Here is a 72,089-nt window from a genome sequence, read left to right on the forward strand (position 1 = left end):
GTCTCACTAACCCCTATCACAGTTTTAGGTTCCTACTTGGTGCCAAAATATATTTAGTTGATTACATTGACGAGTAAATGACTCTCCATTTTCTCTTTTCCTTAATATCTGCACTAACCTCTTATGTATAAACTTTACTCACTGCACATATAAACTGTTTCTGCTAATTAACTGTTTTAGGCCTTGTTTGTTAAATCAGAGAAAGAGGTTCCTATTGTTCCTGAGATGATTTCAACCAAGTTGATTAGCTTTTAAATCTCCCTATGGCTTGAGTACCTCAGAAACCAAGGTTTATGGTAAGCCTTGCCATTTCCATTTCAATTATTTTCAGTAAGAATTGGTGAGGAACAGCCCTTAGATGACATAGCAGACATTGCCCTTTGGAAACCTATACACTAAGTTTATAGCTGTATATTACATACTACGTTTTTATGGGTATGCTCTTCTTAAACGTTCCTTGAAAAAGGCAATACAGGCTGGGCATGCCTATAATTGAAGCACTGAGGAGGCTGAGGCAAATTGATCATGAGTTTGAGGCCAGTTTGCCCTACATAACCAAACGCTGTTTCACATACCTGAAGACAAAGAAAGTTCAAGCTGAAGGTATGTCTCAGGGGAAGAGCTGTTTTCTAGCACATCCTTTTATATGAAGATGAAAATAAGCATTGGCATGATCTCAGAGAAAGCACTAGTCTTTAATTACGTCTTCTATAGAAAAATATTAATTCTTGTATCCCTAGGGTCTCCCCCATTAAAGCATATGATCCAAAGGGAAGTTATAAAAACTCTCTTCTTTAATGAGTAAAGAATAGTTGGGTACACATTCAAGGAAAAACCCATGACCGATATTCTGGTGGCATGATTCATGCCAAAAAAAAAAAATTTGTGTTGGCCTGAGTTTTTCTGGCCAGAATATTTTCTCCTATGTTGCCTTCCTATATTGAGTATGAACACATAGTTGGCCTCTCTGAACATTTCTTTTGCAGAGAACCAGCAAAAACTAGACTACTCCAGAGCAAGCTGTTAGCTCATTTCCAATGTGCCATGCTTGAGCTCAGCCCCTCGGGAAGTCATTGGAAATTTGTGGTCCTGCTCTTCCATACAGTTTTAACTGTCTAAAGGAAATTAAATGACATAATTTTGTTAGGTTTATTTTGGAAAGAAAAATGAAATCTAAGTGCCATGCCTTGTTCTTCTTTGTCATTCTTTCTAAAAGTCCCCAATTAGGACTGAGGTTGGGTGCTACTAGAAATACGTTCATTTTTTTGTTTAACTCTCAACTACAGGCAAGTGATTTTCTTTTCTGGGAGGGCATGACAATTTATTTTCAGAATTAAGCATGATTCACACCACTAAGTAAAACCCAAAGAAAGCAAGTTCACAGCTGGTGATGTACATCAGTAAAAGAGGGCTGACTTGGCATGAATAGTAAACATGAAGTGAAGTTGCATTACACATTTTCTTTCCTTGTTCATTTTTCTCTTTTCCAAGCATCTGTTTGTTTCTACAGACCTGAACCTATATTTCTCATTGTGGATTTGTCAAATTATGGTGTCACCTAGCATTTCTAAAAAGCTCAGGTATTTATAGGGATTTTTCATATATGATGAGAGTTATAGTTGCAACAGTAGTAATAGTAACCACAGTCACAATTGTAGGGGGATGTGGACCCTGTTTGAATATAATGTTGCATGAGAGTATCCTCAGACCTTATCAACCTATATTTAGAAATAAGGTGACATTTTCTTGAAAACCTAAATTTCAGTCACTCAAACTGTTATCCTTCCTACCTAGTTCCTCTGCCAGATCAATGTTCTATATTCTGCCTCAAAAAAAATTATGTACCTGCCACTTTATCCTAATTCTCATTTGTTTTCTTTTGGTGCTTTGGTACTCTGAGTCAACTTTCTGCAGAACTTCAAAGAATATACCTTCAGGTTGTTCACTGTTAGGTCAAGACTATATTATATTTATTTATTTCATAGAGTAATAGTTTTGCACATTAAATAAAATGTAACTGTATATAAGATAAATATATGCAATAAATAAATAGGCTAAAGGACTAATTGAATACCTTGATTGCTGTTGGAAATGAATACTCCTAAAAGACAAACAGCAAATCAACCATCATAGTTATTTCCAAACTCAGTTGCTTTTGTAATCTATAGGCAACATAATTTGCCAAAACGTCAATTCTATTTCTTTTCCTTGGAGTTCAGATCCAACATCCTCACAGCCACTAAGACAGAAGTAGAAATAGCTCCCATAGACTTAAGATACAACTCAATTCTGCCATATCACAGTGACAATATTATTTACTTTGTTTGACACTAAGTTAAGTGAGAATTACTTCACATGTGTATTTTACAGATAGAATTGTTTCCACTACATGACATTGTGCTAAATAATAATAATTGCAAACAATAAGTATTCAGGAATAGATAACACATCCTTGTAGATCTTACAATCTCTTGGGAGGCCACTGTTGCATTGTCTCTAAGTCTAAAAAATTATATCTTCTATATTGTGTGGAGCAGAGAGCTCTTTTAAAATAACACTGTCTTTACTTACCTTATTTTGCAGGAATAATCCTTTGTGATATGTCAAATATACATCGGTGTTCAGCCACATTGGCTAAGCCTGCTATTTACCTGGGAACAGTCTATAGGTTCAGACAACTGGACTTAAGACTTAATTCTCCAAAACAACTTGTCTGAACACAAACATGACATAAATACACACACACACTTACACACACACACACACACACACACACACACACACACACACACCCACCATAATCAACTTCCTCTTCAACATCATCATAATTCTAAACTATTCTATAAAAAGTTCCTTAGTACCATAGTAGTATTGGGTGGATACCATACTAGCACTGGATGGATACCATACTAGCATTGGATGGAAATCTACCAATTGTTATTTTTCAGCTACTTAACAACAATTTATCAAGTAAAGACACCTAAGAAAAATAATGATGAGAATCCTATCAACCAAACAAATATACACAGAACATATATATTTAAATTTAAATCTTTAAGTAAATTGTCTTTGCATATATTTTTCAGCTAATAGAAGTGAAAAATATTTAAGATCTGACATGAAGAAGGAGAATTGGTTACTAGAAAAGTATTTAGGTTTAAACATTTTAAATTTTCTATAGAAAATATCCATCTAAGCTCTGAGTTGCTGGCCAGATAATAAAGACTTCCTCCTTGGTGTATATCAGAACATTGAAAGACATCATTAATATATATGTACCACTTCCAAGCTCAGGATAAATTCTAGTCTCAGGCCCCCATCTCTATTGACAGAATTTTCTGGATGTTATTCAAGCCAGTGAGTGGATAAGGATAGTGTTTCATAGTATTTTGGCCAGAAGATATAAAAGACTGAAGAAATTTATTCTCTGCTTAATAGTTTGGTTCCTTAGAAATCCCTAAAAGAAAGAGCTTGACTCCTAATCTACAAAATGAGGCTAGTCACATATATATCAGAAATTTTGAAGGAACCCAAAATATGTGTGCATGTGTGTCCATATGAAAGTACTTTGTCAGTTGGACAATGCTGTATAAATAAATATGTGAGCCAAGTGCTGGTGGTCCATGTCTGTAATCCTATCTAATCAGGAGCCTGAGATCTAAGGATTGTGGTTCAAAGCCAGTCATAGCAAGAAAGTCCATGAGACTCTTATCCCACTTTAAAAAAAAAAAAGCCAGAAGTGGAGCTGTGGCTCATGTCATAGAGCACCTGCTCCAAGTTTTAAAGTAAATGCACAGTGCCCAGGCCTTAAGTTCAGGCTCCATAACTAGTGTGTATGTGTGTGTGTACACACACACACACACACACACACACACAGATGAATGCTACACTCTTAGGATGTACTCTGGTTATCACCTTTGTGAAATCAGCTTCTGAAACTGTTAGACAATACATTTCAGTACAGCTGATGAAATTATGTCCTACTTCCCATGAGTACTAATTGAGAGATGCTCAGGACTATGAGATATTAGCACATAATTTTTCTCTGGATACAGGGAACATATAACCATGAGATTTAATAGAAGTTTTAAGATTATACATAGCATGAACATAAAAACTGGAACTTTTGTGGCTTTACTGTCAGCAGGAAATCAGCCTGATATTGAGGTTGTTTAAGCTCAAGAGTGTAAAGTCAAGAGCACCACTAGGAACCACAATGGGCATTAATAATCCATGCTGTATACTGGCCTATTCTGGCTTTCCAATGTGATTTTTTAAAGTTTGTTTCTTGAAATCCATAGCTTCTTTAGTTAAAGATGATGGAAGGTAACTTATTTTTTTATTAATATTTGGTTTATTTCCATTCAAATACCAGAGCAGAGGAATCTAAAGGGAATATCTTATTTCAATCTCAGCTTTTCACTGTATGCACCAATCAGAGCTCCTATGGATCTTAAAATACTTAAGGCTTTCCCCAAAGCATCTTATCTTCGAAGATACGATGATATCTTCGAAACCAATCATTAGCTGGATGCTGGTGGCTCACGCCTGTCATCCAAGCTACTCAAGAGGCAGAGCTAAGGATCATGGTTCAAAGCCAGCCCAGGCAGGAAAGTCCATGAGACTCTTATCTCCAGTTAACCACCAGAAAACACGAAGTGGCGCTGTGGCTCAAAATGGTAGAGCACTAGCCTTGAGCAAAAAGAGTTCAGGGACAGTGCCCAGTCCTTGAGTTCAGTCCCATGACCGACACTCATTAGATCAGTAGATGGGTTGGTTTTCGGCTGTGTGACCATTCCCTTTACGTTAAGCAGGCATCGAAACGGAGGGCAGCATTTCTGTGTTCTAATCGTGGGGAAACGGGCTGTGGATGGAGTTCAGTTTGAGCTGAGTGAGAGCTGTGCGCGTTTTGAATCATCCTCTGTAGGCATGGTTCCGGTAGCCAGCTCAGCCATGCCTGGCTCATTCCCTAGCAGAACTGCAGGACTGGGAGTTGTACTGTGGTGTTAACGTGTCCCGCGACGCCCAGCACCAGAAGCCGGTGACTAATGAGATCAGAAGCCAGCCCTGCATAGCCTGATCCCGAAAGCTGTGTCTGGAAAATCCTCAGACTGTAAACTGTGCAAAGTGTAGGGAGAGAATTGAATGAACAAATAACTAACCAGCGTTGTTCTTGGCCGCCTCAGTCCCATTTGTCTTCCTTGGTTTCTTAATGTTCGCCCCTCCCCCTCCCCCCCGACTTCATCCCCCCCACCTCCCCGCTTCTTTTTTTTTTTTAGTGTTCATTCTTCCTTTTAGTGTTCCATTTTTAAATGTTTTTCAGGGCACATTCCACAGCATAGAAGGAAGTACACTTGAAAAATCACACGTTCTCCGCATCCTATCCGCACATTGAAAACTTGATCTCTTAGGCCAGAAGTACCATGCAAAATGTGTTTAAAATTTTTCTCTACAACATTTTCTTTTTTCAGTATTAAATTTAAGTTATCTTGATGTGAAAATGAAAACCAAAAATGCAACTAATATAGACAAAAATGACTATAGCGATGTGCTAACCCATTAGCCAATAGTATTTCACTTTTTCTCCCCTGGATTTTGTGATGTTCTTACGCTTTACAATTCACTTCTGTTTTTGTTTTTCCTTAGTATATATACACATTGCATTAACACATAACTTAAAATTGAAATACTTTTGTCAAATGAATTTGTGTATAGAAACCAAGACATAGTCAATTACTGGCGTAATCACGAAAAGCCCATCAAACACAGCACATTGAAGCATGCTAATAGAGGGTTGCTTATTGAGGTTAGTCTAGGTGGGAAAAAAGTGAGAATTTATGTCAATCTATAAGCTGAGCAGAGTGTGATAGCAACTCAATCAAAGAATTAACAAGACCTCTTCAGTGAATAAGATGTGCCAACAATCCTAACAACTTGGAAGGGGGATCATGGTCTGAATTTGGCCCAGAAAAGGAAAAAAATGTGAGACCTCACCTAAAAAATAACTGAAGCAAAATGTGATGAGAGTCAAACTCAAGTGATGAAGCAACTGCCTGGCAAGGGTAAAGTCCTAAGTTCAAACTCCTAACAATTTTTCAGAATTAGTAGACAATACTGAAATCCAATATATAAAAGGCCTTGTGTCTTAGTTTCAAAGTCACTAAAATGCCTTATTGAACATTTCTTATGGAGTTGAGCCTGACTACACTGCCACATCGCCCTGTCCTCTCTTGCTCTATCCAAATAAAGGTTACCTGGTGCCTCTTCATTTTCACTCAGCTGTGAGTGTCACTCAGAGAGAGGTTTGTTTACCTTGCTTAACACTGAAATCTTCAAGCCAAGCAAAATATTTGCACAGAACATATAATAACTTAGGGCTGTGTGGCAGGTAATACAAACTGAACTTCTGTGGTTCAATCATTGCCAGGAAGACATAGTATTAAGATATCAGAATATTTCCTATTCTCTGGCTAAAGTTTATTTCTGAATATTGCACTTTCTCAGTCCTTTGATTATATAGTTTAATTTTCAGTTAAACATATAAGGATGATTGAAGACGTTTTGGAAAAGAAAGCCTGGACTTTTATTTTATATATCTTAACTACTTTCGGTATAACCATTTTCAGAGAAGCAGGAAAGAGTACAATCAGACTTATTATGAGGATACATCAGGCTATCATACTAGAAAGGGAACATCTTGACAACTGTTAATTTCATTGAAAATTGTGCAGAATTTTGTCAGGATGTTCATAAAATTTTCTGATCATCTTTCCAGGAACAAAAAATAGAGAGCCAATCTTGATAGTTTGGGTATAAATTACTTCTTTTATAATTATATCATTTTGGGGTGAAAGTAATATTTTATAATCATGAATGAGAGGACCCAAAGGAATTTTTCAGGCAACATGCCAAGTAGTCACAAGAACAGAACAGAGATTTCCCAATGTTCATTTAACATGCCACTAAATTTTCTCCACGAAATTTTGAAGCTGAAAAAACTTAGCGTTCTGCATGCTAGTCTACCTCCATTTCATGCTTGCTAATAGAACTTACTTTTGTTTGGGGTGAAAATGTGCGCATGCCTATATGTGCTTTTACACCTCTCTTTGCAGATTAATATAGCCATAAAACAATCTGATCATTTCTGATAATTTCTGGTCAACAGTATTTCAAGTAGAGTCTGTTTTTTTCAAGATTATATATTTGTGATATAAAACTAGTACAGAAAAGGGTACCATTTGTTCTTCTAAGTGTACACACTTTGGAGCTATGGCTGTCCTTTTATGACTATTTGGTAAGAAGCAAATTTCTCAGGATATTAGGTGCTTCAGATCCACTGGTCTTGTGTTGGACGACTTGTGCCCTAACTTATTTTATGCTACTTGCAGCCAAAGCATCTCAATGAATAATTATTTAGTTATTTATTCTAATGCCTTTAAGTTTGTGTGTGTGTGTGTGTGTGTGTGTGTGTGTGTGTGTAAGAGAGAGAGAAAGAATTTGTGCTCATTCACATGCACATGTGCTGGTGTTGGGGACTGGAGCTGGACTTCAGGGCTTTACCCTCTCATTTAGCTTTTTACTCACAGCTGGGTGCTGTGCCACTTGAGCCAATCTTTCATTCCAACATTTTTGATGGCTAATTGAGATAGAGTTTAGCAAACATTTCTGCCTACCTTCCTGAGAGTACAAATATGAGCTACCAGTGCCTAGTTACTACCTTTTTTAAAAGAGAGATAGGAAAAGAAATGCAATAAGAACAAGAAATCAGGTCAGTATCGTAAAAATGTAGGGATTAGAAATATATCACAAGATCCTCCACTTCTTTCAGAAACTGACAAAAATATAGTGGGGTCTTCCACTAAGATTGCAAGTCTACTTCACCTGTCTTTTCAAAGAAAGGAAACATTAAAGGTAGCAAATTTGCTGATTATGTAAAATATAGGAATTGGTGGCCACTCTGTGTACATCACACATGACAGTATCCTTTTTATTGTTCTGTGTAACATATGTAAGCCAAATTACTGTCATCTACAATAAAACCTTTGTTATTTGGTCTAAACATCTGGATGACAAATCAAAGGTTCTACCATTTATCAAGCCACACTCTCCTAAGTTCTAATTATTCAAGTCTTTAGTGGCTTTGGCACCAAGTAGATTCAATAAAGTTAAGTATTGTATTAAGCAGACAATTGTCTCTGGAAATTGAACAGAAGGATTTGCATAATTGAGAACTTCCATCTTTATTTCATGGGATTTTTTTCCTCTTAATGAAGCTCCCCAAGTGGTCCTGAATATCATTCACACCTTGTTTCAGTCCTCAGTTATTAGGATATTCTAAATCAAGTGAAATTTTACAATCTCATATCATTTCATACAAAGAAAATTTGTCTTTTGCTTCCTAGTGTTAAAGCCCAGCCTGTATTTTGTACTTTGTCACATTTCCCTGTATGTTACTCACAAACAAATAAATCCTCTTAGTAAAGCACTTGGCATCTTTATCTTCTTTTATGAAAATACAGTTCTGAGATTTCCAATTACACATATGCACCAGATGTGAACCATGACTTAAACGCTCAGGGAATTCAGTATGGTTTTGCAATCAGGGGGCATATATTGTATCCCTTTCATGATAATGTTTTTCCTTTATAAATCCTGTTTTACAGCAGCTGTTGCAAGTTACTAAGTGGCCTCTCTTAGCATGTCCTTTTTCTTCCTGTGCCTTTGTCCCTTTCCCCAATTGAGAGAATATCTAACAGTGGAGGTAGGACTTTTTGCCTCATTTCCAAAACATAAATACATATGCATGGAACAAGTGTCATGATGAACAGGGAGGTTCAATCATGGTATCTTTGTGATTCCCAAGCAGGCCATTAGTTTTCAGGACACTCAGCTGAGCCACTTGCACTCAATTCCTCCTTAGTCAAAGTTTAATGTGCACATTGAAAGCCCTCTCTCTACTATTGGGTGTTCATTTGGAACACAAACATTGAGCAATATGCTTATAATTAAAGGAAAGGAAACTCTTGAGTGTGTTTATGTTTGTGTGTATTTCCAACTGGAAAAGATGTTGACTCCAAAGGAGACAAAAACATTCCCAAATAGAGCTCAGTTTTACTGACTTTTCTTCATCTTAATTTCCTTAACTCAAGATGTATCACTTTTCACACAACACTGTTATCACACTCCCATGATAGCCTTTTAAATCCACTGCACTCCTATGTTTCTGTCAGGAAAAATTTCAAGAGACTCTACTGTCAGTCCTTTAAAAGTCTTCAGTGACTCCTGTGGCACATAAAACAATGTCAAATTCTCAATCTATAAAATCTGGCAAGATGTGACCCTTGCCTTAATTTTATCCTCCTCCTCATCACTTCTGAAGACACATTTCTTTCTCCCACAATGATGTCAGCTTTCTTTTCATAAAGACTTTCTGAATCATCAGGACAATCTCTCCTTCTTGGATTCTTAACATACTTTTTCAACCTCAGGTGACACACTGAGTACAGGAACTTGTTAGGAGTAGGGCTGGAGGTAATTATTATATCTTCCACACCAAATAGCAAGAGATAGGCTTGTTAGAAACAATAGCACAAAAAGATCTAGTTAACATTCAAAGTGAAGATAAATTAGCAGAAAGGCTTTTCTATTTCAGGTTATAACCACAAGGAACTTGAAAGTTGCCATGGTAAATTTGATAGTCATGTGGAAATAGAAGAAAAGATAATAGATGCGAGAATGATATGTAAAAGGGACATTGGTATAGGCCTGATTATAAAGCTTGTATATTTTTCTGAAAATATGTAAGAAAAGCCCATTCAGCTTCCATGGGAATTGTGTTGCCACTGAATAATGAACACAGAGTGTAAAATGCCTTTGTCTGTTCAAGGCTTAAAACACGTTCATGGTCAACACTTGCTCCAGTTAGATGGTGGCTTTGAGTAGTGTCACCTGTGAGGACAGGGTGTGGAGATTTTGGTTGTGTTAAAGGTCTCAGTACCTCCGGTTGGACATAGTATTTCTCTGACTTTATAGAACACTCCAGTGTGCTTAAATATTTGGGATAGCCAACATCTTATTTTCCATCATCTGCCACAACAGTTATAGGGTTGTTTTTTTTTCTTTTCATGTTTCGAAAAGCCACCCTCATAGCATGTTGGCACCATCACCTCGTTTCTTGCCAGAAGAATGTTCCCACATTGATAAACTCCACCTTCTTTTATCTTATGGTCCAGCTTCCTTGATTAATATCTCCAGGATCTGTTCCCAGGAATCCTCTTCCAGCTTCTGTCAGGACATGCTCGCTTGGCTTGGAACCCTTTTCAGAGTACAGCCTCCTTTTTCCTTCATTCAAACCAGCACTTTCCATGCTGCCTTACAGCATGGAACCATTGGTAAGGGTTGACAATGTGTATCAACTCTGGAGTTTTGAATTTGGAAGTGTTTTTCATTTGGAAAGATTACTGAAGAATGGTATGGTATATTGTAGGAAAAATCAAGCAATGTGTGCCGATGAAGCTTATGTGCATGTGTGTGTATGTGTTGTGAGAGAGAAAAAGAGAAAGAGGAGAGAGAAAGAAAAACATATACAGAGACATAAAGAAATACACACATGAACTAAACATGTTTTTAAAACATCTCATGTTTTAAGGTATTTGTATCCTGCATAAATTAGTAAAGGAAGCAATCAAAATCTGATATATCTTCATCATTATCATCATTAACTTCTGAGCCTTAATTGGACAATCAAGTACGAGTGTTAGATATACAACAATTAGTGCATTCTATTCTGTATTTTTGCCCTAGTACAAGTGTTTGAACTCAGGACTCTTGTTCAAATTATTTGTTCGGTTGACAGTCTACCACTTGAACAGTGTCTCCAGTTCCAGCTTTTTGCTGGTTGTTTTGGAAATGAAATCTTGTAGACCTTTGTTTAGTTTTGTTTTTTTAGATCTTAGCTTTCTGAGTATATACACATATTCTACTAGCATCTGGCTCATTCTGTATATCATCATCTATACTGCTGTGTGTGGGTCTCTGCCACTAGTCCTGTGATAATCCATCATAAACCTGTATTAAAAGTTTAATATTTTATAGTATTCTTAAAATTCTTACAAAAGTACACTTTATATTTTTATGAACATTTACAGTAAAGTGGTTTGCACTCAAACATGCATAAACATGATGAGCATAAAGCTCTTCAGGTCTGATTCTAATGAGTAGACCATAGTATATACCACAACATATTAAGGAATTGTCTAATGCTCTAAAAGGAACTTGGACATGATAAATTAAACAGAACTCTAAACATTCACACAATGAGAACAAAGGAAGATATTCTTAGGAAAGGATTATAAGGGCTCAATTGCTATGTGCACATGATCATATAAAATGATGTGTATTGAAATGAACTCCAAGAAATGGAAATGAGGTTTTTTTTTTTATTATTTTGTTTGCAGTTCTTTTTTCTGTTTTTTTCCTTTTGTTGCTGTTTTTGATTTCTGTACCCTTAATCTTGTATGTAAGTTTATCTGATTTGGGGAGGGAAAGGGGAAGCACAGAAACAGTGGGATAAATAAAGAGTGAACTAATTCAGCAGTGATACCCATTAGACACTGTGTTGGAAATGAACTATATACAACTTGGATGGAAGGGGGGTGAGAGGGGAAAAACTGGGAGAAAATGAGGGAGAGGGTGACACTGTCTTTACCTAACTTACATAACTGTAACAGCTTTGTGCGTGCGTCACCTTCACAATAATTTTTTAAAAGGAAAACTACCTAACTTCAACATAATAGAAAATAAGGAAATGCTCTTTACAAACAAAATTCCTGCATGTTTAAGAAACATTATTATGTTTTTCTAAATTAATGCATATATTTATTGTTGTCTTTATATTTCTTCTTTGCCCTTCAACACACAATCCACATTGTGAGTTTGTCTACTATTTTTTGATTCTGACACTCTGAATAGAGTCTGAGGAATTACAGAATCTTCCATCAAACCCTCATATGTGGCAAATGAGAATTTCAATGTACGTGTATTTGGAAAATAAAAGACAGATGGTTTTCTAGTCAATATCTCCTTTGTCTTTTTTGTCAACCCAGAACCAACTTCACATGTCTTTTATATTTTATTTGTATCAATAAGCTTGCATCTGCTTCATAAATCGTTTTTTTTCTTTCACTAGATTATTTTCACCAGCTCTAATTCTCAGAATGTCTCTTCCATTGAAATTCTTCTTACTGCTATGACTCATTTCTCAATAGTATTTGCACACATTTGTATCTTTATACTTTTATAGAGACTAAAAGACCCTAGGCCCTAATAAACTATTACACATTCACATCTTCATCAATTGACATCTGAAGTTGGTGCCTCTGCTGTAGAAAATGCATTGGAGACTCAGATGCAAAAAAGGGAAACAAAGCCATCTATTTCTCCTCTCTATCTTCACTTTTCCAAAACTGGACAATCCACAAACATCAGTAGGATTGATGGAAGAAGGAGAAGAATAGGCAATTGTGATCTTGGATAAACTATTTCTTCTTTTTCCAACACTCCATATAGAAACCAAGAAACAAACCTGACCTGGGAAAAGTAGAAATTTTCATATGTACATTTTGTCTGAAACTGAAAACAAGACTGACAGATGTGGTTAGGAAAATCTAGGAAAGTGTTGTTATGGCTCAAGTGGTAGAGTGCTTACCTTGAACTGAAGAGGTCAGGGACAACACCTAGGCCCAGAGTTCAAGCCCCGTGACCACCACCAACAACAACAACAAAAGAAAAATCTAGGATTATATGAAATTATGTCAGAGACTGAGAAGGGAGACTTAATACAAGAAGCCTGATGGCAAGGGGTAAAAAAGACATCAATAAGCTGGGTACTGGTGACTCACACCTGTAATCCTAGCTACTCAAGAGGCTGGGATCTGAGGATCATGGTTCAAAGCCAGCCTGGGCAGGAAAGTCTGTGAGACTCTTATCTCCAATAAACCACCAGAAAACTGGAAGTGGCACTGTAGCTCAAGTGATAGAGTGCTTGAGTTGAGCTGAAGAACTGAGGGACAGTGCCCAGGCCCAGAGTTCAAGCCCTACAACTGACAAGAAAAAACAAAGACATCAATATCATATCTGTACTGAATGAGTTCAGTATTTTTTGATACATAGATTTTTAGCTTTTTAGATGAACCCCTTAAACACAAAGCATAGAAATATCAGATGTGCTATAACTAGTGTTGAAATATTAGACAAATTAAAATGGCTTCTTGGAATCCTCCATTCTAAGGATTTTGGAGAATCCAAATCTAAATTAGATTCTATCAAAAGAATGATATGACTTTACTATTGTTGGAGAGTTGAAGCCAATGCTGATAAATCAATACACCGGGCATAGCACCTGCTTTGTAGACAGCCTTAGTTTACTTCACTTCACTTCCCTCACCATCTTCTATCAGCCTATTTTTTTTTTTATTGTGAAAATACTGTTCAGAGGGGTTACAATCACATGAGCAAGGTAATGAGTACATTTCTTATCAAGCATTGTTGCCTCCTCCTTTGTTTTCCCTTCCTATCCCTTCCCATCTCCTCCTCCCCCCCACCCCCGCACCCCGACACCATGCACCAAAGTTGTAAAATTCGTTTTTCGACATAACATCTTGTACATCTCATTGTTGCAATGGGTCCACCTGTATCCCTAGTTAAACAATTTGTTTTTTCCCTTCCCCTCCACAAATTATACCAACATCATATACAGTGAAAACAGGGGTTATACCATGGAGGAGGAGCAAACAAAGCAACAAAGAAAACATCTTATAAATATGTTAGAAACAATAGCAAAAAAAAAAATTTGAGTCCTTATATTGAGGTTTATTTTCTGAGGATCTGTTGTATATCTAGAAATGATACCAGAAAAAGTAAAAAATGAGGTTTTTCTCTATATTTTGTAAGCCTTTAGGAGATAGCAGAATAATCTAAATACAGAAAAAAAACTCATGCATGATTAATATTAAACATCAAAATGTGTGGTTTAAACTATAGTTTAGCTGTTCAGAACAAAGAAAAACAGTGCAAATTGTGAACTAACTAAGCATATTTCCTAGAAAACAACCTAAAGTTCAAGTCAATAGGATTTGTTTTTCCTTCCTTCTGGCTCTTTTCAATTTGAAACATATCCAGAATCCTTTCTGAAAATGGGGAAACTTAAAAATTGGAGGAGCCAACAGTAGATGTCATTGTATTCATTTCTTATCCAAGATCTGTATTATCCAGATTCTTACAGAACACTCTTCACTGGTACACTATTTCAACATTTGTAACAGATTATTTGGAAAACATTGTTGGGGGCAAAGCCACATCTAACGAGTCCCATGCCTAGAGCAGCAGATATTGATTTTAATAAAAACAATATCCAAGGCCTTTGGACATCAATTTATGGCAATGGAAGCTCCAAATAGAGTATAAGACCTAGTTACACTGAGTTTATTAATGCTAAACCACCATGAAATCAACAGTTTGCTTAAAGAACTTAGGTTCAGTTTACCTTGGATTTTTTTTAATGTTTTATCCCATTTCATGTGAGATCTGTAAATCTAAGAGTTTTCTTTTTTAAGAGTATAGGAATATCTCCAAACTCTTTTAATTTCTGTAGCCCTCTAAAGAGAATTCTTATTTCCAGCCCACAATACCCTCTTCTCAACTCAAGGGATTAAACTTGGGATTATGTTAGTTCTTACTCTTTCTTAAATTATATTTTTGTTTTTTTAAGTAGTCGTACAAAGGAGTTATCATTCCATAAATCAATTTATAAGTACAATGCCTCTGGACCCATATCACCCCTTTTATCATTCTCTCCCATCCCTTCCCACCCAACCCCTCACCTCAGTTTTCCTAGTTTCATAATATATACATTGAATGTTACGACTGTATTTCTCCCCTTCCTCTCTTCATTTGTCTACCCTTTTCCTTTTGACCTTCCCCTAATACCTGTCAAGTGCCTATGTCTTTGTATTTATTTTGTGGAGCTGTGAATTAGTTCTAAGGATCTGAAGTGTTTGAATTCTCTTATGGATTAAAAGATCATTTGTACCTATACATGAATCGATAATGGTGAAGACTTTGGGCAAGAAATTAGCTTGTAAATGTCTATGTGCACTAGATATGCAAGGTTATGGGAATGTATATGAGGAAATTAGAACTGCAGGATTAGGAAAAGAGAAAAAGGGAAAAGGACAGGAGCAGATACAGAGAAAGAAGCCAGGATTCAGCAAATAAAAAACAAGGAATCATTTGGTAATTTGTAAGACTTAGAAGAACTTGGAACCAGGAGAAACAGTAGTTACTCAGAGAAACAGTAGCTACTTAGAGACACAATGCTCTTCTTAAAATGAAGATTGATTTAAACTCAGATAAGACTAGATCATCAAAGAACTCTTTTCTCCTCGGTGGCAAAGATCTACTACCTGTAAGCTACAATCAGGAACTAAAGATACATTCTTCTGTGGCATGCCCCCAAGCAACCAAATTTTCCAACTAGATCCACCTTCTAATGACTCCGTTATTACCAAAATACATGAAAGGATGAACTGATTTGTAAGATCTGAGACTAATGACCCAGTCATTTCTAATGATTAGCTTTTCCAGCTAGAGCACAAGCTTTCAACGCATGCATCTTTTAGGTGATATGTTATATCTAGACCACAAAATTCTGCCCCTGGCTTTCAAAGGTCCATCATATAAAGTAAAATGTGTTTGGTCTATTTTCTGGACTCACAGTATCACAAGAGTTCCCTTTGAAAGAGCACTTTCAAAAATTCAAATCTCTCATGAGTGTCAAGGTAGACTTCTATGTGTGAGCTCCTATAAAGTTCGATATATACATCTAATAAACAATGGTAGGAGACAAGTAAATATGTGAAGAAGAGAAGAATAGCAAAGGAAGACTGTATCAAAGAAAGATCAAAACTCAGCTGGCAGACATCATGCCCTTTAGTTCTATGTCTGACATCTCGCACATGATGCTATGCAAACTCTAAAACGCTTGGTCTTCCTCACTCCTCTAACCTTGTTGCTTGTAGCTTCATGGCCTTTCTCATGGGCTGGCATCATTTTTTTCTGGCAGTTTATAGTCATAGATGTCACACATTCCTGGCATCTTTAACTTCCTGAGGTCACAAATCCATCTTCCTCTTCAATCTCAGTGATTACTCTTTTGGGGATTATTGAGATTCATGTTGTGCTGTCTCAGGGGCTATTTAAAGGGGATTCTGACCTTGTTACACCTTGACTAGATTCGCGGGCTCTTCTCTGAAATCCCAGTGGAAGCCTCCTTGACCCTGTAACCATGGCATTCTGCATCCCTGCCAGCCCCAAATCACATGGGTGATATGAAAGCCTATCTCTCTGTCAGGCTATCCCTACAATGGATGTAGCCATCTCTGAAGGCTTATGCAGCAGAAGACAGTAAAATGAATCCAGGGGAAATGGCTACCTGGGTGGCTCTGTGAGCAGGGCATTCTGGCACTCTCTCTTCTCAAAGGAAAGTCTTTACTGCCTGGAGGCAATTGGTGGGTAGGACCTTACCAATTGCTGAGATAACATCAATTCTTATTGTCCACCTGAAAAGCATTCAGCTTCTTTGTAACAACAACTTTCCCTTAAATATTCTTCTTTCCAAGTAAGACTACCAGGCTTTTTTTTTCCTCCCTTGATTCTTGCATAAATCTGTCTAAACCCCTTAGCAACACCCATGTAAGAGACTGAATGCTGGGCTGCCTTGGGATATGTGTTGCCAACTGAAAATTAGCCCATTGCCTTTAAATGCAGCCTCATACTATGTCTCAGGACATGGGGACAAAATAGACAAATTATATGCCAGAATGCAACTAGAGAATGGCTCTAGTTTGGTTTCCAGTAGAGTCCTTGTTGCCAGTAGAAATAGTGTGAGCCAAGTTTTTAACCATCTGCACTCCTATTGGCATTCTGTTCTTCTAGGATCTCACTAGATTCACCCATTAAACTCTGTGTATGATACTGTAGGGTTGCTATCATCCACATCTCCAAACAGTCAACAATTTGTACCTGAAAATGGTCCCAAAGTTTCCAGAACCACATCACCTGGAGGAATCATAGCAATGACTCTACTTCTCTCTATCTGTTGTCTGGGCTTGCCAGGATTTTTATCACTGCAACCAAAAGGTGAGAGAAACAATTTTCAAGAAGGATTTATTTTGACTCACAATTTTAGAAGCTTCAAGCCAAAGGTGACTGATTGTCTCCACTGCTTGGGATCTGAGGAGGGGAAAAGTATCATGGTGATGGGAATGTTGACTGATGGTACCAAGGAACTGAGCCAGACAGAGGGGGATAGAGGACAAGCACGATCTTTCAAAGCCATGCCACAGCGAACTTCTTCCTCCAACGAGGCCCCCAATTTAATGGCTCTATTACCTCCAAGAATGCCAATGAATTGTGAATCCATCAATGGCTAACTGATTGAAAAGGCAGAGTCCTCCTGGTCTAATCATTTCTCTGCAATTGCATTTACTTTCTCCAATCTGAATCTTCAACATATAAGCTTTTGAGGGGCACTTTATAGCTAAACCGTAAGAAGTAGGTAGATATTATTTTGAGAACAGGCAACAGTATACCTGTGTTACCTGAGATGAAATGAAGATTATTGAACTGAGTAATGCAGCATTCCATGAAGAAAATAAGCACTATTAATTAAATGACTAACATTTTGGAGATGTTTGGGATGACTCTGAAACCAATTCCACTAAAAACCACATGATTATTTTTATCAAGGGAATATTTTGAGAATAAGCACATTTTCTAAGAGGACTACATTGGGAATCAATATTGTTGTGAATTTGTAATTCCTAGCATAATTGTTCAAGAAACCACTTAGAACGTTAACAGAATTCCTCTTAACTCTGAAAAATGTCTGAATCATATGTATTTTCTATTCTCCTCTGTGTACTTTTACAAAGAATGCCAAAGAATAATGAAAGAGCAAGGGAAATAAAATAAAGAGATAGATATTGAGAAATTCTTTGCCAATGCAGAGACATTGAGTCAGAGATTGAGGTCAAAGCTTTTAATGGAATTTAGACAGTAAAACAACAGATGATCTTTACTGGGAGAAAAGTGAATGTTGAGCAAACACATCAACTTCTGTGGACTAGTATCTTGATGTGATTTGTGAGGCCAATAGAACAATCCATCTACAAAATAATGATGCACTTATCAAGGTAACCTACATCAAAGAGGGAAAGAAATACAGACTCAGCCTTTAGACCATTAGTGCAATAGCATCCAATCATATAACCCCTACTGGCCTTCGTTCCTAAGTGTAGGCAAGAATTGTACTCTCAGACTGAGCTCTATTTAGTTATAGTCAAAATTGCTCTCCTTTTCTGGAAAGTAGCAAATCTGAAGCATAAACAAGGTCCTCTACTTCCAAATTTATAAAAATCTTAATCTACTTTATCAATCACATTCTCCTTATTTTCTTATAGTTATATATGTGGCTTTTTTCCTCAAGCCTTGAGTGTTTTTATTTATTTAATCCATTATCAAAAGCACATACTTAGGACTCCTATGCCAGGAATGCTTCTTTGCATTGGCAATACAAAAGAATAGAGTGAGTCTTCAAGGGAGAGTTGATATTTGGCCGTTACATCTCTTTATGTGTGAAATAAACCACTAGAAATTATGTTCCTTTTTGCCCGGCACTGGTGATACCTGCCTGTAATCCTAGCTTCTCAGGAGGCTGAGATCAGAGGATCCTGATTCAAAGTCAGCCTGGGCAGGAAAGTCTGTAAGACCCTTATCTCCAGTTAACCACCAGAAAACTAGAAGTGGTGCTGTGGTCAAAGTGGTAGAGCACTAACCTTGAGCAAAAGAGCTCAGCACCCAGGTCCTGAGTTCAAGCCTCATGACTGACAAAAGGAAAAAGAAAAAAAGAAAAAAAAATGATGTTCCTTTTTGTGTTAGTTTAAAAATGAGGGGAAATAAAGATTCATCTCTAGACGTGTCAAAACATTAGGTACTGTTTAAGCAAAGGAAGGGAAGAGGGGAGGAAGGAGGAAGAGGAGAAGGCAAAAAGAAGGAAGAATAGAATGAGGAGGAACTGGAAAGAGAAGAGGGAACAAATACCATCTTGTCCAAAGTAGATTTTTTTTATTTGGCTGAAAAGTTCAAAGGCTTTACAGCAATTCTATAAGTTCTGTATGTCCTGGATTGACTTTGAATTCCACATACAAGGGGAGTAATGACTAATCATTGTGCTTCTAGTTTGAGAGAATTATCTCTAGAAAATCAACTTGAGGGTGAGTTCCTGAGAGATTTGGAGAAAATGAACTAAAATCAGGGTAGTGAGATTATTTGTCTGCTTTAAAAATGAAGTCCCTGTGCTTCACAGATTTTGAAAACTACCCCCCCAAAATAAAGAGCACATAAATTCGAAAGATTAAAAGGAACGTATTTCCAACTGCATGATCAGTCTCATCTTTTGAAGCAATTCAATGATTGTGGGAGGGAGAGGAAGTGCAGTTACTATGGGGCTCGCTATGTCTGAGGGAATGCGGTGTTCCTCTGCTTACTGTCTCAAAGAGCTACCACATCTACTTGAAAGGGAAATGTGGGCCCTGATAATCTACAGGCAAAGAGAAGTCAGGGCAGACTGCCAGAAAAGGTCCTTACGCCCCTTCCATTGGTGAAAGACACCAATACAGAATGTTAGAATGACGAAATAAGCCATGCTAAGCGTGTCACTTGAGGGAGAATGGGCTTTCCTGGGAAGGTTTCCTGGAAGGAAGGTGCCTGCATCGAGGTGAATCAATAGATTTTAGGCTGGCTGGGCATTGATGTCAAAGGAATTCCAGGCGGAGGAAAAATGAGATAAATGACTTGTATGTGGATCACATAGGGTGTGTGACTGAGCAGTTCAGTATTTCTTAAGCCTGGAGTGGGAGGGGTGGAGATACATGGAAGATGAGTTAGGCTAGCTCAGTCCCTAGAAAGCCTTTAAGTGCCTATTATGCATCTTGGATAGAATGCAGGGCAAACCACTAGGGAATGTTGTAGTAAAATAGCTAGGTTTGTATAAAGACAAGAATGCCAGTGTTTACCTTCCTTATCTTATGCTTATAGCTGCTTGTTCACCCCAAACTAACCTATTTATCTGATACTTTTCTTTGATCCATTTAAAGTACCTTCAGTTTGCCAAAACAGTTAGAATGTGTTACTATTTATCAGTTATCCAAATCAAATCTATCAGCTAAAGCTCTTTTATTCATCATCCATTGTAACCTTTTTGTAGTTTTGATGAAAATCTTCAAGTGTCTTGGAATTTATTGACTGAATTGCTTTCCAATTTTTTTTTTTCAAGTAAAGTCTGGTACGTGCTAAGTAATATTGAAGCCAACACACCTTCCATAGCTTATTTTGACCATGCATCCATGTGTACCCCAAGAAGAAAAAGATCAAGTAAATGCTTTCTGAGCAGAGATAGGTCTTGTAGCTTTCTCATGCTAATCTCTCGGCATTAAGATGATGAATCAGTCAGGAAAATAGAGCTTAAGTTCTGAACATTGCTGGTTGTTATCTGAATGTTCTTGGGCAAAACACTTCATTTTTCCAAAGCTTTCTTTTCCTAGACATAATACTAGACCAGTAACACCAGCCAGTGTTTATTGTAAGCTTGTGTGCTAGCCACTGTGTCCTAATTTTAGTGCCGTACTTTATTAGCCCTTAATTCTCATAGGTGGTCAACATTATCTACATCCTTAATAAACAAATGAGGAAAATGTGGCACAGACAGACACATAATAGACACATAACTCAGCAATAAAATGGGAATTTGAATTTTCCAGTTCTTATCCAGAATTTACATTTTACTCATGCATATATATTATTAAACAGTGTTGTTATGTTGATGAATAAATATCAATGGTCTCAATAGTCTTTAAAAATGATTATCTGATTGCAGATAGTAGCATTGAGCAATTATATTTAAAGGATCATCAGGTAAAATTGAGTCCCTGCTTATACACACACACACACACACACACACACACACACACACACACACACACACACACACACACACACACACACACACACACACACCCCAACCAATCAACTACTACTTGGTCCTGTTACCAGCTACTACTTACTCCTGTTTCCAGATCTTTGCCTGGAGAATGGCTTCAAACAGCCTGTTCTTTATTCTTGTAACCCTCAATCTTACAGAATTAAAAGAATATGCAAACTGATCCCAGATGTTCTGTAGCTGTTTTGGCTTTAGGTATACCACATATAATCCTCACTGTGTTCATGAATCTCCCACCTGAAACTGCTCGGGGACCAATGTGGGTCAGGCACTGCATCAAAGTGAGTCTCCTGATCTTAGTTTCCAACTATTTAATTTTCCCTCCCAGATTTATGGAATGTCATTTTTAAATTTATTATTTGATCATAATTTTATGATCTTTAAGTAGGTATGCAAAGGGTTTCAATTCAACATGCCAATATATGAGTAGTTCATGGTCTACAGTCAAAATGGAGACGAAGAAGGAGGAAAGGAGGAATACACTCAAACCACACCCACCCACAGCTCTAAACTCAACGTCACATCCAAACTCCTGCAGTATGATTAAGTCAAACAATGCTTGATAAGAAATGTACTCATTATCTTGCCCATTGTAACCCCTCTGTATGGTATTTTCACAATTAAAAAAATTATAAGCATCTGTGCTACTGCCTGTATAATCCTAACATCAATTGTCACATACTTCCATTTGATGACAGCTTAGACACAACCCAATGTGTACTAATAACAATATTTTAGATCACTCACCTGTCAGAAAACATGGAAACAGAGCTATAGCCTATGGTGGAAGGTGAGCATGGCATGTTAAATAGGACATGACATGTTTAATAGTGGAACTGATTGTAAAATAATTTGAAATGTGATACTTCTAGGTAAGTTAGTTATACATCTTTTCAAAAAACTGTGATACATATCCATATAAACCTTCAACAAAGTTATTCATATATATATATATATATAAGGTAGGATATTTACATGTCTATTCCAACACACATTTTTATATAACTCTATATTCATTTTCTTCCATAGCTATATATTAATTCAATAGTTAATAATAAATACCTATTGGGTGATAGATATTAGGTTAAACTTGAAACACATTTTAATTAAAAGAGCTGTAGGTGTTTTAGTCTGTAAGATCTTTTGTCTTTGAATTCATAGAAGAAATTGACTCTATGTGAGCTAGTGAGTAAATATGAGACTATCTACAGATTTATTCATTATTAGGCAAGAGTAGCAGGACACATAAGCAGTGCCAGAGTGTCTTTGTACAGAACATTGCCTACGTATATTTTAACCTAAATATTAAAATGTTTATATCTAAATAACCTAACTATTGAAATGTTTCAGGAATATTTTGAATTCTTCCAGCATCTTCCCCTAACTATGGATATGCTTCTAGCTCTGCTCTTCCTTGCATTATTCATAGGTTACTCATTACCTTGACACTTCCCTCCTGGATGGCAAGATAAAACTATATTGAGAAGATAAGAGACCCTGACCAAGAAGATGAGCAGAAGGGAGGCAAGTCCTTTGCTTCCATTATGAAAGGTTTCCTTTACAGTTAGAAAAATGAGGAATCAAGGTTGAAATACATGTTTAGGAAAATAAAACTGTGAATTTACAAGAGTATTCCTAATTTCAATTTAACTGAACAAGTTCCTCATTCTCTACCTGCCTGATCTCTATGTCCACTTACCCCACATTTCTCCCACGTTCTAAAAAAGATTCAAACATTAGCTATCATCTACTATCCAGCGTGGTATCTGATACTTTTCCTATAGGACGTATTTTACAACCTTTAAAAATAACTACATAGGAGGTTAATTTTTCATATCTACCTTCCCAAAATAAAAGTTGATATTTAAACCATGAAAACAACTTTACCCATACTATGAACAAGTGAGAATGCAGACAAGATTTAATTCCACAGGTTTAATTCTACCTTTTGCATTGTAGTGTATTCTATTGTTTTACAGTGCTTCTTATCCTTAATATTCCTGCCTGTGTATCCAACACCACACACACACACACACACACACACACACACACACACACACACACACACACACACACACACACACACACACACACACAAGCAGACCATGACAACTATGACCAGAAAAAGTTCCTGGTGAAATGTTTTTCACATAACACATCTGATAAGTTCAGCCATTGTCAGTTTTGTCACTGAGTTTTGCTAGATTTGTTTTGCTTTGTTTTTCCAATCTAGTGCACTGCTCAGTGGTTCAATGTTTCTTTTTCTGCCCTGTGCTGGAGATTTAACTATTTCCATATGTGAAGGAACTCACAGGAAAGGAATTGAAAGCAGCTTGGTTAGCATTGTCTTGGAGCTGTGTAAACTCCTTGGTGTAAGACACTTCTCTCCATGATTTCCAGCAAAAACTCACTCTATAATTCATCAGCTAACACTGTGACTCCTTAATGACCCAGTGCTAAAGCTCAGATTTCAATGCCTTTGGGGATCTTTTGCTGACTGGTAGATAATCAAGGAGCACTTATTGAGCACCTGCTGTGTGAAAACCCCACTAGAGGGTTATGTAGAATTATGAGACTTTCCTCCTTCCCTCAAGGAAGGCAATTGTTGCCTAAGGAAGAAGAGAAAGCCAACAGTATAACAGTAAAAAGATAAAATACAAGATCATGATAGAAGATACGAGGATGGGATTTATTATCGACAGTCAAAGGTTAATCAAAGTCTATAAATCCAGAATAATTTTATACATGGCTTTACCAATGGACTGAAGTGGTTGATGCAGGCTCCAAGGTTTGTACTACATTCTTTACTCTTTTAAAACAACTCAGAGAAAAATATAAGTACCATTGCTTTATTCTTTTTCAAAATGGAATTCAAATTCTGAAAGCTATACCAAGAAAGAAGGAGATAGGATATCTTTTGCCAAAGGCATACTAAGATATCTGTTTTGTTCAATAATGACCAAGGTGGTTAATGATTTCATGTACTATCATGAACAGTGTAGTTAAATAGTGTAGTCAAATATTTATAGATGCATTCTGATAATCCTTACAGAGAGGAAACAAAAATAGCTTTTAAAACAGCAAAGAAAAGGAGGAACACACAGACTTATTTACTCTAACATATGCAAGAAAATAAAAGAGAAATGGGCATGGTGGCTCAAGACTATAATCTTAGCTACTTAGGAGATGGAGAATGTGAGATCATGGTCAGACCATGATAAAAGCTCATGAGAATAAAAGCTCATGAGACTCTATCCAACCCAATGGTTGGCCATGGAGATACATTATTCTCCCCAAAGACACAAGGAAGCACACAAATAGATCACAGCCATGGCCTTCCAGGGCATAAAGCCAGAACATAACTACCACAAAACAGCCCTGGAGACATAGTTAGTGAGGCTCATCAATTAATATGCACTATATTATGTAACCTTCAATTAATCAGTTTAAAAGGGCACAGTGATAGGAAACAATATCAGCGATGTCTTGTAAAAATTAAATGTCTTTTGCTTAACCAAGTATCTATTGCTCCTTGCAGAGCTGAGCACTGAAGGGATTAGGATTTGAAGGTAGCCAGGGAGGGGAGAAAAGCTTGTGAGACTCAGTTTTTATCCATCTCTGGGCACATAGTGCTTTCCAGCCACCCAAAATTATGTGATCAGAGGCCAGACCAGGTAGAAAGGTTCATGAGAGTCTATCTCCACAGAGCAAGACTGGAACCAATAGTACATGCGACTGATCTCTCAAAAGAAGGCAAGCATAAATGTAGGCAAACTGCAGCTCAGGTGCAGAAATGAGACTCACGTGGGAAATGAGACTCTATCCTAAAAAGTAACCAGTGAAACACAGGGTTGAAAATGTGACTTGGCACAATCAGGTTAATTTAACAAGTGCATATGCTCTTAAGTTCCAACACCAATATCACAGAATTAGACATAAATAAATTTAATAAATCAATTAAATCCTACATTTATTTTATCCCCTCCCACTTGAAATATGACAAAGGATGCAAGCATGTGTGTTATTTGACTTTTTGTTTGATTTAAGTACTGTGACACGGAAAAAAAAATCAATATTTTTCAATAACATCACCTTTTGTCCAAATCCAAAATGGGTTTAAGACTTTCTTTTAGTCTTCAAAGTCTTGAATTAGTTTTGTCGGGGCACTGTTTTACAGTGGTTTAGTATCCACAGTAGAGTAGGACTTCAAATTTCCAACCTCTATCAGCTTTCTGACTTTAAATGCATTGCCTAACTTTTCTGTGCCTGTTTCCATGGGTGAAAGGAAGGGATGGAAGGGCCACCTCACCACATAGACCCTGCAATTTCATGAGAATCTCAATGTGACCAGACAGGTTAGACCACCTCTTAAAATCTGATTCTCAGGATTAAACAAAAATCAAGCTCTTAAAATAATCTCAGACCAGTTCGTGGGAATTTTCACCCTTTTTGTTTACATAAGACTCAGCAAAATAGTATTCCAGTTTAGTTTAGTTTATTTTGTCAGGCGTGGGTCTTGAACTCTGGGCCTGGGCGCTGTCCCTCAGCTCTTCAGCTCAAGGCGAGCGCTCTACCACTTGAGCCACAGAGCCACTTCCTATTTCAGGTTATTTTTATCTGCAAGGTCTAAGATAACTATTAGATAACTCTTAACCTAAACCCATAACTTTATAAATTTGGGCAAATTATGGACAATATGGAAAATGGAGTCTTTTAAAGTATAAAACCAGAATAGAGTACAACAGCTTTAAACACTACTAAAAATAGTTGAAGCTCAAAACAAAAGTCAATCCATGGTGGGGAGAGGAAGGAAGAGGGATAGCAGGAGAAAATAAGAGAGGAGGTAACAATGTTCTACAAGAATTGGACTCATTTCCTTACTTATGTAACTGTTACCTCTGTGTACATTACCTTTACAAAAAAAAAAGAAGATAATTTTAAACAGCAAAAAAAGCCAATCCATGCAAGCCTTCATAGTTTTGCCTTCAAAAAGACAATTATAGTCTCCAAAGACATATTTTGATTATCTGTTGTTATATACTTCGTGATCTATGAGTATATTTATAAAAACATATACATGAATCCAATAAATAACTTTATTATCCTATGGTAATTATCTTGTTCTAATATACAGACTCTAAGATGTACCAAGCTTGGAATATGGAAGAACAAAATTATTTGAAATCATAAAAAGAGGATTAAGAAAGGAATTAAAATATTTCAAATCATGGCTCATTAGACGTATCACTATCTAATGTGTAGAACTGCTTACTGTGCCCTGCTATCTACCCTGTGACTTTCCATCTGTCTTTAGAGAATAAAAGCCAATGTTAGAAGGAATTGCTTCTAACCTGCAACGTATCCTGTTGAGTCCACTTCTTGTCACCAGGATTTGTGTTCTTTGTATAATAATGCCTTGACATTATTCACCAGAATGCTCTTCAGAACTCTAAATATAAGTTTAGTATAGGTATCTCAATCCCAGTACCTCTTCAAAGTCATACCAACCTTCTGAGAAGTACACACAAGTTCCCTTATAATTCAAGACCATTAGTAAATAATTTTACACATAACATGCATACTTATTCTCTAATACAAAATATTTATTTTAGATGACAGCAACCTAATAATATATAATAAAGGGAGATATATTTCTGTAATCCTTTTTCAAGAGTAAAGTGACAGTCCTTCTCACAATGGGACACAGTTTATTGCATTAATAAGTACAGAGTAAGTTTAGAGTTACTATCTTCCTTTCAAATTTTCCACAGAGTAAGTTTAGAGTTATTATCTTCCTTTCAAATTTTCCACACACCTCTTCTCTGTATTTGTAGCTGTAAAATATACGTCAAAGATTGAACAGTAAAGTAATTTTTTTCCCTTGCCAGTCCTGGCTTGAATTCAGAGCCTGGGTGCTGTCCCTGAGTTCTTTTGCTCTAGCCCAGTGTTCTACTACTTGGAGCCAAAGCTCTACTTCCAGTTTTTAGTGGTTAACTGGAGATAAGAGTCTCATGGGGACTTTTCTGCATGGGCTGGCTTTGAACCATGATCCTCAGTTCTCAGTTTCCCAAGTAGCTAGGATTACAGACATGAGCCACTGATGACCAGGTTGAGCAGTAATGTTTTAATTAAATTCTTACTAGAAATTTTATACCCCACATATATACTGATGTTTGTGATTTATCTACACAAAGACACATACATCTATACAACTACATACTATACAACTACATACTATGTTTATGCAATTACATACTAAGTTTAAATCTTTCCTATTAGTTTTAGTATTTAGTATTTAGTAGTAGTTTAGCTATCTTATTCCTAATAAAGTGATATACTTTACTACTAAATAAAAAGTAGTTTTTCAGGTCAACTGCTAGAAAATATTCTTGATACAAACATCTATGAGATCTTTTGTGAATCACAATTCTTGTTATTGAATTTCCAGTTATCCTAAAAACTAATTTTAATCCATCAAACACTTAAAAGCTTGACAAGAATAGCTTTTGTATCTTTTTTGTTGATACAGAATATTCCATGTGAAGTGAGGTCTCACTCCAGGGTACCATTTATCTATTAATAAATGTTCATTGATTATGTCTTAAACCAGCTGTGTCTTGAAGTACACTGTCATCTATTACATATTTCTCTGCCTTGACTGCCAAAAACTCATGCAAGTATTTGCCAAACCCCTTGGTGAAATGCAGATATATTACTTATGAAATTCATCTAATCTGCCCATTTACTAACCTTCTTGTGAAGGAAATGAGGTAAGTTTGGCCTGACTTAAGGTACTTATGTAAGCTCATGATGATCATCACTTCTACTTTAGAAGCACTCACAAATCATCTGAATTGTTGTTGCTCTGGGATTTTCTTCCCTGAAATACAGAAAGTCTGTAATTTCTAGGATTGACACTAAGGATTTCTAGGATCATCTGTAGCAATTCTGAGACTTACACTATCTTTTGGGTATCATAATTGCATCCCTAGTACAAAATCGACTACGATATTGAATTCATTCCAAAAAGCCCAGTTTCCTCTATCTAGAACATTCATGTTTAATTGCTCGGATTTGATCACTGTTCTGGATAAAGAAGTTTGAGTATACCAGATAAGATGTTTTTTTGTTGAGAATAGTGATATTCAAATGCTACTTGAAACAGCCAAGGGAAGGATAACTTTCAGAGGTAGCTCAGACTTCAAGTTTTGTTCATTTTTGGCTCAACACTATCATCCTACTTGCTTATTCTTTATACTTTTCTAATGAATTTCCTATGGCACTGACACCAAAATGAGGCTGGTTTTCTTCACAATCAGAGAATGGCTGCCAGCATCAGTTGGAGTTTATGTTTTCTTATTTAAATGTCACAGGAGAAAGGACTAAGGAAAAATAAAAGAGGAAGAGAGAGAGAATACTTTCAAAGGTAAAATGATAAATTTTCCATTTAGAATAACTGGACACTCAATTGTCTTATAGGGTTATACCATGGCCTATCATCACATTTTTGAGTCACTCATGAATTTGAAAATCAAGATTTAGATACAAATGAAGAATAGTTTTGATAATTACAGCAATAACAAGCAGTGAGTTATTCCTTTAATGGAGCTCAGAATGTGAGAGCTGTTGAATTCAGAAATCAAAGAATCTTCTCTTCTGACCAAAGATATCAACAAAGCTAAAGGCATTCATTCTCTCAAGAGCTGGAGCAAGTCTCACCTGCAGCTTGTCATCACTTCCAGGATCACAGATTTTATTTCTAATGCCACTCTGGATGCACATATTTACTAAAACGTTCTCTTCTTACTACAAAGAAAGTAAAAAAATGTGATCAATAAAATTGCTTTTGACATTAGCTCAAGAGAGAAACCTGCTGGTGTAACGTAGGTCCTGGGAAGTGTTGTTTGCTACAGGGTGGGAAGTTTCCAAATGAGTCATATAAGACAAAAGTAGTGTGGGTTCTGATAACTGAGTGAGTTATACTGTCAGTATTCAAAGATAGCTCAGGCCAAAGTCTGTGAAATGCCCACCCAAACATTAGAATCATTCTGCTTTTCTAGAAACATACCATCCTTATCTTTTCCAAGGAACCTCATCCAGACAGGACTACTTCATGTTTCTTATGTATGTCTTCTGCCCATTTTCCCCTAGAAAAAAAATCACATTTTTCTTGGCCAATCACAATTAGAAATACCTTATTAAATAAATGAATTATTAAATTAAAAAATCTTGCAAGAAAGATTTAATTGCTCAAAACTGTTAAGTTTTTCACAGCCAAATAGGATTTGCATTGTATAGAAGATATTAATATCCTCCTAACTCATATCTATACCTTTGTTTATATCACTGATAATTCAGCTTCATCCAAAAAAATATCTTGCCATATACTCTTACAATACTGATTTTTCAGTTGCTCTGAGGTCTAACAAGTTATGGTCCAAGTGGGAGCACTTAGAAGGAGTCTTAAGCCTAAAGACTTCATGGAACCTCCATTGTTTCTCACATATATATCTACCCAGTTATCTGTCATATACACACATAATTTTGACAGAAATTATAATTTTCTACTTAGATGCTAAGTACTTGACATACACATCATTTGATTTCTAGATATTATAAAAATAAATTCAGATGGATTACCTTTCCTCAGATCAATCAAGCAGAAAGTGATGTGGCCTGAAATAATATTAGGCTCTGTACAAATCAAAATGTCATGTTCTTTCTCCCTACTACAATCCTCTTAAAGATTTTTTTCCTTGGCTAATTCCCTTATAATGACTTGGTTTTATCTATCTATCTATCTATCTATCTATCTATCTATCTATCTATCTCACTCTCATTCTCTATACATATACACACTCTCTCTCTATTATATATATACTATTATATATATATAATAGAGAGAGAGAGTTCATAGCCTGAAAGAGTCCTTCAATTGATTATCAAATGTTTCTATAACCCAGGCTAGCCATTAAGACACCATTTGTAGCTGTGTGCGGATGGCTCATACCTGTAATCCTAGCGACTCAGGAGGCTGAGATCTGAGGATCACTGTTCAAAGACAGCTGGGGAAGGAAAGTCCATGAGACTCTTATCTCCAATTAGGCACCAGAGAAAACAGAATGGTGCTGTGGCTTCAAGTAGTAGAGTGCTAGCCTTGAGCAAAAGAGCTTGGGGACAGTGCCCAGGCCCTGAGTTCAAGTCCTATGATTGACCTCCCACCAAAGACAGTATTTATAGGACACCTTTAAAAATCACTTGGGAGCAATAGCAATTGTACATAGTTAGAACCGAAGGTGAGCAGGGGAGGTGGCTCAGTGGTAGACTGCTTGCCTTACGTGCATGAGGCCCTGTTCGATTCCTCAGCACCACATAAGCCGAAAAAGCCATAAGTGCTGCTATGGCTCAAGTGGTAGAGAGCTAGCCTTGAGCTGAAGAGCTCAGGGACAGCGCCCAGGCCCAGAGTTCAGGACCCATGACCAACAAAAATAAAAAAGAACAGAATAATCTCAGGCAAAGAAGTTTCTGGAAGTGGCATACTAACACTCCGGGATCATCTCTAGATGAACAAGTAATTTATAACAAGGAGAAATGTATCATTTAGAGAACAGGTACAAGTAGCCTAACATGACTATGTGATATTGAACTAGAGTGGGTGTGGTAATGTGTCTTATGTGTTCAACACTTGTTCATTAAAGTTTTCTTCTTCATATCAAAATATGCAAAACCCATTCTCGGTCCTTCTGTTGAAGGACCAAATGAGATGCACATGGAAATCTGTACTACAGATCCACTATTATCTTCAGGTAAGGGGAGTAGTTCCTCCTAATTTCATGTTTTAAAATTTATGCCTATTACATTTAGTGTTGTGATCAGACTTATTTTTACTGTATAAATTATCTTTTATTACAAATTTCTAGCACTGTTACTACAAATTTATATAAGTTAGAATGAAATATTAAAAATCATGTCACATTTATAAACTACAAGAAGCTAATGTCCCACTTGGAGATCATTTAGGTGGTGAATCCCATGTGAAGGAAATTAGTTCTTTCCAGGTATCTCCATGAAGAGAATATTGGAACACCATTCCTTCCTCTATCCACTCCCCTCTTCGTCTGAGCTTCTTGGCTTTCTGTCTTCCTTGAATGAAGTCAGCTACTTTGCTGATTTCACATTCCAGTGTTCCCTACCATGACATTCTGCCTTGGCACAAGCCCCAAAGCCATGTACCAAAACCTTTGAAATTATAATCCAAAATAAAATTTGTCTTCTTCTAAGGTGTTCATGGTAGGTATTTTGTCACTGTGATGGAAAGCTGATGAACACAATAGCCAAACAGATCAAATCAGAACTAAAAGGAAAGATGAGCTTCAAGATGACAATTACTCCAGCAGTGACCCAAGATTGGATTATGAACGCAGGACTTTTTTTCCTCTATGCTGCCCTAATCTGCACCCCTTGAGGAGAAATCATAATTTCTCCCTCCACCAGTTCTTTTTTTTTTTTTTAATTTAATTTAATTTTATTTGTGAACATACTGTACAGAGGAGTTACAGTTACATGGGCAGGATAATGCGTACATTTCTTACCAAGCATTGCAGCCTCCTCCTTTGTTTACCCTTCACATCCCTTCCCAGCCTCCCCCCTCCCCCCTAATCCCAATCCTTCTCCTTCCCCCCCTTCCCCCCTTCCCCCCCCCCCCCCCGCACTAACGTTGTAAAGCTCTTTTTGGACATGACAACTTGTACTTCTCATTGTTGCAACAGGTCCACCTGTATCCTTAAACAACTGGTTTTTCCCCATCTCCTCCACAAGTTATACTGACATCAACTATAGTGAAAGCAGGGGTTATACTGTGGGGGAGGGACATACAAAGCAACAAAGAGATAATCTTATAAATGTGTTAGAAACACATGCATGAAAGAAAAAAAAACATTAAAATACACATCTAAGGGTTCATTTTCCTGACATCACATTATCTGACCTTTTCCGCTTGACTCATACATATACTAGATATTACAAATAAGGGAAACCATGGGACCTACGTTTCTTTGGGCCTGGCTTACTTCACTTAATATAATTTTTTCCAAGTTTTTCCATTTCCTAACAAATGGGGCAATGTCATTCTTTCTGATGGAGGCATAGAATTCCATTGTGTATATATACCACATTTTCTTGATCCATTCATCTACTGAGGGGCATCTGGGTTGGTTCCATATCTTAGCTATGGTAAATAATGCTGCAATAAACATAGTTGTGCTGGTAGCTTTAGTGTGGTCTTGTTTGTAAACATTTGGGTAAATGCCCAAAAGTGGGATTGCTGGGTCATAGGGGAGCTCTATGTGAAGTCTTTTGAGGAACCTCCATACTGCTTTCCAAAGTGGTTGAACAAGTTTACATTCCCACCAACAATGAAGTAAGGTTCCTTTCTGTCCACATCCCCTCCAGCATCGGTTGTTGTTAGAGTTCTTGATTTTTGCCGTTCTAACCCTCCACCAGTTCTTGAAGACAGGGCTCAACAGTTTTCTCTTCCTTTTATTTTTATTTATTTTATTTTATTTTATTTTATTTTTGTTGGTTGTGGGGCCTGAACTCTGGGCCTGGACGCTGCTCCTGAGCTCTTCAGCTCAAGGCTAGCGCTCTACCACTTGAGCCACAGTGCCACTTCTGCCTTTTTCTGCTCATGTGGTGCTGAGGAATCGAACAGGGCCTCATGCATGCAAAGCAAGCACTCTACCACTGAGCTACCTTCCCAACCCTTCTCTTCATTTTAAACTAAAACTAGAAATTTGATTCCAAATCCAGAGTTAGCCACCTGGGGAAAATATCCTTGGCAAAGTTGCCTTTGTGACATAAATAGAGGTAGATTTGAAGGTTCCTGTATTACCTGGGAAGGGGGTCATTCAGAAAGAAAGGATTAACTTAGGCTCCACATGGCCTGTGCTTTCTGATCCAGCAAATGGGAAGAGGGACACAGCCCAAAGCATGTCATAGGGGTGAGAAGGAACACATAAATAATGTCACATGTAATGTAATATGGTTCAGGGGAAGAAATGGGGTCAGGCTATTAAAGAGACAAAAATGAGATCATTATGCTTTAACAAGGCAAACTGTGACCACAGGAAGACAGTCATGAAAAGTGGACTGGGAGCCTGAAAGGCAGTACATGAACACCAGGAGGAAAGTAGCGCTTTCTAATCAAAACCATATTCCCAGCTCCGGAAATGAAGGCTCAGCTCTCAACTAGTAATGCAAGAAGGGTGAACTACAGAGATGAAGGGAGTGGACTGAGGAAGCTGTAAATACGGTGAGGAGCAGAGAGCAAAAGCCTGAAAGAGCATCCCTAATCTCGCTTACTTTCCACCAAGAGAGCTCCGAAAGAGAATGGAGGGAAGGCAGAATTGCACCTGGATTGGTCAATGCTAGAAATTCCAGATACATATTCTAATCCTATCAGAGAAAATCAGCCCAGAAAGAAATCTCAGAACACTAGGACAGAACAGGAAGTGGATAATGTGAAATATTTCAAGTCAGATTTGAGGGTGATAAACTGAAGTCTGAGGAAATCAATATGAGCAAAGAGAAAGAGTTTTCAACTGTTCATATGAAACTCAAAACTCTCTTGATGTTCTGCCTGGAGGGTCCTGTACTTCCTTGCTGTGACCTACAGGAATAGAAACTGTCTGAGGACATTGGACCATAGGCCTGAGATGACTCAGGTTGCATAAAAGCTTTTTTGACTTTCAAAGTGCTCACTGTATTGGGGTGTCTTTTGCCATATACCCACACCATTCAGTACCAGCTCTGGTGTGACAAGCTCTTCCTCCATGATGTGGAGAAGTATAAGGAGCTTAAAAAGCTCAGGGGCTGGGAATTCCATCTCAGTGGTTGCTTTTGATGGGACAAGTATGGACAGGTTCCATAAGGAAAGATGTTATCGTTGGCCAACACACATCAGAAACAGTAGACATGGACTCTTAGAGATAGAATAGATGCTACTTAGAATAAGTTCAGTTGCTTCTTTAACTTTGCTTGCTCTACTAGCAAAAGAGCCCCAATGACTTTTTCAGGTTTGGAGCCTGCCGTACCTTGGATTTGTCCCCATAGGTCCATGTGTTAAAGGGTTGGTCTCCAACTTGTGGCACCATTTGAAGGTGGCAGGACTTTTGAGGGATAGGGCCTGGAGAGAGGAAGTTAGGCCACTGAGAGTTCACCCTTGAAGAGGTCATTAAGGACCTTGCCCTTCCTCTTTCTCTGTTGCCATAAGATGACCAGCACCTGCCCTCTTGTTTTCCATTGCCTTGTCACAATCCTGAAAGCAACATGACCAATTAACTGTGGGCTGAAACCTTCTCCCTTATTGAATTATTATCTCAAGGGATTTATTTTAGTAGTGGAAAGCTGAGCAGCAAGAAGTCTTACCTTTCTTTGAGCAAATAAAATTCTTAAGTTATCAAGGAAAGTTGAGATGGAAGGAAATTATCAGAGCTATTTGAGAGCTCTGCTGAGGAATTTGAGAGTGAAGCAAATTCTTGCTCCTTCATGATTCCATTTCTTCACTAACGGCATTGCTAATATGGAGTAAATTCTGAGGTCTCAACAATAAGCCAGGTAGACATTCCCTATCCATTTGTATTTAAAAAGTCAAATTCACTATTAATTGTTGATTTAGAGTTGCTACCAGTGCCACTAAGAAATCTAAGAATGTCTTATGGGGGCAGATAACTGGAGATATGATGTAGAGAGGAATATTTTATCTGAGACTCAAAAATGAATTTAAGTAGTTAGGTAGAGCTAGGACATGGAAGAGAACAAAGAGCTTTCCAGAAAGAAAGATCAGACAAAGGATTATGTTACAGAAGAGCCAGCAAATAATGGTTACAATAACCATATTGCCAGACAGAGTCAGCAGGTACAATATTAAAAGAAAAAAGAAAAGTGGACACTTATCACATATATAAACTGCAAGAAGCTAAGAGAGTTCAACAAGAGAGAGGATAAATAGTTTTAGTCTCAACTGTGTAGACTTGAGGGCCATGTAAATATTTTGGATATTACCCTAAGGTTTTTGATAAGTAATGCTATTTTAAAGCAGAGGAGTCCAAAGTTTTGCTTGCTATTTTAAAAATGTATTTTCCCATTTCTCTGTGAGTGATGGTTTAATTCTTTTAAAATTGTTTCTGATGATATGAAAAGTTTCTGAAGGTAGAATTTCATGATTTCCTCCCCCCCCCCCCCCGCTTATTTTGTTGTTGTTGTTGTTGTTGTTGATTGTGGGGCTTGAACTCTGGGCCTGGGCTCTGTCCCTCAGTTCTTCAGCTCCAGGTGAGCATTTTACCACCTGAGCGATAGTGCCATTTTCATTTTTCTGGTGGCTTATTGGAGATAAGAGTTTCACGGACTTTCCTGCCTGGGCTGGCTTTGAACTGCGATCCTCAGATCTCAGCCTTCTGAGTAGCTAGGATTACAGGTGTGAGCCACCGGTGCCTGGCTATCCTCCATCTGTCTTGGTCAGACTCTATCTAGGAGCCTACTGGAGTCAGCCTGTATCACCTAGAAAACACTGGCTGTGTGCACTTCTTCCTAACTCTATACCTAGAGATATCAGGAACCATCTAGAAAAGATTAGTGGTTGCAATGTATTTTCTCCAAGGAAACTACTAAACATTTCAGAAAGGAACCTGCTTTTTGTTTAAGAGATGAGATCCAATTTGCCAGCTCCTCATACTAGAATTTAGAAAAAAATATGACTAGGGACAAAATCATGTTTATACAGATCATAATAATCTTAGACATAATAGTCCTGTGTATTCATGTGCAAATTTGCATCATATGTAGAAGTATATAATCACATATATGCACTGAATTTATACAGAGACAGAAAGAGATGTTTAGTATCAGAGATGGAGACTTCTTTTCTTTTCTTTTCTTTTCTTTTTTTTTGCTGGTCATGGGCCTGAACTCTGGGCCTGGGCACTGTCCTTCAGCTCTTCAGCTCAAGGCTAGCGCTCTACCACTTGAGCCACAGTGCCACTTCCGGCTTTTTCTGCTTATATGATGCTGAGGAATCGAACCCAGGGCCTCATGCATGCAAGGCAAGCACTCTACCACTGAGCCACCTTCCCAGCCTGAACTTATTTTCTTCTTCATCAGTTTCATGTGCCTTGCATGGTACTTGACATAAAGTTAATAGTAAACATACAGATACATGTATTTGAAAGCATATATACATGTATAATATATACATGAATATAACATATATGAAATGTAAATATATGTATATGCATATTATATAATTTAATGGCTAGATAAATACATAAAGATACTGAGATAAAAATAAAGAGGTCCAATATGTTATGTAGTATGCACTCATTTGGTCCCAACCCACTATTGGTTTTTCCAACACACATATTCACAGCCAAAATTCAATCTAATGCATTCTTAAAGCACCCAGAGACACTGCGTGTGGGAAAGCAGTCATTTAAGTGGTCTTAACTAAGTTATAGGATTTACAATGGATTTTAAACTAATGTCTGAGTCCATGAGCTAGCGGAGTTGGTATAAACTGAAGCGTATGATGACCTCACTGCTGAAAGGTATCAAACAACATCCACACTGAGCTGGGAGTTTAGCAAAAATGACTACTGTTAGAATCATTCCTAAATGACATAGCAAAATCTTATTGTTCTTGCCAGGCTAGTTGGCAATGCTGCTGCTTCTGAGAATTTTCCCCACCTCTTCCAGATGGAATATATATTAAAAAAAATAAAACTATGTCTTTCCTCTATGCTCTGAAAGCATTAGGCTTACAAATCTAAAAATATACCTTATTATAATGTGCCTTTACAATATGAAGCACAATCCCAACCACAGGTAATTTCAAATTACTTGATCATGTCAATTATCTTTTGTATGTCATGATCTCATTGCAAAAAAAAATAAAGACAACAAAACTTTTTTTGTCTTTGACAATTCTCTCCCAATAGATGATAATATACTAGAAAGTAAAACAAGAACATTTATCTGTGTTCATATCTCCAACTGCCTGATGTGTGTCTGATAGAGGGAAGACAATGGGGAAATTAGAAATGGTAGAAAGCAAATTAGTTTTGAGGTTATGTAAAATATAGTAGTTGGTAATCAGTTATTACTTACAAAAATATCTACCTTTGTATCTATGTTCTTCCCTCTATTCATGGTTCAGACTTGGTACATTGGCAGCATCTCCTATACCTGGCAATATCAAGGAGAATTCTCCCATTCTGGGATAGTAATGTCCTTCCAGGTGATTGCCATTGAAGCTGGTGAAATTATGTGGTTACGTTCTCCTAGGGCTGCTAAAAATGAAGATTCCAGGTAGTGCATCTTGTGTCACAATGAGAAAATCTGTCTGAATAGGAAAGGGTAAATTGCGAAAGCAGAATAATTGTAGAATAATACATGATGATTTTGACTATTAGGTTCAGTCTTTCATGTCTTAATTTCTTTCTTTCTTTCTTGTTTTTTTGCTATCAAGTTTCTATTATTATTGTTGTTCTTGTTATTATTATTAGACTATCTTTAAGAAGTTGCCACTTAACAAAGAAGTTTATGAATACAATATACCTTGTCCTACCTCGTCCATTTTGAACATTCTCACTCATCCTTACCGCCTCCTCCTCACTCATTTTTCTTCATTTTGTAGGATATACCTTGAGTTTTGGGCTGTATTCTCCCATGCTTCCTTCTCTTCATGTGTCTACCTTCCTTCCCTTAGTCCCATCTCATCCCTTTTAAACATCCATTTCCTGGTGTTTATGTTGTTGAACTATGATTTGGCCTTTCTAAGGAACTGTTGAGTGGCCTGAATCTACTGTATTTCTCTTAATACATTTATGTATACTTGCATGCCATTCAGAGTATTTGCTTATATATTTATAAACTAACTCCAGCTTCCATACATGAGAGAAAACACGTAACCTTTGTCTCTCTGAGTCTCACTTCACTTAATGTATTTTTTTCAGATCTTTCCATTTCTTTGCAAATGATGCAATATCATTCTTTGTAATGGATGAATAAAATCCCATTGTACATCTATGACACCTTTTTTGATCCATTTACTTAGCCTACAGAATAGATTTTTGCCAACTATACATCAGACAATGTTCTAATATCCAGAAAAATAGCTTAAAAAACTAAACCCTTGAAGAATCAGCCATTCAATTGGTAAATGGGCTAATGAACTAAATTGAGACTTTTCAGAAGTAAAAGTGTCCAACAGACACAAGAGGAAATATTCAACATTGCTGGACATGAAGAAAAAGCAAATCAAAACAACACTGAGATTCCACCTCACCCCAATTAGACTGGCCACCATCAAGAATACAAACAATAACAGACACTGGCGGGAATGTGAGCAAAGGAAACGCTACCACACTATTGGTGGGAATATAAATTAATTCAACCATTATGGGAAGCAATATGGAAGTTTCAAAAACACTAAATGTAGAACTTCCTATGACCTAGCAATCCCACTCTTGGGTCCTTATCAAAATGATTACTAACTAGGATACAATAAAACCACCAGTACAACCATGTTCATTGCAGCACTATTCACTATAGCTAAGGTATGGAATCAACCCAGATGCCCCTCAATGGATGAATTGATCATGTTTTAATTTCTATCATCTCTGTTTCAGTGTGTTGACCTCATCTCCCCATTCCTTCCAGATACATGTAAATAGTAGTAAACAATCTGTTTTTTTGCTAAGGTTACTTTGAGATATGCAATTACCATTTGAATCCTGACTGATAATAAGGCCAGTTAAAAAATCTTTTGCACAGTACATCCTTTGGAGAAAGTAAATCATAGATTTCATGCTTGAATGTAGACACAATTTCCCATTGAACTTGCTTTGAGACTCAGGAGTTTCATTTCCCCTCTTTTTGGGGGGTTCCAAACTACAGCTAAGCTCTCCTGGTATCTTTGGCCTAAGAAACCTCGATCTTTATTGTGTTGACATGGCTCATTACATTTGACTGCAACATAAAAACTTGGGAATGTCTCTCTGCTTGGATGCCTGCTAATCACGTTTCAGAAGACAATTTTATTAAAGGAGAGAAAGTATGAGTTTATAACTTATTATTGCAACTGCAACAAGCCAACGACAGCAAACACAAGATACTATGCTTTGTTTTGCATCTTATACATCCCCAAAGAGAATACTCAAAGTCATTTGTACATGCTTCACTTGAAGAGTTTTTTCTATTAGGAAGTCCTGTACTGCTTTCCCCATATGATTCTACTAGATGACTCTAGAATCTTTCAGTATCCTTTGATTCCTCCAGATGTTTAGGGAATCCTTATCCCTTCCTGAGTTCTAGGTTGTCCTAATTTGATCTGGATAGATATTATAACCTAAGTTACTGGGTTTTTAGGCTAATCCAGTGTTTCGTTTTGATTTCTCACATTCTCTCACAGGAGACTTCACATTTCCCAGCTTATTATCCTGGGACTTCTACAAGACAGTCTTTTTATGGAGTCAATTTCAGTGTGCCTACTTTTACAATTAAAAATGAAGTGTCTTTGACAATGAAAATCTTGGTACATTCTCGAAGCTTATAAATTCTGGCAAATACAATAGACTTTTGGTGTCATAATACATGTGATTCTGAGAGGGCCACTACAAATAAAACTTCCAAATGCTCAGAATGCATAGAATTCAGTACTCTAAAATTAATCAGACTTGCTAGTACTATACATACTATACGTTTGAGCTTTTTTTTTCTTTGTTTTTGTCGGTCATGGGGCTTGAACTCTGGGCCTGGGTGCTGTCCCTCAGCTCTTCAGCTCAAAGCAAGTGCTCTACCACTTGAACCACAGCACCACTTCTGGTTTTCTGGTAGTTAATTGGAAATAAGAGTCCCATGGACTTTCCTGCCTGGGCTGGCTTAAACCATAATCTTCAGATCTCAGCCTCCTGAGTAGCTAAGATTACAGGTGTGAGCCACTGGCATCTGCCTTGGTCTGAGAAGTTTAAAAGTGAAACTGAAAGAGCAGGCTACACTGTAATAAATATGACTATTGTTCATTACTACACTTTGCACTAAAACCTAGGTCGTATTTCATACTCTTCACCTCAAGTACTTTAGATACTGGCTTCACTGATCTTGTAACACTGCCCAACTCTCACCACCCACATGCCACCTTTCAACAAATCTACTATCTTTATTCTGTTACTTAAATGATGCACAATAGGTGTCATCTGAGCATGGGAGGATCACTATAACTTTTACCTTGCTCTTGGAGAGGTATATTTTTACAAAATTAAAGGCAAGGAAATAGCAGATCACATGACGATTTCCTAACCATTGACAATAATACAAGGATGACCAGGAGTTTCTCTGAATCAACTGAGCTTTATAATATGCGAGCTATTTAATTTTTTGTTTTGAAATAATTTTGACCAGGCACGTGTAATCAATCTGTAAATATGTTGAGATTACTGTATTCTCTGTTCTTATAAAAAATGAGGAAAGAAGGACATGAGAGTTTTTGTCTGTAATGCCAGCTACTTCAGAAGTGGAGGCGGGAGGAGCTTAGAGACACTATTTCCAAAACAAAAGAAAAATAAAAACAAACTGGACTGTGATCATGGCTTAATTGATAGAATGCTTATATAACACATAAAAGACTCAAGGTTCAATTCCCAGTATGAGATAAAAGTGAAAAATAAAAGAGAAAAAAGAGATAAAAGAGAAAAAAGAGAGAAAGAGAAGAGGGGAAAAAAGGAGGAAAGGAGAGAAGAGAGGAGATGAGTAGAAGAGAGAAAAAAAGAAGAAGGAAATAAAGGAGGAGGAGAAGGGGAAGAGAGGGGGAAAAGAGAGAAGATGAGGGGAAATAAGAAGTTAAAAGAAGTGAAGTCTTTCAGGATAGCTACTGCTAGATAAATTTCCCAACCTTTGCAACCATGTGGCTTGCTCTTTGAATTAATTATCCTAGAGGCATCTTACCTCCAGGAAAGCCAAATTTCTATAGTTTTTTTTTTTTTTACCAGTCACACTACATATGCATGAAGAAAAGTGGTAAAGGAAGTAAGATTAATTGGGCCATAGTGCTTGCTACGAACTTTAGTGAAAGTTTTATGTGAGTCAACTGTCACAGAGCTATCTGATGATAGTCAAAGATACATCAAAGTAAAGTGCTTAGTAACAAGTATCTCAGGCTCCATCACTACAGGTCTAAGCCAAATATTTAAAGTCAGAAAAGAAGACAGAGATAGACTGTCCAAGAGGACAGCAAGGGGGAGGGAAAAAAGAAAACCAAGAGAAAACGTAAGTGCCCTGAACACGATGAGAAAAATATTTTAGAAGGGAAGGGTGTGCCTGCCTATAACAATTGTTTTGTGGAGTCAAGAAGAATGAGAACAGATGTGAGGAAATACGAGGACACTCAGCAACTCAATCCCATCATTTTCCACTGAGTATGAGGGAAAAAACCTGATGAGGAAGGAAAGAAAGTGGCGTAGAAGGAAGGGGAGTCAGTAACAGGAGCCACCTTTGCAAGAAGTGAGAAAACAGAGAATGTCCCTGAGTACATATTTGCCGTAAGTCACTGGTATTTTACACTTTGAGTAATTCACTTACTTTTATGCTAGAAGAAACACGTGGGCCATTGAAGACAAACTGTCTATTTCAGATAAGTGTGTCAGAGAACTTAAACACACCACACCTGCTTTTCCACCGTGGTAAGCAAAGAGGATTGCTCATATGTTAATGCATTCTTTACACATACCTAGATAAGCACGTATGTCCATATTTGTGTCAAAATGGAATGCAATGTGCATACCTATTCATTATAACCTGCTTTCTTGGCTAAATTTTTTAAAGCAATATTCTGAATTGTTCAAACATGGTGCCTATCTGTTCCAGTCAGTTGTTTGTTGTTCTTTTTGTATATTTTGATATGACTTTGCTGTGGTCAACAATGGGCATGGATATGATTGTATAGGTATGGGGAATGAGGAGGAAGGGGACATGTTATGTTAAACTTCTGTTCTCTTCACATCCAGAAGCAATTCTTAGACAGGTCCCGTGCCATTATTTTGTTCTAATTTTGTCTCTGGTTTTATCTTCTCCCCTTCCCCTTACTTCTCAGTTCACCAGTGGCAGTACGGATGGCTTGTTACATTGGTGGTAAAGAAGGAAATTGTTTATTATTATGTCTTCTCAGATGCTGCTTTGTGAAGGCTTGGGATGTGTTGCTTTATTTTCTGAATTGGACTTTTCTGTATATTTTGCTAAATTCCCTAATGTCCTGTAGACACCCAGAACTGGAAAATGAAAAATGACTATTATTGTTTCCCTGCTTTGCCCACGATCCTGAGCCGCCACATGTGTTCAGCTTCCTCGTTTTCGCCCTCATTTTTATGGGCCATGAGCTGAAGGAGCACTGTTTACTCACTTTGCCATGATCACAGAGGCAGACTTGGTTCTAAAAACAAAACAAAACAAAACAAAAGATAAACATTTCTTCCATTTGTAGTTAGGCTCTCCAGTGTTTGCAAAATTTTATCTAGATCCTTCCTTTAAGATGATAAAAGATAGAAATAAATGAATCAAAAGGAATAAGAGAAAGCTCAGTCGATTCAACTAGAGATTCGTTTCTCCAACACCGAACGGTGACTTTTTTGGAAGAATCCAGGCAGTGAGTTCATTTGTTTATTTTTACTTTTTTTTTTATTTTTTGAGATGTTTGTCATGCAGCTACAGACTCTAGTAGTTCTTAGTTTATTTGGTTTTCTTTAAAACTTCTGACTGATCCACAAAAGAGTATTAAATCTGCTTGTGCATAAAAAGCTATGGAAATATATGACAGGTCGGTGAGTGACAGAAAAAGCAACAAAACAATACAAAGCATAAAATTAAAAAAATCTACAAAATTGTTTGTCCTCCTTAGAAGAGAAAGGATTATCATACAGAAGTCAAATACTTCTAACCTCTGCTTCCTTCCCAGGCTTCTCACGGAACTGTATAACACGGATGAGACAACACGAGGTGAAATTTGTATACATTCTAATGATGAATCACACATGAGAGCGATAGTCATTACTTGAAAATACATTCTTAATCTCAAAGGGGTTAAAAGTCTCTTAACATATTCTTAGCCTTGTGGATGGAGTCAAATACATCTGAAACTTTCCTAAAAATGATAGAGATGTTGCAAGACAATGTATGATTAATTGTTACAGCAGGGATTTGATCAGAGGAGCAAAGCAGAGCAGGCAGAAGCTGCCAGGGACAAGATGAAGGACTGACCAGACCCCATCAAGCTCAGCTGAGCATTCAGATCATGAATCTGCAGAAGGTCAACTTAACACAAAGATGACAGAAGTATTATGCAGAAAATGTAACTTCTCACATTCTGATAAACACCTTCATAAACAAGAAACATTCTATAGTATTCCAGACTCTTGAATACACACGCTAGAAGGGCAACAATAATACTCTGAAAAGAGAGAAGACACCAGAGAATCAGAGGAAAATTGAGTTTGAATTTTGATTGCCAGGCTTATTATATTCCTGAGCTTGAAACTCAGAGATATCCCAAGAGACAAGTGCACAGTTATATATTCCTCCTTCCTCCTGGGCTTCTAAGAATGAGCAGAACTGAGGCAAAAGTTGAGGGCTTATGTAGGGGTGAGAGGAAAGGTGCTTAGAGTCCTTAAAAAGAGAGATAGCTCTGAAAAGGTCATCAGCCTCTTGTAGATTTGCATGTGGTCTTCTTGCTGGGTTCTGACATGACAGTTCATCTTTCCTCTGGCAAATTCAAGAACTTCTCTCTTGTGCTCTCTCTCATATAAACATATATATAATATATATACACACATATATAAACAATATATAAACATATATATGCATATGTAAATTTTGGTTGGTGCCATGCACAATGAAAAATATACACATATAGTATATACACATACATATATGTGTATATGTACACACTTATCTATAAACCACATTTTTCTTCATTCTGGTTAGAAGATATTAGTGACAGAATTTATATCAACTCAATATTTGAATCAGCTTCTTTTTAAATGGAACTTCCGATGCAATATTTGCTCTCTAAATATACTGACCTGCTCCTACAAAAGGAAACAAAAGGCAAAAAAAAACTCTTGACTGGTACTATTGATTTCACATCCGACTTTCTTTACCTTTACATTTTTTCCCCCTCATTGGTAATTTTAGCAGCCTCTTTCTTCTTCTATTCCTCCCCCCCTTTTCCTCTCCCTCCTCCTCCTTGTTCCCCTCCTCCCCCTCTTCTCTTCCTCTCCCTCTTCTTCCCCCTTCTCCCCCTCCTCCTTCAAACTGTAGTTCTTTAAAAAAAAACTATCTCTAATTTCTTTAGATTCCTTGATTTTTTAATCTTTAAGAAAGTATTTGAAATTCTTGTCATGAAATTCCAAGGCCAGCTTTCTGGTTAGATTGAGCACACAAATGTTGTTCTGCTTCTGTGGACTGCGGTTTCAAAGAGAATTTAGTTTTCAGAGACCTGGAAGTGCTATCATACTCTTGGCGCTACTGTAGCTCTGGCTCCTTTTCTGCTGGTACTCCTCTGTGAAAGAGAGATTGTAGGGACAAGTGCTTTCTTGGGCTTCTCTTGCCAGATAGAGTGTAAGCCTATAAAAATAAAATACTCTTCTCGGAATCCTCGTGTTTTTTCATTTTGGTTGGTGCCATGCACAGCAGAGAAAGGAACTCCTCTCCCCACCTCCCCCCATCTACTGACCCCCATCTACTGTATGGTTAGAAACTAAGGTGTTTTTCCCTTGATCTACCCTCAAGGATGGCCAGTATAGACAGGACCTTCACTTCTGGTGGAGAAAAGTACCAGCCTGATCTATGTTCTCCTGCTAGTAAAGGACTAAGAGATAAGAAGTTAGTATGCTTTTCTTCAAGACTGAATTCTCCTGTCTATCCACCTATTCTTCACTATCCTGAGTCTTCCTGTGATTCTCTGCAACATAATTCCGGAGTGCTCTTCTCTGTAATTAGTGGAGAGAAGCAAGGAGAAATGAATATATGCTATTTCATCTCTAAGTTGAAGTCTAAAATGTATTTCATTAGGGTTGTTTTATGCAACACTTACTAGCATTTTAAAGGTCTGAGTTGAAATGAGTATTGAATTAAAGCATCACTTAATTGTCTGTTTTTCAAATACTTTAAAGTTTATATTCATTATCTAGGAGGTCCATTTAATATGAGAAATAGATGGCACATTTGAAGTTGGGTTGATCTAAGATGGTTTTTAGTTTACACATGCCGTAGCTACATTATCTCTAGATTTATCAGTTGGAAAAAAGAGAAAATAACTACTGTAAGATCACTACTACAGTTAATTAAAATAATTACACAAAATCTCTCATGCAGAGTGAGTCACTCAGGTTACTAGTCACTGTACATACACACTCAAAATAATTTTACATTTATGCATTTCAGGGAGACTTCTGTTTTCTTCATCATGCCCTGTTTCTCAAAGTGTGATACTGCTACATCCCTGGATGATGGCTTCTGTGTGTACGAATCGTTCCTTCAAGATTCCTTTCCCCCAAGGGCTCCTCTTTGCATCTGCTCTGTTTGTGCTTTCTGTCTCAGTGCAGCATATGATGGAAGTTTATGCTCATTGTTATACAATTTCTATATTGAGCCTAAAGAAAAGAGGACCCCATACTGAGCAGAAGTATGGAAAATATTGTTCAGGCCTCTGAAGTTCAGGATTTTACTTATGAAACATTGTGCTTTCATCATTCTCTGTTATGTAAGAAAACACACACACACACACACACACACACACACACACACGCATTCATGCCCATACACATGTGAGCACACACACACACGTGCACACACGCATGCATGCACACACCAATTGTGGATCAATGTAAATCTAGGGTCTTGAATTAAAAATTCTCTGAAAATCTGTGACTACACCTCAAGTGCCGAGAGGCTACCTTTATTTGTTATAGTATCCATCCCCCAAGGGTTCTGTGGTCTGGGAATGGAAACAAGAGTGGCCTGGGTTACACTTAGTGTTTTATAATTACTAGCTGAAACCCAATACAAGGCTTTCCAGGCACTTGCCTCCCTTCATACATCTGGCTTCCCTTTTTCCTTTTTTCTCCGGTCTGGCCCTACAAGAGGAGCTCTTAGATAAATAAACTGAAGCATGCTTGTGGTCGCCAAAAGATATCTATGGAAAACAGAATGGAACCAAAGTAGCTCCAAGGCCTGCTGTGTCTTTGTTCACTGCCTCTCAGGCATATGAGCAGCCAAGAAGTGTATACAGATAGATTGTCACTGTTCACCTGGGTCTGTACTTGTCCTGAAAATAGCTCAAATCTAGGAGTGGCCAACCCAGATATGTTGATCATCTACATATCTAGAAGGGGGAAGAAGTCTTAACAAGTTTCTTACCTTCTTGTATATTTAAATCAACATTTTAGGGAATATTTGCTTACAAACATTAACACTGTAGTATTTTACATGTTCCAAGATATCAAAGGATCTTTAAATGAACTTATTGGTGGATAGAGTATTTCTCTACATTAAAAAATAAAGGGGGCTGGGATGTAGCTCAGTGGCAAAGCGCTTGCCTAGCAAGTGCAACATCCTGGATTCAAGCCCCAGTACCAAAAAAGTAAAGACAAAAAAAAAATACAGTTAAAAAAAAAAACCAAATAAAAAAAAAAAGGGACTCCTAAGTACCAGTGACTCATGTTTATTATCCTACTACTCAGGAAGCTGAGATCTGGGTATCTTTCAGAGCCAACCTAGGCACATCAATCCATGAGACTCTTATTTGCAACTAACCAGCAAAAAATCCAGAACTAGAGATGCTGCCCAAGGGGTAGAGCATCAGCTGAGAATGAAAAAGTCCATTGAGAACTTGAGGCCCTGAGTTCAAGCTCCACTACTAGCAAAGAAACAGGGTGATTAGTACTTATTGAGCCTCCTAAATGAGCCAACAATATTGTATTTGTCAGACCATTTTGTGAAATGAAATACTGATATTGAAACTGATATTGGAATTGATCCTTTTCCAGGGAGAAACTCATTTAAATTCATCATCAGGATTCAAATGATTGAAACTAACTGCATATGGGTGTCAGTATGAAGAGGACACAATTTGCCATGAATTAACTGGATTCTGGTTAGCTTTCTGGTTAGGGAGTTAATGTCCCCTAATTTGGTTTTATGAATGAGAGAATGTTTATTTCCTTTTATGTGTGACCAAGATGTAGGTACTTTGATTCTTTTTTTTGGGGTCCGGTCGTGGGGCCTGAACTCTGGGTCTGGGCGCTGTCCCTCAGCTCTTCAGCTCAAGGCTAGCGCTCTACCACTTGAGCCACAGCGCCACTTCCGGCTTTTTTCTTTTTGCTTATGTGGTGCGGGGGAATCGAACCCAGGGCCTCATGCATGCAAGGCAAGAGCTCTACCATTGAGCCACCTTCCCAGCCCCCGGTACTTTGATTCTTGTGCTATCAGGGACATTTTTTCTTTGTAAATTGTATCCATCCCCCAAGGGTTCTGTGGTCCACATTAAAGGTCATATCAATGCATGTTAAAAGAAGAATTAATTGATGAAACATAGGCATCATAGATAGGAGAAATGGGTATTAGTAGAATTAATGGGTTTCCTATCTGTGGGATTTATAGACATTCTCTTTTGCGAGACAGAGAGGAACTTGGTAAACCAATACATAGGGAAGAGAGCCATACACAGAGCAGTGCTCTTTCCAGCTTCTGGTTTGGACAAGTCAGGTGTTTCCAACCAACTTTACCATACCTTAGTGAGAATGAATGCCTCACGTGACCCTTTCATCTGAAGTTTCACTGCAGTGTCTAAAATGGCCAAAGCGAAAGTTCCTTGAGTGGTCACACACACACACACACACACACACACACACACACACACACACACACCATCATTATTTCTGCTTCTTGGCAACAAATAGAAATATGGGTCACTGAATCTGTCCCCCCAGTCTTGCTCATTTTCATTTTAACTTAGCAGTGAAATTGTGAAGAACCATTAAAATGACATGTCCCCAAAGATTATTTTTAATAACATAAAATAAAATCTCTAAGAATCAAGATTAGCTAAATTGGTTGAAAGAAAAGCAGTAACAATTCTTCTTTTAACCCCCAGAACCCAAAAGAGCCCTTAGATGAAGCAAATCCTGACAGGTATGCTAAGAGATAATTATTAACCCACCTTCTCATGCCTTGACCCCAGAGACAAATCTTTATTTGCAGCTAATCCTGAGGGAGAGGGAAATCCAAATTGGGCTGAGCCTAAGAAGAGGATAATTTTTTTTTTTGCAGTGGCTAATACTCATTAGCCCTGCCTGATATGCTCACTGCTGTAAGTTCTTTATGTGCATTGTCTCATGTGGTCTTTAAAATAACATGGAAAGTTTTCTTTTCTTTAAAGAGACTGAAGTAAGCTAGGCCCAAAGAAACATAGGTCCATGGTTTTTCCCTTATTTGCAGTAGCTAGTATACATCTGAGACAAGCAGAAAAGGTCAGATAAGATGATGTTAAGCAAAATGAACCCCAAGATAAGGACACAAGTGGTTTTTTTCTTTCTTGCTATTGTTTCTAACGTATTTATAATGTACCATGTGATTTTTTTTTGTTGCTTTGTATGTCCCTCCCCCATGGTATAACCCCTGTTTTCACTGTATTTCATGTTGGTATAATTTGGGGAGGGGAAGGGGAAAAACAAATTGTTTAAATAGGGATGCAGGCTGATTCATTGTAACAATGAGATGTACAAGATGCTATGTTGAAAAACAAACTTTACAATTTAGGCGGGGGTCGGGGGAGTGTAGTTGTGGAGATGGGAGAGAAGGGATGGGAAGGGGAAAACAAAGGAGGAGGCAACAATGCTTGATAAGAAACGTACTCATTACCTTGCTCATGTAACTATAACCCCTCTATACATATTCTCATAATAAAAAACTTACTTAAAAAAAAAAGAAACTGAAAGGCAGAGAAACAATAACTAACCTAAAAGTCATGCATCTAGGAGACAATAGAATCAGAAGTCAACTCCAAGCCTTGAGTCCCTGGAGCTCTCATCTTAATAAAGCCTCACGTGCAACCGAATGTAAAGTACCTGGGAGATCTCATCCTCCACATCATTTCTAATCTGAGGGCCCAGGAGGACAAGGGCTTTTCCTAGGAACAGAAGGTTCAAGAAGAATAAGTTCCTTTACACGGACACAATATAGGATTCATATTTCAAAGCATATTATTTCACGTGGCTTATCCTTTCTTCCCAATGTCCCCAAAAGGTACATAGATAGCAAAGGGACTGTTATTCCTACTTTACAGATGGGGAAAAATGATGAGAATAAAGATTATCACCCAAGGTGACCTACGCTGAGAGTCTGACAGTGACTTCACTTTCTGTTAGTTTTAAAATGTTTGGTGAGAGGCTTTAAATGACTTCTGTGGCCTCTTTGACACAGATGTGGTACGATAAGTTTTAGAACTTTTCCATCTGCCCTCTTACTTCATTCAGCTTTCACATGCACCACCTTGTACGTAGGTGTACTGAGGGGCAAGGATCTTTTTAACTCCTTTCTGTTGGGGAGCAAAGTGAGTCTCCCAGGGGAGAAAGGATGGCCCTCATGGTGTGTCAGAAGCAGAGCTAGAGGCTTCCAACATCAAATACAACCATGTGCTGGTGGCTGTGCCAAAACAGAAATCAGAGCCACGGTATTACCGATGAGACGTATGCTTCTGCAGGTTCTATACTTCTCTTCCTCTCTTTATCCCCCTTGGACGAATCCCATCATCTCTGAACATCTTCCTATTCTTTTTTTTTTTTTTGCCTCGCTGTCATGCGTTTCCTATGTCGAGCCAGCAGAGAGAGAGGCTATTGAATGTTTGTAAAACAGAAAGCATTTTGTAGCGAACCATATGTTGTGACTCATCACCATGGCAACAGAGCAGATGACGTGCAGGGAGGAATGCCTCCTGAGTGTTTCACAACAGCCTGTGACACACATCTCCATGTTCTTCTGTTAGAGGCAAAGCTTTACCCACCGACTTCCCACCAAACCTGTGCTTCACAGGAACTCTGATGCGTGTACATGGACTGGAGAGGAAGTAGTGCACCAGATGGTAGAATGTTCTATCATGACCAACTCTTTTCTATTCGGTTTTTAAAAAATATTACCCTTATGCAGAGTCCTTTGCTCTATGAGCCTCCAGTAGTTGGGTTTCAATTCAGCATGTCAGTTTGTGAGTACAATGCATCTTCATCAGTATTTTCTCTCTCTCTCTCTCTTTTTTAATCATTCTCCCCCTTCTCTTCCAAACCACACACCCCTGCAATTTACCTAGCTCTATTTTCACAAATGTACTTTGTATATTATATTTGCATTCTCTCACCCTTCCCGTTGCCATTCATCTGACTCCTTCCCCTTGAACCGGCCCTCCCTGACAACACATGTTCCAGCGTCCTGGCACTGCTTTTATTAAACGGTAAGTTGGCTCTTTAAAGGACTTACGCCATCGGAAACCTCTTCATGTGCCACACTTTAGTTAGCACGTTTGCATGTGAGAATAAAGAGAGGCTGTGTTACACTTAGGGTCTTGTTTTCTTCATCTAGCAAATGGGAATTAGAGGTACTAACTCCATTAAAAGACTTAGCCACTGTAGACAGGGTTTGACTCTTGTAAATCCTGACCCTTTGTGACCCAGTGATAATTCTACACAGGCACCTTGGCTTTTGCCTTGGACCCTTTAGCTGAAGATGAGGTGATTTATGATGGAATTTGCATAGGCAAACAAATCCCCAGCTGTAAGCTTCCTGCCCTGAAGCTTCATGGTTCACTAAGGATTAAGATCCTCTGAGCTCCTTCTGGGTGGCTGAAGGCTGTGACAGATATACTCCCCTAGTTAGTTTCCTGACTGTGGTAGGTATATCTTCATTGAGTAGTATGATGAAGTTTCACTCTACCCTGGAAGACTGAGTTAAAATTACAGGCGGTATGTGTCACATTTTGCAGAACTTAATTATGAGAGTCCTTTCTTTGGGAGAAATACTTTTTTTTCTTTGTGGTTGTGGTGTGGAGGTATTGCAAATGACAAGATAACACCATGGGCAATGGATTTAGTTATTGAGATTATCTATGATAATAAGCTTTACTGACAGGACTTGATTTACTACAGAGGGACCTACTGATAGATTCATAAATAATAAGACAATAATAAGACTGGATCCAAAAGACTAGAATAAAAAAACTCTCAGGATAACAAGGACCTCATATTTATATCGTCATTTAATATTCTGTTCAAACAGCAAGGGTAGACTGAAACTTTCACTAACTCGAAACACACCAAAAGGAAGGCAGATTATTTTATCTTCAAACAGTTCTAATAGGGAGCAAAATTGATAAATTGACATGAATGTTTTTTTCTTGCCTATATACATATTTGGGTCATATAAAATTAGCCAGGTTCCATTGACATGACAAGTCTTATAAAGACCTGTAAAATCCTTGAAGATATCTATTTTTTAATTCTTTTAATTTTATTTACTATCCTCAGTGATGACACTGCTTTTCATGTAAACACAAATTTCTTTTCCAAAAAGATGCATATGTTACCCACTGTGTACTACTTTCATAAGATTTATATTTACATGCAATAGAATAAGTACAAAACCAAACATGATTTTATAGCTCTTAATATATGTAAATTTCATTGTTCGCCTAATAATTGATGGTCTTCTCAAAGTTATTTACAGAATGGGAGAACATTATCATTGAAAAATACATTAGACAACCATAAATGGTGAATGCTAGCCATTTATAAACTTTAGTGGTAAAGATTCTAGCTAGCAAAGGAGTAAACTTTTCTGTTAAATAATTCTTTGCCATTATGTGACTATATGGAAACTTTGTTTTTGCCTGACAAAAAAGAAAAAAGAAAAAGACATTAGAAATCTTTTAAGTCTTTCCATATTTTTTTGTGTAGAAAATACTGAGCTTCTAATCTCATCATGAAACTTGTCTGATCTGGCTGACAATCATGCAATTAAATTCCCAAGCCCTGTGATCTCTACTATTGCTTCATGCATGTGTGTGTCTGTGTTTGTGTGTGTGTGTGTGTGTGTGTGTGTGTGTGTGTGTGTGAGAGAGAGAGAGACAGTAATAGGGCCTGAACTAGGAACCTTGAGATCTCATCTGACTTTCTTGTTCAAGGCTGGAATTCTATCACTTGAGCCGTACCTCCAGTCTGACATTTTGCTGGTTAATTGGAGGTGTTGCTTCATATACTTTTTTTCCTTGGCTGGCTTTGAACCTCAGTCCTCTAGATCTCAGCCTCCTAAGTAGGATTCAGTAGTAGCTTCTGCTATTGCTCCTTACCTAAAAAAAAAAATGCCAATCCATCATATTTTACCCCAAAACATTACTGTTCAACTTTGGCTTACATACAGATATGTAATAGCAGGGATTTACTCCTTGCTATGAAATGTTTAAGACTCTGGTCATGGTAGCTGTAGCATATTACTGCTTAGAGCAAATGAAAGTCAGAAGACAATGAAGAAAATGCCATGATTTATTCAAGAAAGCACTCCATTCTACTCTAGGAAATTTCAAAACCATTTAGTTAATCTACTGCTTGAGTTAGCTTGACCATAGTCTGTCTAGTTGGTAAACCACCCTGTATGTGAAGCCTAGGATTGAAATAAATGCATTCTTGGCCATGCACACCACTTTTTTTTTTGTATGCTACTATTGTTACAAAATGTTACCTTACCTGTTCCCTGCCCCCACCCTCCCACACACACACACACACCCTTGGGCTTCAAAAAAAAGTGCTCAGACTGTTTCTCTGAGGTTTTGTTGAAGGGAACATGGTTATCCTCCATGTCATTAATAAACTACTGTATCTTCAACAGCTACAAAGTCAGAATATCACTCTTTAGAGAGACTGAACCCACAGTGATGCTGTTTATCAGGGTAGAAGACAGGTAGCCACATGGCCAGCACTCAGAAGTTCAGTGGGCTGTCACCACTGGCTGTGGGATTTCTGCAGAGGCCACCTCATTATATGGGAAAATGCCCTCAAAGGGTAAGCCTGTTTCTTGTCCTGGCAGACCTGTCAATCTGATGTTAGAGGAAACAGCAGTAGAGAATTGCAACTTGAAAGAATTGTACATTTGGCCTGTGGAGAGTCACCAAGGGCAATTCTCCTGAAAGGGATTATTTGTCAACTGCAGTAAGACTCTTTGTTATTAGATTTTAATTGATATTTGTTACTGGAGAAGAAAGTTAAAAACAGGATCCCAAGCCAGCAATTAAATCTCTTTTGTAAAATATAGTTGATGAGTTGTCAGATTTGGTCAAAATTATTCTTGCCCCTCCTTGTTATATTGTAAAGATAGGCAGAGCCAACTTCTGTCCTGGTGAAATGTCAAATGTGTGCAAGAAAGAAAAATTAAACCAAATGGATCTGGGTAATCATTCATTCATTTATCAGAAGTGCTTTGGACAAGAAGACCACTAACATCATCCAAGAGTGGTGTTCTGTTCATGTTCTTTATAGAACGGTGTATACAAAAACCAAGCAGATAAACCTGAGTCTGAGTCTCAGCATCCCTAGCCATTCACTCTCTAGTCTATGTTGCTTAACATCTGAACATATAAATATTTTCCACTGAATAAAGGAAGAATTATACACATATCACATAGTACTTTTTCCTTAGAACAAAATAAAAGAATACATATTCATTTCTTTTTAAAAGATTTTAAGTTTAAGTAGGTGTACGACGAGATTTCCATTCACTGTGCACAAGACATGAGTACAACGCATCATGATCAATATCATCCTTTCTATAGTTGAACTTATAAATTTTTTGGCAAAGAGTTTGAAAGCTGTAAAGTGATTGCTAGTGGTTGGCTCTGTTCTGATTGTTTTAAGACTGCAGCCATGAATTGTAACCAGCAGAGGGCAGTGCATTGCTAACAGCTAGGCTTGCCTTTGATTTCTTGCTTAACTAACTGGACAACTTGCTGCTAGAGAGTTCACGTTGGTCTCTATTTGCGTCTAATGCTGGTCTCAGAAACTGACTTTGGCAGTGTCTTCAGTCTTGCTTTTCCACCTCTCTTTGTATTCTTGCAGTATTCTCAAGTGAGGAGAATCTCCTAATATTTAGAGAAAAATTCCAAATGAGAACATTGATGAATGACCAGCAGACAGACATTCTTTGAAGGGCCTACCATGTGTAGGCTATTGACTTAATTAGAATAATAAGTTTTCATAATAGAAAAGAAAGACATAAATGATTATTTTCATGTTTCGGATGGGAACTCAACACAGAGGAAGCTCTTTGCTGAAACTTACATTGGGATGGAAGTGTGGTTCAGAGTTGTGACTGCTTGATTCCACAGGCTGCCTTATCAAAGTCTTGCTGTGATCCAACCACAAGACATTGATGATGAGGGGAACCAAAAGTTCCACTATTTCTTGTGCTATTAAATAATGTGTTGGAGGAAGTAGTTCTGTTATTTAAAAAAACCACATTTGGAGATTTAAAAAGCATTAAACTATTTCTATCTACAGATTTCAAAGTTATAGCTGTGAAAAATCTAAGTAAATTACCATAAAACCTATGACAAGCAAGGCGATTTGGAAAAATAAACTAGCACAGAGGAGAGACTTTCATCAATCCAAGCAAAGTGTGATAGAAAAGCTAGTGGAAGAGAGAAGCCTAACTTATCACAACAAAATAAAGTAAAAGAACAACTGCATATACCTAAAAAAGAAATGTGCATAAAAATAAAAAGAAATGTAGAATACATATATTATCTACTCGCAAGTTTTAAAGCTCCAGATGTAAGCTCAGCACCAATTTATCTCCAGTTAGCCACCAATCACCAATTAACCACCAAAAAGCCAGAAAGTGGATTTGTGACTCAAGTGATAAGGTACTAGCCTTGAGTACAAAAGCTCACAGACAGAATCCAGGCTCTGAGTTCAAGCTCCAGGGCTGGCACCAAAAACACATACAAACATACATATATACATGCATACACACATACACACATACACACATACATACATACATACATACATATATGTAGAGATAAACTGAAAAGGTAGAAAAAATACTGAGTATGTCTAGGATGGCCCAACATAATAAAGGTACCCATTCTCCCAGTGTTACTTATTCAGTGTAATGTGACCCTAATAAAAATGTCCTCCCCTAAGTAATATTTTTGTGAATAAAGGAAATTGTTTTTAAGTAAAAGGCAAATATCAAAGTGGGAAGAAATATGTGCAAATTATATCATAAATGGCTTTTTCTCTGCAATCTGAAGAACTTCTAAATCTTAGAGAGGGGAAAAAACTAACAAACTGGGGAAAATACATGAACAGATATTTCATGGGAAAATTTGTAAATTGTCCACAAATTCTAAGAGTTATCAATTTTATTCATAAAAGAAATTCAATTGCAATTACACTGAGATATCATTTCTTCACATCAGCAGGGTACTCAGATGTTTGCAGATGGAATATTTGTTAAAGCAATAGGGTACCAACATATTCTCACACATTGTTGGTAGGATTTCAAAATGGCATAATTCCAGAAGATAAGAAATTAGAAATAGTTAGAAAAATTACACATGCGTTTGCATTTAAATACGGAATTTCCACTTTTTAGAATTTATTCCAATGATGCCTTAACAAGGCATGAAAGGAGGCACATTTAAAAATCTACACCGCGCAATACTTATAAAGTAATGGAAATCACCCAAATACACATCAGCAATCATCATGAGTAGTACCCAATCTATTCTAGTACACACACACATTACAGAACACAGTTATATAAAAGAATGAAGCATATATCTTCATTGTCTTTTCACAAGAACATATTAAAGGAAATAGCAAATACATTAAGTATATGTTACTTATATATGAGAGAAATAAGTATAAAGTATTTATATATGTACAAATACATATATATGGACTTGTTTTCTCATTCAAAAAGATTATAGAATCATTTGTCAAGCACTAGTAGCTCATGCTTATAATTCTAGTTACTCAGGTTGAAACTTGAAGGAACAAGGTTCAAAGCCAGCCTGGACAGGAAAATCTGGGAAATTCCACCTCTACTTGACTAGCAAAAGGCTGCACTCCAAGTGTCGCTCAAGTAGTAGTGTTGACTATGAGCAAGAAAGCTGAGATTACAAGGCCTTGAATTCCAGCCTTGGTACTAGAACAAAACGAACACCAACAAAAACAAAAAGTTGAAACTTAATTTTAAAAAATAGTTAACTATAAGAGAAAGTAGAGATCAAAGAGAAGAACCAGGCAGAATAGATAGCTCTCTGAAGTAATCTAGTTTAATAGCTTTTGATGGTAATCAGAAATATCTTGCTAGTTCAACAAAATTAACATTGAACACTCCCCTCCCCCCAACAAAGGGGATCTAGGGTTGTAGTTCAGAGTGGTAAAGCACTTACTTAGCTTCTGTTAGGTGCTGGATTTAATACCCATTACTGAAAATGAAAAAATAAAGTCTCTAAAAACTGAAGGAAAAATACACACTTAATCTGTGTCAAATTGATTATGTAATCTAATAAAAGCTCATCATGGTGATAAAAAAATGACAGTGCTTTGAGTGAACGTCTCTGATTTGGTATATCTAAAGGGAAAGTCTTCCGAGAGGACTCATGCGTTACTCTCACTGTTACTAATAGCAGTGATAATGCTATTTTTAAACACATTCAATGTGCATATCCACATAAAGCAAACAAGTGGATGAATCAGAAATTAGTAAGAATCAAAACTCATCCTCCCAAAAAAGAAATGCATTGTTTTGGTGATGCTTCATCAGACTGTGCTAGAAAAAAAAAGAGAGAGAAAGAGAGATTCTTATTTTCTATTTTACCCACATATCTGATGAAATTTGAGGGGAAAAAATTGAAAAGATTGAGGATTCCCAAAACAGAGTTGTCTTCCAGTCACAAAAATAGTCTTCTTTCCAGTTGTAATTCTTTTCAGTTTCAGAATGAAAACTCAGATATATTTAGATCATTCATTAAGATGTGAGCAATCAGAGTGAACTGACTGAATGGGTGCTCTCGAAAGGAAATGGTGGTCATGAATGGGCATTTCCAAAGGAGGAGATTTGTGGTTACAACGTGAGCAGCTTCTAGATGGTTTGTCTGTGAGGCCCAGTGGTCATTATCAGTCTTAGAAAGACCATCTTAGCCCCTCTACAGTCGTATGGCTTGAGGAAATCCCTGTCAAATCAAGGACTCTGCAAAAGGAGCCTTGAGCTTCCAATTTACTAGGATACTATGAACATATAGGAAGAATTTCAAGAGCTTAATAGTGGAGGCTTCCTTATTCTAACAGTTGGACATGTTTAGGTTGCTATTCTCTAGCAGTTCATACTCTCTTTTGAGTTCTCTGAGGCATGGCAGATTTCTTCATTTCCAGGTCCTGGTTCAGTGATTGACTGGTGATTGCTTCCATGTTTCAATAATTTCTATTACGTTATTTTTGTTGTTGCTGAGTGGAGGAAAGAGTTCTTTCTCTAAGCAAAGGTCCAGATCCAAAAAAGATAACACAAAGTAAAGCAGTGGAAATGAATCAAGATACATATAAGTATCCTTTGCAGACAAAGTGTCTAGAGCATAGGAGAGCTATTAAAGAAAAAATGTACTGCTATTTCATTCTTATAGGATACCATCATTTGCAAGTTAGTGTGTTCCTGTTCAATTAATCCTTTTCCATGCAGATAATGAATATTTTCACCACATTGTAATAATACACAGTACAGCCTAGACATTCCCTTTTTAATATATAAACACCTATATTTCACTCTAATCTATAATGATTCTTATTTTCTATTTTTTCCAACATCTCTGATATAAATTGAGATAAGAGAAAGGATTCCAAAAACCGATTGTCTTCAAGTCATGAAAAGTTTATTTTTGATTCTAAAACTAGGTATTTACTAGAGGGATTTATGATTACTGATGTGTCTGATTTTATATCATCTATTTCTTATATATTTTCACTATCTTATTGTCTAACTGCAATTATGACTGAAATTTAATTATTGACTTGAACCTTACAAGAAATAAAGCCTTTGCAGAACAGTACCTGACGTCATGAATAATTACACAGGTTTTAAAAAAAAAGTAGAACTAAAATCAAAGCCATATACAGTATCGTCAGAAATCTTTTTCATTCCAAACATAGCCGTTATTTGAATTGCTATGCTTTGCTCTTCTTTGAATTCATACTTCTCCTATTTCTTTTTTTCTTTTTTGGTCCAGAAGTATATTATATTAGTTTTCCATGGCTAGTGTTTCTTTTTTCACTAAATACTTAAAACAACAGAAATTTATTATTTCAGATTTCTGTACATCAGCAGGCCAGATTTTACTCCACTGATTTCTCTGCTCTGGGTTTCATAAGGCTGAAATCTTTCTGGACCCAAGGAGGAGCTTGCTATATAAAAAATATGGCTTCTGGCCTCTGGTGCTTCTTAGTACTAAGAAGTGTTAGAGCTTTCAGAAGGTGGTGAATAATGGTCGATGGTTAGGTCCTGGGGGTCCTGACCTTGAAAAGGCTTTTAGGACTCTAGCCCTTCCCTTCTATTTTGTTTCCTGGCCACCATGGGGTCAGAGGTTTTTCCATGGGGTACTTCATGACTGCTTCACAGGCCCCAAAGCATCAGAGTGAACTGACTATGGATCGAAACTTCCAAAGCTATTAGTCAAAAACAAGTCTTCCTTTTGTCCTGAGGTGATTCATCACAAGTATTTGTTATAGCAACAAGAAACTAACAGAAGGCACTAGGAAGGTTCTGCTTCCAAATTTATTCATGTTGCCTGCAGGTTCTGCTCACTTGAGGTTCTAGGGCTGTACCCCTGCTTTTGTGCTGGCTACTACCATAGGGGAATCTTAGCCTCTAGTGACTTACCTTCCTTCCTGCATTTGGACCTCCATATATCAAAGCCTGAAACAGTGTCCCTACTGTTCTACTCACATTTGGAATCCCTCCAGCTTTCCCTTCTGCTGTCTGATTTTCCTCTTCTGCTATATACTTCTTACTCAGCAGAGACATTTCTGTGTTTTTAAGAGAATTTTGATTAGATAATCAAGATTTACTTATGGCATTATTTTAAGGTCCATAATCTGCATTTCATCTGTAATAGATTTTGCCATGTAATGTAGGATATTCAGAGTTCAAAGATATTAGGACATGGGAACCTTTTGGTGAAGCAGGCATTGTTCTGTTTACTACACACACCAAGTTACAAAATTAATTTCCATGTATCTCATCTCTTTCATCCATAATGGATGAAAGAAGCAAGGTTTAAATGTGGATGTTAAATACAGAAACCAATTAGAGTTTAGGACATGAGTTAGTTGTAGGAAGAGCTGTAGATAAGCCAGAAATGAAGAGGAAGAAAATCACATGGATGAATGGAGTTATGGATTTAGAAAATTTGATATTAAAATGAGAGTTACACAACACCTCACCTTTACTGATATTTGGAGCTGGAGACGGAATAACCAAAAGAATATTAAATTCAGGGTAATGGGAGAGTACCAGATCTTGTTGCTAGGAATGACCATTTCTATGTGATGGGACCAATGTAGATGAAGTACTTGTTTTAGTTGTAATTAATGCTTAAACTGGAAAGTAGTTGGATTAACAGTGGGTATTAGACACAAGAGAATGTAGCTCTGAAAACACGGGACTACCTAAAAAAGTCGGGTGTAGCTATGCCCTACATTTTTCACAGTATCTTAAAATTTCTCTGACTTCCTCATAGGTTTTTTTTTTTTTCATGAAGCTATATTCTCTTTTTTGGGGGGAGGTGGGGGCGAGTCAGATCGTGGGCCTGAACTCTGGGCCTGGGCGCTGTCCCTCAGCTCTTCAGCTTAAGCCTAGCGCTCTACCGCTTGAGCCACAGTGCCACTTCCGGCTTTTTTCTTTTTGCTTATGTGGTGCTGAGGAATCGAACTCAAGGCCTCAGGCTTGCAAGGCAAGCGCTCTACCACTGAGCCACCTTCCCAGCCCCCACATTCCCCTTTAAAAAAAAAATACTTATTTTAGAATTCTAACGTCATTTGGGCTGAATAGTCTAAAACATTTTCTTAGCAAACTATTCCTATAGTGATACATTTTCCCGTAGATCCATTCTCTTCCTAAGTTTTATTTGAAGAATTTAAAATATAGGAATCTAATGTAGTATATGTCTGAATTCACACGTATTTTTAATCTTAATCTAGGAACTTAAACATTTCTTGAAACATTGGGCTCTACAGAGATAATTTATGGCTAGATGTTAGATTTTTTTCCCAAATGTTTTCCACAGCGATGTGTGGTTTTTTAAAAAATCGTTTTGAAATAGTTTTAGGAAGATGGGGATACAAAAATCATTGAAGCTATAAACAGATGAAGAGATTGTCCACAGTCGCTTAGCTCTACCTAATCACAGAATCACCTTCATTTGAGTAAGATAATAAAATTGACTCTGAGGAAAAGAAAATAAAACAAGCACTAGAGGAGTTTAATTCATGAGCATCACCTCAGGAAATTATACTCCAGCTCTGGTCAGCTACTGTAGCAAAATAATAGATGAGAAAGAAAAATATCCGGAGAATTTAAGTTAAAAATTCCTAATTTTTTTGAGAGAAGAATTTATCAAAAAATGTTGCTGCTTGAAGCTGGTCATAATTTGGCTTGAATGCATTGTCTAATGAGAATCCAACTTCTTTTGTACTTTGTTGATGACAGATTTAATAAATTGGATTTTGGAAAATTTCTTTCAGGAAAAAAAATTTTTTTCATGAAAATCTTAATGAGATTCTAGCCTCCTCTTTAGATAGTCTACAGATTGCAAGGTGTTTTTTTTTTATAAATCAGTGAATAATTAATATCCAAGAGACTTTGTGGATGAACAAAAACACAGCTATTTAGAATTGGAATTTTATGTTCTGAAAGAAAAGGAGCTCTATCTCCATCATTAAGTCATTAAAACCAACATGTCTACAATCAACATGTTTCTCTGTGACAACATTTTATTCTTTTAATCCCAATAGTCACTTTAAAAAAGTTATTGATAACATTAAAATTAGTTTTAGTCTCACATTGGATATAGACGTGTTTGGAAGTATTGTCCACAGAGACTTAAAAAGTAGCATAATATTTATTAAATTGATATGTTTATATTGTAGCTTACTTCCAAAATAGTTCGCATGATTTGGCTACTGAATTTCAAAGACCAATGTATTTGTGTTTGGAGTTCTACTTATTATATTGAAAGAGAAGTCAGGCTTACCCTCTGGAACTATTGTACCAGCTCAGACCATCTCACAACCCCTTCCAAATCTATCAAAGCCCAGCCAATCAGAGCCCTACAATCAGAGCCTTCTAAGTGAGGAATGGCTGGTTAAAAATCACCCCAGTCTTCTGCATTACATACAGAGTTCCTTGTCTGCCAATATGAATGGTTGCTATCATTACATCAGCTTCCAGTGACTTCAATACATGAATGGCTAGCTTACGGTCCAAGAGTGGATGGGCTTTTCTGTCTTTTTCAGTGGCATCTGCCAACCAACAGGAACAGGGATACAAAGCTATCTTTAAGTATTCTACCCCCACAGAATAAATAGGCTATGCCTAAAAAGCAGCTCAAAATGAGACTGTGAGAATGTGAAGGACACCCATAGGATACTGAAAATCTCCTTCTAGTAAGAGAGCTCTTCTTATATATAGCTAGGAATGAAAGAAAACTGAGCTGAAAGCATAGCTGTATCTACTTGACTTTAAGGGGAGGCTTAGTAAAGGAGAATGGTAGAATAATAGGAGACATGACCAGGACACAAGATTGCTTGTTGTCTGTGAATGGTTCTCTTTACTCAGTGAGAAAAGAATTCCTTGATTCCTGTTATGGAATTTTTGCTTTGGGAGATAAAAATGTATAAACTCTACTTTGGCTTTGCATGTTTTCCCTCCCCTTCTTCAACTTTTAATATTATCCAACTATCAAAAAATTCACCTCATTCTAGATAACTAGATGAATAAAAAGTGTGACCAATCAGAAACCTGTCTATAAAAAAAATACTGTTGTCATTTGGCGCACATTTCTCTCTAGTTTTATCCCCTGTTCTTTTGTGTGGTAGCTGGCTAGAAACATGAAACTATTTGTGAGTTACATCTACTTTTCTATGGTGCTTCATAAAACTTTCTATTATGAGCATTTCCCCCATATTATGAAAGATTCTTTATAAGAATTACTCTATTTATTTTTGCTTGTTTATGTGTTTCTGGAGATCAAGGACAGAGTTTATGCATACTATTCATATCCTCCATCGCTGACTAACTTCCCAGCCCTGAGGATAATTTTCATAGTAATAAAATACTTCAGATAAATTATAGAGTGGCATAGATTTTCCCCTAACTCCAGGATAGATATGCTTCTCACTCCCGGTATTTTACTTCACCCTGCCAGGAGATGTCTAACTGCTTCTCACCTGTTCATTGCGGAACAGGTTGGGGATACTACTGTGCTTGTTTAGGCAAAAAGATAAAATCAACTGATTCATATAAAAAGAGGAACTTAAATCTTTGTGAGCGACAGAAGCAGAGCTAGAACAAATGTATTTGGCCAGGCATTGGTGGCTCATGCCTATACTTCTAGCTACTCAGCAAGCTGAGATCTGAGGATTGAGGTTCGCAGTCAACACAGCAAGAATGTCTGTGAGACTCTTGCTTCAAATTAACCACTCCAAAAGAGAAATGGAGCTATGCTTCAAGTGAGGGAGAGCTATTCTTGAGCACAAGCTCGGGGACAGTGCCCAGGGCACAAGTTCAAGCCCCAGGACCAGGACAAAAAAAAAAGTTGATTGCCTTTGGAAAAGTAAATACTCATTCACCTCTCCCCAAATGTTATAAAATTATATAACCAGACATCCATTTGGAAACAAAGACACAAATACATATAAAATATTTTTCACTGGTGGGGGGGGGGGAGTGTAGTTGTAGAGATGGGAGGGAAGGGATGGTAGGGGAAAAACGAAGAAGGAGGAAACAATGCTTGATAAGAAATATACTCATTACCTTGCTCATGCAATTGTAACCCTTCTATACAGTATTTTCACAATAAAGAACATTTAAAAATATCTTTTACTAAACAAAGTGAAGGTATCAATTTGTAAGACAACTCCTAACTGATGTTATATGTATTATTTGGAGCTTTTATACCATGTATTTCATGGGTAATAACAATATTGAAGGTAAAGAAGCAAGTGGGGGGGGGGTAATTATATCAATTTTCTTAGTCAAGTTTTCCACTAAATCCAATACAATGGTCATCAGCAAATAAACAAAGATTTTGTTATATTTTATCCATTTTCTCATTTGTTACATTTTTGCCTTTTCTACCCTTTGGGTAGAAAATGTGCTTTACTAAGAGAACACTTAAATGATGCAGAGAGAGGCGCAATGTCTGGCTAATTCTCATGTACACCGAGTGACCCATGCTGGTAAATGGAAAAATGACCACAGGAATTCAGCTTGAAACACTTCCTACCACCACTAAGCCTAAGCTAGCAGAAAGAGGAAGTTCTGCTTAGACAAACATTTAGTCATTTGATAAGTTACTTCCTTGTATAAGATTTTTTTTTTGGTCCATTCAGAGACTGAATTGGTTCTCACGGAGATATCTGGATGGTAGAGGCAGAAATCCTTGACTTAGCAAAAGGAATGAGTGCTCAGACACGGCCTTAGCACCTCACATGAACTAAAGAGGAGAGACTCTCAGGCTTATCATTCCTGTAAACCACAGAGTAAACGGAAGGAAAAAGCTGCTTGTAGATATCCTCATTCAACTGACCACATTTCTCTGATTATGAGATGAGACACTTGTTATCTCCGTCAGAGAGGAGGGTAGGCCCTCCAATTCACATTGAAAATATGAAAGCAACCGCATCTGGAGGATTTGGGCCCCACCCAAGGCTGGAGCCCACAGGGAAGCGGTGAGAGCGAATCCACGGAGGCTTGGGACAATAGGCGGGCCTCTCCTAGGATTCTCCTGGAGAGGTCCCATCGATTAATACAAGGCAACTGGAGCTCTGATGTCAAGTAATCTGGAACTGAACATAGAAATTGTTTTCATCCCAATTTATCAGAAAAGGGCTGACCTCCAACAATGTTCCAGAAATGGTCTGAGGTTAAAAGGAAGCCCAGACTTGAGCTAATTGCTGAAGGTTGTACAGGTGTATAATCTTTGTACAATTAACTCATGCTACTAAACAATTAACAGGACCAAATTGCTTTCCCCACAACTCTAGTAATACCTTCAAGGTGTGTAATTTGAATGCAGACAAATGATACAACTGCAAGAGACAAAGTAGGACAGAACTGGCTGTTGATTGTAGGGAATAACCAAGTGCCACACAGTTGGTGCAGTTGACTGCGATCATGCGTTAGTGTGGAACTGGAAGACTCTCATTAGACTATTGAAAGCGGAAAGAGAAGGAGTCATCATGGCTTTTTTTCTAAAAGGCAATTTTTGCAAGATAAAGCACAAGTGGTTCTAGCACTATTCAAGACGGCTGTTCAGGTCTTTAGAACTTGTCATTGTACCATCTCAAAGGAAATTTTAGAATCTTGGGATAACAGTCAATATCCAAGTGACAAAATGGCGAATGAACAACTGAGTGAATTACACGGCTTATGTGATCAAATACCCTTGTGCGTTTGAGTAAATTAATGACTTTTCTTCCAGAAATATTTCAGGGAAAATGATTCATTATTATCAACAGTTTAGGTCAACTGTAGGGGTTGTGATATTGGCAGATTGGACATTAAAGATGACAATTATTACTTAGAAATTCATGTAGTGAAGTGATGGGTATTTCACTAAGGAAATAAATAGCAGCAGAAACAGAACAAACCAAAGCCCACCAAAATTGAGTGGTGTGTCTGTGAAGTGCATGTGAGTCAGGAAGGAACAGGTATGCAAGCTTGGGTTACTTTGCTGGAAAGTAGGTCGAGCTACTCCACAGCCCATCCCTCCATTTCCAATTCTGTGCTAAAAATATGCTCTGGACAATTACAAGCTAATATCTCATAATTCCCATGGGTGAGTAAAGAAGGGTAGTCAAGTTTCTTGCCTAGAGAAAAAAATAGAGGAATCATCAGTTATCAAAGATGATGTTAATGATGGTACTAAGTTGACACTCACCTGAGTAAGCTTCCTCTTTCTCCTTCCCAAAACAATGATGCAGTTCAAAAATTACTTCAGTAAAAGCACAACCTAATGCACAACTTTCACATTCAATAAGTAATAAAATGCTAGCAGAAGATGAAAAGATCATTAATTTGGATTGCAAAGCTAATTTAATGGTGATGTGAGTTAATAGGAATGGAAGGCTGGGAAAGTGGCTTAATGGTAAGGTGCTTGCCTAGCATTGATGAAGCCTTGCGTTCAATTCCTTAGTACTACATAAATAGCCTGTGCCATGTAATAAATCTTCCCATCTTTCAAAAATACAAAAAAGAAGGAAAATATTAAAGCTTTATATTTAAAAATATTTGATATACTAAAATATCCAAGCTTTGCTCTCATGATTGACCCAGCTTTGAATAATGCCACTATTCTCTAAAAGGTTTTCAAATACATTCTGGTAATTAATAATTAAAAAAAAAACTTAACACCAAATACTCAATTGTGTCAGTTACTGAATCCCTACTGTTTTGGTTATTTTGAAGACCACAGTTGACTACAATTTAAAGGCCTGGGGATATCGTTCAGTGGCAGAGTACTTGCTTAGCAGGTGCAAGACCTACCTTATGTATAATCCCTAGCAATTTATTTTCCAAAAAAAAATAGCACCCACAATCTATCAAGTATCTTGCTAGAATCCCAGTATAGAACATTTTTCCCCATGGTATTTTATGGGAAATAATCATTTTAAAAAGCATATGGTCACAATGGTTAGAGTTGATCCATTACAAAGAGAAGTCTAAACTTTTCCTTTATGAATCACGCTTGCTTACTCATTTGTGGTGGCAGTGTCTCATTTTACTGAAACTCATTTTCATTGGTGGTCAAAATAATGGTCATTCTCTCTTACCACTGTGGATAGTGCCATCACAGAAAAGGAGATTTGGGATGTCTGGGAGAACCATCATCAACCAGCTCATGTCTCATGACTCTGAGGTCATCCACCTGTACAATGAAGATAAGGCCATACTTGTACATTTCTCCTAGTATACATCCTATGGTTTCTATTTAAAAAGTCATACGTATAATCTAAGTAGCCTTGCTTCTACTATCTATTTCCCATAGCAATATCATAGCAAAGAATTAACAGAAATTGATTATTGGAACTGCCTTGGTTTGGGCTGACACATTCTATAGATTATACCATTAGTATTCTCTCATTAATACTACATATCCTTGGATTCAACTAGGAACATATGAGAGGAACATAGGTCCTATTTCCACTGAGGAAGAATTAAGATTGTGACTTTTTTAACCTAATGAATAAATTGTGGGCAGAAGCACATTGGGTATTATGTGACTAGAAATATTTAAAATGTCATAGCCTGGGCCCCGAAATGAAAAAGACAGTTTGGATGTAGGATGGTGAGGAGTTGCTATAAAGTCATGCTGACCTGGAACATGAGGGAGATTCAAGTCTTAATTGCCACAACCCTCTGACATTTGGTGATTACTTGTTCTGAAAGATAAGTGGTAAATCGCATAAACGGAAGTCTACATGTTCCTGTGAAATCAAACTTCGTCGTAATTATCATCATTTCCAGTTTAAGTTTTATAGTTAATTTTTTGTTTCACTGTTTTTACTTCACTCAATCCTCACATTGTGTCAGTAACAGCAAGACCCATAACTTCCTCTTGAGGACTCTGTGTCAACTCCATTCTCTCCTTCAAATTACTCAAGAATCTTAAGAAGTGTCTGCCATGAGAAAAGATGAATCCTTTAGGTAGAGAGAGACACACACATACACACAAACCCCAAAATAAAACTCTCTGAGAAGTTCACTAACATTCCTACTTCCTGCATCATGATTGGAGATCAAGGCTACCCCTCCCAGTGCAAGTTTTTCTACTGGTAACCAGTATCAATAGTTGCCCTGCAATTACATGGTGTATGAAAATATTATTTCTTAGCCCTTAACTTCATGTTGACTATAGGCCATCAGATCACATTTATCTGACTTCCTGGAGCATTTGCTATGTGACTTCTTAAATGTGACGACCTCAATGTACTAAAAGAAGTTCCTTTGAATCAAAGACAGTTTCCGATAATTTGAATAACCCAGAAACCGATGGGCCTTTCACTGACATTCTGAAGTCTGTGCATGTTCAATCATTCACATAACTAAAAGACAACTTGTAGAACTCTTCAGAGAATAAGAAGTAGGGCCACCAAGATGAGTAGCTGTGTTTGCATAGAGGTGATATGTAATGAATATCATCTCACTTTTCAAAAATACATCTTCTGTATTATTGTATGTTTTCATTCTTCCATCAATGCTGAATTTCTAGTGTTTAGCAGAAGTTTTGGTACAAAAATTGATGCTCAGTAAATATCAGTTAACTAAGTTGGAGAGATATTCATTATATTTCAGTCAGGAAGAATGAAATAAGCTAGGATTTACCTTCTCTACACATCGTCATCATACATAATAAATACCCCTGGTTTTTTACAACTTTGAGTGCCTCTAACACTTCAGATATTAGGGAGTGCATTCCAGAGCCACTGGAACTGGGACGTGATCTTGGAGTGCTCATAAGTGTTCTCTGGAAAAAATTTTAATAAGTAATATAAGATAAAGATGAAACACTTGTGAGAGTTCATCATGAGACTGGAATTATCAGTCTTCATCCTATGTTTTTTTTGTTGAGTTTGATTTCTCCATTTCTCCATAAAATCATATAAGAATGAAAAATTTATTATTCATCAGTCAAGCATTATTATGTAGGATTTCTTGGATAATAAAGCATATGAGGTATCTGATGATTGGAAATCATATGTTTCTATCTATCTATATCATTGAAAGCAATAGATAAGGACCCATTTTCCAAGTCCTTTTGCTTCATAAGCTACATAACAAGAAAAGCTGTCTTTCAATCAGCATCCTGTCTCTGTTCCATATCAACTATTATATGGTATTACATAAATGTTAAAGAATGCTTCTTCAAAAATTCTTAAATTTTCTTGATTACATCTTTTGGTTCCATTGCCTGACATTGAATTTCTATTCAACATCTTGAACGATAGAATGTAGAGCCAAATTTCCAGATGCCCTATAAAGAAATAGATAATCATAAGCAAGGATACATATGTATGACATGTGTAAAATACTTTCTGTTTTTCTTGTTGGGAAATATCAGGTGATACTTCTGCTTTTTTATTGGTTGTGGGGCTTGAACACTGGGCCTGGGATCTGTCCCTGAGCTCTTCAGCTCAAGGCAAATACAGCTACATCCAGTTTTCTGGTGGTTAATTGGAGATAAGAGTCTCACAGACTTTCCTGCCCAGGCTGGCTTTGAACCACAATCCTCAGATTTCAGCCTCCTGAGTAGCTAGGATTACAGGCATGAGCCACTGATGCCCGTCAACTACTGCATTTTTAAATCAGTGTGGATCTATCCTGAGTGTAATAGCATCTACTGATTTTGATGTGAGTGATTTGGAATTCAGCATCTGCTTTCTACTTAAAAACTGTGCAAACCCTGAACCATGATGTCTCTTTGAGTCTTAATGATGATGAGAGCAAAATAATAATAATCAGATGTCAGGAAGTTTCTGTGTCAATTATTGTTATGATCTGAATACAAAATATCCCCTTCGTGTGTGAAAGGCTTGATTCCCAGTTGGTGACACTATTCCAGGTTGGTGGGCAGTAATTTCATTGGTGGATTAATATTGTGATGAAATAATGCCATGTAGGCTGTTACAAAGGGGAGTCTGACTGGAGGAAATAAGCCCCTGCGTATGACTCTGTGAAGAACATTTCTTCTCCATGGCCTCTTTCTGCTTCCTGGCTACCATGAGATGAGCAATTTCCTCCACAGGGCTCCTGTCACTATGGTGTTATGCTTTGCCTCAGGTCCAAAGCAATGGTACCAACAGCCACCCTTGAATGGAAACCTCTGACACTTCAAACAAAATAAATCTTTTCTCTCTTAAGTTGATTTTTCTCCCGGAAAAGGTCAGAGCAATAATAATTTAACATAAGTGGTGATAATTATACATATTAATCTCAATGCCAATCAAGAAACAGGAAACTTAGATAAACTCAAAAAAGAAAAGAAAATATTCATTCCAGTTATCCACACTGTGAAAAAATAAAACAAAAACATTACCATCAATGATTTTATGTATGTATTCAAAGTATGAGGTTATTCTGTACTCTGAATTTACCTTAATTTTAAATCTAGATCTATGTTCTCTTAAGATAATTATCCATATAAAGTTTAAGTAAAGATTGTAGACAATTCTGAACTGTTAACCTCATTAAATTTTATGAATACAGAAGAAAGTCTTTCTTCCCAACCAACTGTAGTTAGGAAAATCCTGGGGAAGAAACCTAACTGGTCTTACTATGCTACATGCTCACTTTTGGACCAATCAACAATGGTCAGGCAGATGGAATCCTATAATAGTCTGAACTTCAAGGATGTTACAAATATATGAGAGACTTTTTTTTTTTTTTGGGTCCGGTCGTGGGGCCTGAACTCTGGGCCTGGGCACTGTCCCTCAGCTCTTCAGCTCAAGCAAGGCTAGCGCTCTACCACTTGAGCCACAGTGCCACTTCCGGCTTTTTTCTTTTTGCTTATGTGGTGCTGGGAATCGAACCCAGGGCCTCAGGCTTGCAAGGCAAGCGCTCTACCACTGAGCCACCTTCCCAGCCCCATGAGAGACTTTTTGATGTGTAACAAAAAAGGAAGGGAAAGTGAGGCAAACCAAGAGAAATTGGAAGAGCATCTTCTTCATTATCTAAAGTAGCTGGCACACTTTCAGAACTAAGCTCCAAAGTGATGGTGGTTGTATTAATAAAGTTCATTTATTTTCTTGGGGTAACCAAGTAATGGAGTTAATTTTGTGGCATGATCTCTCATGTTTATCACAATGGTAAGACTGGTAAACTGGGTAAAAGAGCTAAATATACTCATCCACATGATGTTTTCAGCTACAAAGACTCAGTACATCATCTATTGCCATTGGTTTAGAACTTGCTGTACTGATAGTGGACCCTTTAAAGTATTTCTGTTTCCAACCTCTGTAAGATTTTGACACATAGATTGGAAGAGAGAAATGTATAAAAAAAAAAAATAAGAAAAAAACGTAGTAACTCCTCTGACCCTGTAATTCAAAGTAAACTGTCATCAGCTGTGAAATGCTGAGATCATTTTGACACACCCAGCAATAATGAAAGTCATTCTTGCTCTATCACACATGAGCTCTGTGTCCTTAGTGGAATTGTAAACCCATCTTGCCTCAGTTTCCTAAAGGATTCTGGAGGAAAAGAAGACTTAGACCTTAATAAGTATTTTGTTTAATTACATGTGAAGAACTTAAAAGAAATATTTGTTTATGATCTTTTTTGTTTATTAATAATATTACCATCATAAATTTGCATTTCCCCTGAATGTGAGGTATTAGTGTCAGCTAAGAGTGCTGATGCTTCTCTGTAATCCCAGATAAAAGTTTGAAGGCAGAGATAGATAGGACTGTGAGTTCAAGGCCAACTTGGTCCAATTTAGTATGATCTTATCTCATAAATATCACTTTCACAAGAATTAGTCTCAGACTCAGTTTCTAGGGAACACAGCCTAGTACCCGGGTATAGCAAGCAGTGTTATCAAAGGAACCTACAGAACAGTTCCAAAATACCAATCTAATACTGTAAAGGAGGAATAACTTTCAAAAGACTTTTAGGAAATACTATTTAAAACAAGGAGATGACAAGATGCAAGATAATACTGCAAGTATTAGGCCTGAAGCACAATAGCAAACGGTGGTACTTGTTGTTGATTGGCATGTTGATCGGTGGGTTTGATTAATTGGTTGACAGGTATTCATCATTCATCTACCTCTGCTGGATTTTTGAGAAGAAAAGCTATCTCAAAATATCTGTGCGGAAGGTAAAAAATTATTTCATGCAGAGACCAAGGATTGGTTACCCAATGAATTCTTGATCAAAACTCTTCTAGGGCACAAAAATTGAAGTCAATGGTAATAAAGATGCAGTCACAGTTCATATAGAAGAGTGTCCGTGCAGGATTCCTTCAGTGGGAGCCATAGTCAGTACCTAGAGATTCCAGCAGCATCTCAGAGCAACGGTTTATTGGTACAGAGTGTCAGGGAAGCATTGCTCTGATCTCTGGATTCCATGTTCTTATGGTTGCTATTCATGCTACAGGCATACTTCATTTCTTCATCGGAGGTGAGCACCCTGTTCTGTTTTTCCCCAGTAAAGTACAACAAATACTGTTCTTCTCTATTATCTTAAACCTTTAAATCTTACTAATAATATTAAATGTATTTCCACACTGGTAACTTTCCATAAGCCAAACCACATATGATTACAAGTATGCAGAGGAAAAAATCAGAGTTAATCAATTATCAGTAATGGGCTGACTGACCTCATCAACTGGCATGGCTGTGTTCACTTGTTTGAGCGCTCATAATATATTATGGATAAGCAGAAATTTGCAATTGAATATGGCACTGCATCATAGAGTTGTATAATCTTTAAACAACTTTAATAAGCCAGTAGATGTTCACAATTTGGATGAAAAGCTAATGCAAATATAAGACAAATGGTGAAGCATAACAGTAGAATCTAACGCCCAAGGGGGAAAAGGCACTTAAGTATAATCTCT

Source organism: Dipodomys spectabilis, unplaced genomic scaffold (assembly GCF_019054845.1).
Source record: "Dipodomys spectabilis isolate Male_0828 unplaced genomic scaffold, ASM1905484v1 ptg000783l, whole genome shotgun sequence".
In the NCBI taxonomy this organism is placed as follows: Eukaryota; Metazoa; Chordata; class Mammalia; order Rodentia; family Heteromyidae; genus Dipodomys; species Dipodomys spectabilis.